At 40.6% G+C, this 58382-nt stretch overlaps 1 protein-coding gene and 1 non-coding gene across 2 annotated transcripts; one reads left to right on the top strand and one right to left on the bottom strand.

Moving 5' to 3' along the window:
• Positions 1–6982: 6982 nt before the first annotated feature.
• On the bottom strand, positions 6983–30718 carry LOC149286050 (U2 small nuclear ribonucleoprotein auxiliary factor 35 kDa subunit-related protein 2-like). Its single transcript, XM_089494398.1, has 12 exons — positions 30675–30718; positions 30038–30117; positions 29851–29908; positions 29487–29592; positions 28535–28624; positions 27467–27508; positions 25403–25518; positions 23533–23746; positions 19556–19611; positions 19069–19178; positions 18222–18665; positions 6983–7119 (listed from the first exon to the last, which is right to left on the bottom strand). The coding sequence occupies exons 1-12, from the start codon at positions 30716–30718 to the stop codon at positions 6983–6985; spliced, it is 1497 nt and encodes a 498-aa protein (XP_089350524.1).
• A 10359-nt stretch (positions 30719–41077) lies between these two features.
• On the top strand, positions 41078–41207 carry LOC149286049 (small nucleolar RNA SNORA35). The gene has a single exon (XR_016277695.1). It is a non-coding gene; the product is annotated as a small nucleolar RNA SNORA35 (small nucleolar RNA).
• Positions 41208–58382: the final 17175 nt, after the last annotated feature.

Genomic DNA, 58382 nt, shown 5'->3' with positions numbered 1-58382 from the left:
CTTCCCAAGTCAACATCTTCAGATGACCAATAAATAAAGTCCACAAAATCCCTGAGCGCTGGGACATACTGTTAAAAACGGTCGAATAGATCTTGATATGCCTGTTCCTGTTCCCATTATGGGAAGGTGCCTCAGATCTGCGTCCGAGCTCCACAGTCTTTAGAGTCTCTTGTAATTATGGAAACATCAGACTCTGTTCCAGGGGTAAGTCCCAATGGACCCCCTGTACCCACCTCCCCAAAAACAGAACCCCTTCCAAGGCCAGGGCCCATAGTCTGTAGGAAGGAGGCTGGCCCTCAGGAGCCCATGGTACGGAGGCTTCCGTAACAAGACGTTTACTTAACTAGAAATGTATATATTTTTAAAGGTGCTGTTCCAGAATATTTTATGACTTTTCACACTAAATTCAGCATTAGCAGCATCATTTGTGTTACTGAATACCTAGGCACTTCCCTGAAAATAATTCCTTTCTAGGGGAAAATATAACATAGTAAATATAATTGTCATGTGACGCAAAAGCTGGTCGTGATAGAATGCTGCCATAGAAACCTGGAAAAAAAATTTTTTAATGTGCTTTTGTGTGATTAAACAATTTACATAACCTAATGGCACCATTTAATTTGGCCCCTATGTCAACCCTTCACCTTCTTGTGGTTCTTTGACACATGGGTATGATGGATTTTATATGAAGTGGGTTGAGAAGTACTGCTGCGCTGTAACAGGACTTTGAAAAACAGTCTGTATGTCTATAATCTTGAAAAGGTTAAACACCAGTAAGACTTCATTAGGTGTATATTATATCTCAAATGTGTATAAGGTCTGCCAGAAGGTTGAACATCATGCATGGAATCAAATCGGTAAAAAAAAAACAGCAGCATGAAATGTGTGGACTGCACATTTGAATTTTAATGGTATCCCTCCCTTCAGTTGTTGTTTTTTTAATTTATGATTTTATTTCCAACCAAATAAAAGTAAAAATCACAAATATTAGAGGCCACACACAAATAATCTGGGGTTATTATTTAAACACCTGTACCCAATATATATATCCAACATGAAATTCAGCTACTGGAACAAGGTAATCTTGGTTGAGGTTTATGAACAAACAATGTAAACAAATGATTTGCAATCCTTTTTCTTTCTCTTAGAAGGGATATGATGGACACGATATATATACAATAACACTCAAAGACAGAATTGTGAACTTTTATGAGCTGTATTGCTCCCTGTCAGCTTTCATGTGTCTGTATTCATACCCTGCTTTCTTTAAAGCTCATATGGACCGCTTTTAAATAAATTATCGCTTGCATGCGCTTCTGACTTTTCTCCCCTTTTGGAATCCTGCTTTGTCAATTAACAAAAGCGCCCAACAACTGTCTCCTGTACTACTTGCTGTATTAGGCGTAATACAGATTTGTGTTATGTGAAAGATGTACACAAAACATTACTAGCATTACTTTCTAGCATGAAGGCTTCATATATTTCTGTTTTGCTTGGTGCTGGGCAGTTATACAGAAACCGAATCCTTATTGTATCCGCCAATAGTGTATTGAGTGCTTATTCCAAGCTCGGTCCTCTGCTCATACCGTTGATCCACCCTGCCGGATAAATGTTGTATAGAAACAGCGTTATGTCTGTTTTTTTGGGTTTTTTTTAAACATTAAAATGCGTTAATAACTGAGCCGCAAACTTGAGTCTTTTAAATAAGTCCGGGTCTGGGCATGTGGAGTGTTAGTGAAAGACGTAACACCATCAGGGTATATTGTGGCAAAGAGGGACTTGATGGTTGTGCGTATGTCCACTCCGGTCTAAGAGGATCAGTTCCTTCACTTACGTAACCCAAACTACAAATAAAGGGAGGCCAGCAGTCTCTAGAGCTGCGGGATGTTTATATTTACTACACGTTCTTTGTTGATTGTTGGAAGGGTTTATATATTCTAAATGATTAAAATTTTCCCCCAAAATAGACCAACTACTTTGTAAATACCGTATTGGCTCGAATATAGGCCGCGCTTTTTTCCCCCAAGTCTTTAAAGTGGGGGTGCGTCCTATATTCGGGGCCTAGCGCCCGGGACTTCCGGGCAGGCAGCAGGGTTAGGATACAGATCCCCCGCAGCGGTGCAGGGGACCCGTATCTTACTGTCCGATACACTCAGACAGCCTCCCCTGCCAGCACTTCCCACGGGGGGGGGTGCCGGCACCGGAAGTTGTATATGCGTATTGCGTAGATGTCCCCCGCCGGCCCCGCAAGACACCCGGGAGTCTGCTCCGGTAAATCGGGGGGGGGGGGTCAGAGGAGGACAGTGGCAGCATATCTCGGGGGGGAGGAGGACAGTGGCAGCATATCTCGGGGGGGAGGAGGACAGTGGCAGCATATCTCGGGGGGGAGGAGGACAGTGGCAGCATATCTCGGGGGGGAGGAGGACAGTGGCAGCATATCTCGGGGAGGGAGGAGGACAGTGGCAGCATATCTCGGGGGGGAGGAGGACAGTGGCAGCATATCTCGGGGGGGGGGAGGACAGTGACAGCATATCTCGGGGGGGGGGGGCAGTGGCAGCATGTTTTTTTGGTGCTTTTTTAAAGAAAAAAACTTTTTCTTTAAAAAAGCACCAAACTTTTAGGGGGCAGCCTATATACGGGGGCGGCCTATATCCGAGCCAATACGGTATTATTATTATCTGTCATATTCTGCTTCTATTGCTTAATTTGAACATTCTTTAAAATGCTTGGCAGTTTTTGACTCTTAATTTATCTTACACATTAACCTAAACCAGGTTAGTCTATATTGCTTCAAAACAGTTTGCATTTTGTGGAAAGTTAGTATTTGTTTTTTTTTAGCCGTGTGATTTTTATTTCTTCACCTGTTCTGTCATTAAGACGTACTGCGCTTCTCAAATAAGTTGAAATCAAATTAATTAAAACAAACAAAAAAAAAACATCTTATACTTGAATTTTAGAAAAACCTCCTAATTCCTTGTGTTACATGTTATTGCGTGTTGTCTGTCATCTTGTGCTGTTTGAATAAAGCAGCCTCTTCAGTTAGGTCTAAGCTCCCCTCTCCTCCTTGTTTGGATATTGGATTGGTAACGTGACACTGAAGACACTTAAGAATTGATGTAACTTTGCAAACGGCAAGATAGAGATCACTTTCCATTCAAAATTTTCCAATTAGAATACAAGAAAGGATGAGTACCGGAGAAACATATAAGAAAACAAGTCATTTGCTATGTACCTAGCTTCCTGCTACCGCTAATAATTTTTCTTATTTCCATTCCTCACCCCATTGATGTTATCAACGAGAAAGTATAGCACCAAAAGTACATATCGTAATGCGGACAAGCAGGTCTTTTCCATCCGACAGCATTATGTTATATGTTGCATTCAGAGCTTTTCATCTATGCTGCCCCCAATCATTTTGTCATGTTCACTTTTGTAAGCGTTAATGCAGTGTCTTGTCGCACCGATATAAAAAAAAGGAAAACTGTCAAATACAGAAGCGTTTCTCCCTGTTTAGTTTGAGCTTCTGAGAGACAATCCACATATGACATTCAGGGCAGCATGAGGTGGCATCTCTTCAGCAGTTAATGTATGCAGACTGGTAAAGAAGTGTGCAGAAATATAATTAGGATAATTCTGATGACATTGCCAGAGTCCTTGTGACATTTTACATGAGAATAAGTTTACACTGGCAGATGCTATTTATATCGATGTTTTATAGTCGATTAGACAATGAATGAATTCTGATAAATGTCATTGCCCTATTAAATTGGTACTGGGTTATGTGACACTGTGGACTCTAAAAGAAGCACAAATCTGTTTCATTCTCTTAAATATTTGTTTTAAAACCAGAAGATGCTTGTATGCGATCCATATCATTTTTACGGTGATGAAATAGTACCAGTTACAGACAAGACCGTGTGTTCCGTAATACTATTTTAAAATATTACATCGGTGTACTCATAGGACTTTTCCTGTGGGCCAAAGCCGCATGTTTTGTCTTCGACAGGACCCATCACCTACACATTCATTTTAATTAATAAAATATTTATTCAAGCCATTGTAGATCCTTTTGGTTTTCATTATGGTTATAATATCAGTTGACCATCATTACGTGCACCTGTGTGTTGACACATATATCTGAAGACTGACGGCTTTCACTGTGATATGATTGTTGGTGGTAGGCATAGTGGTTCCAGCATTCCCAGGTGAACCGCGGGATATTCACTCACGGCAGGCTCTTCAGTTTACAGAGGATGATGTGATACAAAGAAATCACATTTAGTCAGCACCAGTTCTGTGGCTGAAACAAAATGAGATGTTGGAGGAGAATGACTACACTTGAAGCTGGCAGCAAAGCCACACTCAGTTTGTAATACGGTAGATGAGCATATCTGAACAGCCAACTCTTTAAAACGTGAAGTGGATGGGATGCTGCATATACTAGATGGGCGTACCTAATAGCAATAGAAGTAGTAGCAATTTTACATTAAAAAAAGAATAGCTGAATTATGTAGCATGTCTTATAACACTCACCTAACAATACATTTGGTGCTCTTCTATCCCCCTCCTGCTTTCTCACTCCTCCATTTAAAGCTGATAGAACCATTATTCTCATGTCAGCCTTCTGACATGTAGCTTAAGGGGTGCTCCAATGCCCCAAAAAGCCCCAGCAAAAAGATTGCATATTAAAGAACTTTGTTAGGATTTTAATTATTATTTACCTGAATGAATAAAAAAAGCATAAAATAACAATAATATCCAGATCCGTATTATACACATTTTGCAAATGAGAGGAGCACTTTCTGAGCATGTGCGATTGGGTATCATTGGTCCCCTTTGAAACATCGTATTGGGCAGCGCAGGGTGCATTTGATGGCTGACGTGTCTTTTGCCCCCATAGTAATGCACTGAAAACACAAGTTTTAAACTCTTACGTATATATTTGCTAAGGGCCGGTGTAGCCATGCCTTAGAGATGTGCAAAAAAGAGGTGGTAGGAAATGGCAACCCAAGAGGAACGCAGCAGTAACTATACACTACACTAAGAGAGACACATCTTTGTGCCGGTTTTTATCTGGAATCCTGTCTTGGTCTGCGTTTTCCATATGATGTCAGTAGCTGTTTTATATTTTCTGGTGTTTTCTCCAATTGCAGTTTTATATTTTCTGGTATCTGAGATACATATGAATAAGTAGCTATTTTCAAACAAATGTGTTGTGATTTAAGATTGCTGTACCTTACAAAAATACATATAGACAAAGCAATGATCATTCCCCTTTATTATTTTCTAAACTTTTCATTTTTAATCTATACTTTAGCTTTAGAAGGCTTTCCAATTTTGGCACATATTATAGATCAGAGTCCAATGAAAGGCTTTTTGTTACCATAGTTGGCAGGATAAACATTTTTGAAAGGATCAAAGGGTTTTACCCTGCATGTGGTTTGGCAGAACCTTTTGTGTTCTAAAGCGGAACGCTATATATAGGTTTGTAACGTGACTCTTTACAGCGTGACATTGGAAGCCCGGTGGCTGGATATTCTCAGGCTTATTTCATTTGCTGCTAAGGGAAACAGAATAATCTCGTACAAACCTTCCTGTAAGTTCCTTTATCATTAAAATGGGGTGCTGGGAAGTCATTCAAGTTTATCACCTACGGAAACTATTTTCTTGAAGTTTTCTAAAAGACGTTTTGTAGGTCTGCCAAAAGCATGCGAAATGTACTTGCACAAACTCTGTATTCACTTTTTAATGGGAATGAAGGTACCAACAGAGCTGTTTCAACATATAGATTTTCTGCTGTTCTGACACCCTTGTCGTAGCACAGTAAGGTTTTAATTATTGGGTGATTAATGCATATTTGGCTTGATAAATGTGCAGAGCATCCTGTTACCGAGCCTTTTGTGATATGGGCATAAATATATGATGTGCCGTAATCTGACATGAGACCGATCTGTAACTGAATGCTAGACTTCTAATTTAAAAAACTGTAGGTTCAACCGTAACCAATGGAGGGTAAGCGGTGCAACGTGGGGAAAAGAATGGGAAACAGCCCTTATTGTATGCAATACGCAAGAATAAAGTCTTAAAATCACAACCATAAAGTAGAATCAGGTTGCCCAAAATGGAAGGGATAAATCATAGCCACTAGGACTAATCCAAGATGCCTAGGTACGGATCTCCCGCAGTGATCTTGGATGCTCTAGTATGTAGTGTATCCGAGTATAAATCTATTCATCCTAAGCAAAATGTCACAAATGAAGACTGGAGGTTTTTTTTAGTCTAAAATGATTAAACCCAGTAAAATATAAAAGAGCCACTAAAGGGGAACAAATAATCTCCACATAAAGGAAGACATGTTTAATAATAGGAAGGCCCTGGACTAGGTTCCTGCTAAACTTCAGGGACAGCTTCCTGTGATCTTCTTTCCACTATCCACTATATGTCATTGTTACAAAGACGAGGCAAACCTGCCCTATTCTCATAATGAACACATGATCAGGACAGAGCATATATAACAAAACTCAACCTCCTTATAGATTGTAAGCTCCCAAGAGCAGAAGGACCCTCTTCTCCTGGACCAGTATGTCTTAACATGTGTTTATCTTGTTGTCAAATTGTATATTGTCGATTTTAATGTTCATTATCACCCCCCCCCCCATTGTAATAGTGCTACAGAATCTGTTGGCGCTCTATAAATAAACAGAATGTAACTGAATTTGTAATTCTATAACTATTAATCAAACCATCTTCACGTGTCTCGTGTTGAAGGCTCTGAATGTATACTGGTACAAACCAAGATTAAAAATAGTGGCTGTATCTTTGCATGAACCTTTTCTGCTTTAATATGTTCTTTTTTCCTTTTTATTGCTGTGTGCTCTTCCCTGTTTTAGGATGCTAAAGTAAGTCATTTTTCTCATTGATAATGTATAAAGGACATTCTTGTATTTTTGTTACTTACTTTTCTTATTGTATAGGGTTTCTGTCAGGGATGTATACCAATACCCGGGAATTCTCCAGGTTTCACCCAGTCTCCAGATGAAGCCCTTTTTCCTCGGGACTCTGGGTCAGCCAACGTTCTGCCGTCTCCAAGTGCTATTACAGCTCTTCCCAGGCCAGCACCTAATTAGCACATATACTCATATCACAAAACCGCTAAATAGTCTGCATTTTTAGCTATTTAATAAAACGGACTGTGTCTTATGAATTTATGGTCCAAGTAACTCTATTGTGAATAAGGATTACTATGGATAATGAGAGCCAAATTAATTATCTGACAATTACTTAATCGTACAGCAAAACTGGCACATCTGGTTGTCAATAAAACTCCAAATTTCAAATTTGTGGAACCATTGCCATCTCTGACAGTGTGGTTACAATATGAACCTGAATGCTATGGTACAAGGACTGCCATTAGTTTATTTCTGTCTGTGTACATGATGGTGAGAGACGGTCATATCAGATTTAGCTGGATTGTCCAGTTTTTCAGACTTTAAATTATATCAGTCTTGTTTCTTCTACATTGCTCTGCTGCTTCTTCTTATCTGATTTCTCTAAAATGAAATGTAACAATTGAAGGCAGAACAGTGGACTCTCAGGACATTCACAGTTACTTTAGAACATCTGACATATTTGTTCCATGTATATAAAGGCAATACTGACTTTTTAAGCAGGCTGTTTAATGTGCTAATTACAGATAATTAAAGTGATGCAGATACGTTTTATGTTAGTAAAGCTACAGTTAATTAGCAAGATCGGGTTTTGTTTTTTTCCGTAACACATAGAACTACCTGACACAGAGCTCATATCGTAGCGATGCGCATTTAGTGTCCTCATTCCTGGTCTCTCATCCGTTAAAAATACAAACGGCAAAGATCCATAGTGACAACAAGAGGCAAACAAAAAAGTTGAGACATGTTCTCCCAAAACATAATGTCTCTCAAACAGAGCAAATTGTCTTTCTGTGTGTGTTTCCACCCCATTGATGACATTGTAATACAACCATGAACAACACTTCATATTCAGCCCCTTCTCTTAAAGCCACAAAACTTGAAACCACTCATAAAATGTTTACAAAATCCCAAATCACTCCCTTATTATCTCTCTTCTCAACTACAACCTACTACATGTATAGTGGACCGTCACAGAAAACCCGTTGAGAAGCTCGGAGTTTCTTACCCATCATTCTACTTCTGTATCTTCTATTTGCTGAATCCCCCCACCTCAAAACTTTACATAAAACATATAAAATATTATATATACAAATAATGTTCCAGAATTTCTCCCCTTTTGACTTTTGTTCTGTGGTATGTCCACTTCATTACACTCCCGTATGACTCTTCTCCTTAATGACCTTGAGTGTTTGAGGAATGGTCCCATTTCCCCACCAGATTACCTTAACCAGTATAAATTATAAATATTAGAATGTAATAAGGGGCAGCATGGGTGCTCTCAGGCAGGGATTAGTGGGGACACTTGCCTTCTCCCTCACCCATGGAATTTCATCCAGTGAACCATCAGGGGAGTTTGAAGATGTAGGGGGACAACTGCAATGAGTCACATTCCAGAAATCAGGTATTCCGAAATAAATGAGGACGAGTTAAATAAGCGACAGGTGCCTCTTCTAGAATAGGACTTATATGGAAATGGTAAAGATTGCTACTTTAATCTTGGCTTTGCGTTCCCTTAACAAAAATTCTGTAGACAACATGTTTAATAAATGCTCTTTATATTACTCATGAGATATTTAACAGAAGTGAGTGGCATGTGCTAAGATGGATGTGAGACAGCCCCGAAGGCCCTCGCTATGCCTCTCCTGAAGCCTATAACAGATTGGTATTATAGCACAATATGATTTGTTTCTGTACAACATATAATAGTTATAATTAAAACAAAGTAAAACCTGTACATACACAATGCTCTTTCAATGTCTTCCCTTTGCTTTAAGACAGGCTGGAGAACTAAGATTTGTAAACATTCTTGGTAGCCCCGTTTACTGCTTGCTGTAGTTTAGGATCAAACAATGAACTCTGTTTAAATCCTGATTTTATGTACATTTGCAGCTTCCTTACTGATTCTGTATCTTATTTTCCCTTCACAGGAGGCAGAGACGCCACGGAGTGTACTTGAAGAAATCGGACTGACATAAACCTCCTGCCTTGTCACCGGTGTCTTTTTGTTGTCACCTAAATGTTCACTGCCTTCATCTCAGTGTTAAACTAATAGTGTTAAGATGCTGTCTGTCAGTATTACTGTATTGCTAAGCTGCTTTTGTTCTCAAAGAAAATTCCTCCGTGAAATCAGAAAATATATACGTTTCTATGGACTTTTCACAGCATCCCTTGGCGTATCAGAGAGAGACAGTAATGAAATACATTATGTACTCTTCTGCTACCCAAAGAGTTAACCATGTCCATCACGCATTTCAGCAAAAGCAGAATAGCAAATGCTAGCTTGTTTGGGGAATTCTATTTCATTTTATTGTAAGTGTCCCACTCTGGTAAAAATGAAGGGAAGTTTATGCACGTTGCACATCCAGCGCTGCTTACACCAACAAGGAAAATTTGGAGAAGTATATTTTCATTAATCAGTTAAATGGAAACCATTCTTCTTGAACTTTTTTTTAAGCAACCAAAGATTGTTCTTCACAAAAGGCTGTTTTATTTCTGCTGATTAAAAAAGGGATTAATATAATGTTTACCACTGGAACTTTTTTTTTTTCTTCATTCGATAAACCAAAGAATTTCTGCAAAACTCTTTATCAAAAGGTCAATAGCACAAAGATCTTGGTCCGAGTGTAAGTGTAGAAAAGCAGCCTTCTGTGTCATGTACAGGAATTGCTTCAAAGGACAGACTCCCCGCGTAGAACAAACATTTTTATTCATGTTTGAACATTTAAGCTCCAACCCATGAAAAGCACCACTGAGATGCCTTTTTAAAATGTTTTCCTTCTATATAAAACTAGAGAGGGATGCACACATGCTGGGCTTTTTCCAGCACTGTAACTAGACAATTGATGATTTTCTTGCCCCACAATTAGACGAACGGGTAGGGTGATGCTGGATAACCTGGCCAATGCTGATGCTATTCTGTATTTACAATGCTGTTTTATATATATATTTTCTCATTATCATTTAGTCTCATATTTGTCACATTATTATTTTATGAACGCATTTAACCCATTATCCTCACTGCTTACTTCTATGCCAGAAAAAGCCATTCTGGCAATGGTGTCCAGGTGCGTGATGGTAAACAGAGCAAAAGGTTTTATTGCCACCAGACTTATTGCAAATACTACTTGATTCTGCCGCTTTCCCTGCATGATGTACGAGTAAAGATCCTGCTGCATATTACAGTACATTACATTGTGTGGGGGAAACACGTTTTTTAGTTAAGGTTTTCATATGGGATGAAAAGGGGATTTTCTGCCACCTCTAATAGTAAATATATTGTAAGCACAAGAGTCTGCCATAAACATATTTATACACCTTTGGTAAAAAAAAAATGCTAAGTTGTATCATATCTCCTATGAACCTCAACCTGCTCAAGGCTGCATGAGGATGATGGGAGATGCTGCCATTAACAGCTGGAGGGCCTGAATCACACAACCTTGCTCTACCTCTTTGTGTTATTGTTTGTATTACGTACTTTTACAGCCATGGGCTCATCATATGTAGGATCCATTTTAGATCATTACAAATTGGTGTCCAATGTGAGTTGGATTAAGCTAGAAGTTTTCAGATTCTTTAAAGCACAAAACTAATTGGGTTTATTTTACCTCCCACATTAAATGCACAAGTCCAATGGTAACCCCCACTAAGCTTGTGAAATGGTTTTGTACTCTTATGGTCATCCACCTACTCTTCGTATCTGCATCTGTGAATTCCTGGGGTGAGACGCATTCTCGGCAGGCTTGGCAGCAGAGTTCTGGTTTCAGCTCCCTCACCATTCACTTTGATGGTCCTGTATAACGCATAATTAAGCAGGAGAGGAAACTGAAGAAATCTCACTGGTTTAACTATACATTATAGAGGGCCAGCCAAGCTCTTCCTGCAGCAAAAGCTCAGTGGAGTTAGATGTACAGTGAAGTCAATGAGCTGAAACCTCACTGCCAACTCTTCTGACAGCCATCCTTTTAGTGAATAGACCTCATGGTGGCAAGTTGATTTCAGAAGAATTATGCATTATGAGGACCCTCCATGTTAGGTATTACCTGCAGAAAGATCGGATATTGCCTCTCATAATGCATATTTTATAATGTGATTATCTTTGCTACTTTTTAATGAATCAACTCCAGTGACTTGAATGCTATTCCCATTGCAGCTTGTGAGGAGGAAATGTTGTAAGAATTTTTCTTGGTCTATAACTATGGACCTGGTTAGTTGGACAGATCCTTGATCTTTTGAGACTCGGGCAATACGATTTGACCTATCTGAGGAGGAACAGCTAAATTGTGTGGTGTTATTCCCAGTGCATGACAGCTTTTTCAACAGCTTGCAGACCGTCAACACCATTTATAATGGGAAACGGTCTCTGTAGCATGTGGAAGACCATATGTCAGTGCCACAACAGTGAAGTTTCATTTACATTCTTTTACAAAAGCCATAAAGTGAAATTATGGATAAAATAGAACAGTCTTGGATGAAAGCATTTATAACTCAAAAACATTTTACATTACCATATGCCGTACCATTATTAGATATTCGAAGAAAAAATCAGTTCTCTTACAGGGCAACAAATTGGATTTCAGTGATAGTTTCCCTGTAACGTGGACTTCTGATTTGCATTGTTTGTGATATTAGCAGGTAATAAGATATGCTGTGCTGATGAATGATTAAATAGTATTCATTAGCTTTCATCTGCATTGTAAGTGATATGTGCTCTGTCAAAAACCCCAGGCTATAGTCAATATGTAACCATAAATAGGACCATAGACATTTAAATATTCTGGGCCCGTTATAAATTCTCTCTTCATTTTAATGCACAAGCAGTCAAGGGGCCAGAATTTCAATGTGACTATTAATGAAAATGTGCTACACTGTACATTCAGTAGAAGCAAACTTCCATTGTCTGTAAGGTATTAACCTCAGATCTGCAAACATTCTTACAGAGAGAATGGTCTATAATTGACATTGATAACTGTATTGATTTTTCTTTTATCCTATTGATTCGTGAGCTCAGTCCCATGAAGTTGCAGTATTTGCTTTCACCATTTTCAATAACTCATCATCTTGCTCGGACATGTATAGCACTGAGCTCTTCTCAGTTAAAGTAAGCAGCTTGAATGGCATCAGGCCAAATGATGTAGGTAAATATTTATTCCAAAAAATGCAAGTTCAGCTGTTTTAACCTGTTACAAACTCTGGTTTACTTTGAGGATAAGTGGGATTGTACATTTTTACTTGAGGCCGATAATTATTTGTACAGTTTAGATGCATATAGAGAATACTCTGGATAGGCTCGTACCTGTGAATTTTATTTTTTGAAAGTAGGTTCCTTTCTATGTAGACATGATATCACCACGGCTGTTCCCCATAGGCAATTCTTCAATCACTTGCATTTTGCCAGAATTAACATTCCCAGCCTAAAGTCATACTATACAAGAAGCAGGCTTGTATGTAGAAAGACTGTAAGATGTGGTTGTTTTATAATGCTTTGTTGTTATAATTTATTTAACATGTTAGAACACCAAATTCATGTTTTTGTTTAGTGGAACAGCATCTTCAATAATGAACAGTATCAACTTTTCCGCCCCAATATCTCTCTTCCAAGTTACCCCGTCTGCCCCATTTCAAATAGTATATTCTATTGTAGTCTATGTGACAAATTATTCATCAAGGTCACCAAATACAGGATAACATTTCATTGAGCCGGAATAAGTCCACTACAGCAAACCAGTTGTGGCCACACACCATCAACTCTTGTATGATTTATGTTGGGGCTTATCTTGTGTGCATGGTTGGGTGACATGGCAAATACCTCTGTATGATGATCCTTTCAATTGTTTCAATTTAAGGACTTCTTCTCACTGTATAACTTTTTGGGCCACTAGATTTACTTTCTTAGTATCTTAGAAAAAAATAGGGAAAATAGAATTGTCCTTATTTTTTGTGTTTGCTTTATAAACACATATCCCTTAATAAGTGACTTGCCATTCATACTTTCTTTGGTTTCTTAAAAAAAAAAAAATCTTTCAGCCTACTCAAGAAAAAAACAAACTATATTTGGGAACGGTGTGAGGATATTGCTACATGATATCCAGAAACTTGTAGGTAAGATCGCTTCAGCCAAGTTTTTAACTCCTCAACCCTATCGTACCCACCGTAAAACTTAACACGCTTATTGGGGTTTATTCACTAAAGGAAGAGTTGGCAGCTTGTTTGTCCAGCAAGGAGTGAGCCGGTCGCGGATACCGCATAATTCAGTTAATGAACATTGAAGAAATCTTGCGACTTTAACTGTTTATTATCCAGTGCTAGCCAAGCAGTGCAAGCTCACACCAGTTTAAGCACCAATGGTTTAGAACTGTTCTAAGCTGCCGAACGTCAGCACATTCCCGCAGAGCAGAATCCAGAGGCCTGTGCAGCCGGTTCTCACAGCTCCTATGTTTGAGCGATTTCACTCAATACTGAACTTACCCCTCAATGATTATTGGGGTCAATAGAGGGTAATAAAAAAAAATCTGACTGATAGGCCAGAGGGCTGTAAGGTCTTTCCAGTATCTCTTTTAATCACCATTACTAGTCCCCTGTTTGTTCTATTGGTTTAGTAATTTTCTTGTTCCTTCAGTATGAAGGAACACAAAGCTGTTTTGAGAATTTTTTTATGAGCAGAGCCTAAAAGTATGCACCATGGGTGAATCTTAGGCTATAATTTAATTAAAATCTTTTGGTTTTGGCTCCAGTGGATCCTACTAAATCAGTGACATAATACCAAACAGCCTGGGATTATAGCAGTTTCTGATCTGTAGGAGAACCATGTACCATCTGCATGTTGTACAACCCTGGCTTGGTGCATTGATGATACTCTTTGATAGGTTTGTATTGAGCTTTTTACCTGGTAGTAAATCAAACTCCTCTTGATGCTTATCTATCACTGCAGCGTATAAACTACTAGTTTATTTTTCACTCTAAGCCCCATCTTGATGGATTGCAGCGAACCTCCATTACTCATTCCGTGCAGCCTACCACGGGGAGATGTGGAGAGCATTTATCTTGTTAAATAGCAGCACTTACAAATATGGCTTTTCAGTTATTAGGTTTGCTTGTTTGCAGAGGACATAAAAAGTCTTGCATATGTCAGTAAGCAAAAAACATAACAGCTTAGAAAATGTAAGATTTTAAATTAGTCAGATTTACTTATATTGTTATACAGTAGCAGGAATTTCACATAGTAGTTGCCTAATGGGACGGACCATAATTCCCCATGTTGTCGGCGATGTGTTTAAGTGGGGAGCTGCCCTAGTCCTTTCTGCAGTTATCTCCCACCACTATGCGTTGTAATGTCGCACAGAAGGGTGAAAAAAAAATACCGCTTATGATTGGGCCAAATTTTATTTCAGTATTTCAATATTCAATATTTGAAAGAACACTGTTCTTAGGCTGGAAGTTGGTGGTTCTAGTGGTTGAAAGGGACTGGGAAACACAGGTCTTCTACATAAGGTACTGCTGCCTGCCAGTTAAAGGGTTAAGTCACCCTTTGATTGCTCCCTCTTTTTCAGCAGCTCCTTCTGATTGCCATTGACTGGCACTCACCTTGAGACAGTTTGGCGAGTACAGCATATGGTTGTATTAAAACCTCTGAATATTAGTTTGTATTTCCATCTGCGTGTGCTTTGCTGGACTAAGCTTTGTTGTAACTGTGACAAAATTAACCAATGCAACCATTGTGTCTTTGTGTTACATGTCATTTCTAATAAATGTACATTTTTAGGCCAGATGTCTTATGTTTCATTGTCCAATAGCTTCCAGCTTTAAAAATGTTAATACTGCACCGGAACATTATGAGATATGCATCTCAAGAAAGGGTTTAAGATTTAATAAACTCATTTTACTGGCAAAAAATCGCCAACAATTCATCACTTAGCGAATACCCCAAAACCTGATTATTACATCTTTTACACCATATTAAAAAACAAGTTCTCCTTTTCACATAAGCATTAATACAAAACATTTTTTTCCGGTTCTTTATGTGACAGCTGAATGGCATTTTAAAACCTGATTTTTCGCTTAGACCTTTTGAAGATGGGGAGTTTGGCACATTATATCACCCCCCCTAGTTTTCATTTAGGCTTCAAAAACCACAAAAAAATCAAGGTAAAGTCCACAAATGTGTTACAACTTCTTGCCAAGATAAAGAATATAATTCCACAGCAAAAAAAACAAAAAAAAAAACCTGAAAATGTCAATGAAACGCCTGGGCTATGTCTGTTATTAGATCTGCAAATGTAAATTTTAATAACATTTGATGGTTTCTGTGCTGTATTCAATTGAATTCAGTTTAATCTCGTAAATTGGCCTCATCATACGCAAACATCCAGATAACAAGGTCCGCTGTAAGTAAAGTACTACAGGTGAAGTTATATAAATAAAATCTATTTGTAAAAATAAAGCAACTCTAGAAAGGCACGTGTGTTTAAGGTACAGCTGTATTGTTGGGTTTTGACACTATTCATCTAACTGCAGAGAAAAGGTTTAAAATGAACTTGAAATTCTTCCAAAGCATGTACTACATGAAAATCCCAAATCAATCTGCAGGGATTTACTGACAAAAACCAATGCAGTCATCTTCTGTTCCAGAACGTTCCATGCGGATCTAAAGTAAATACATATACTTTGGATCATTTCATGTGATGGCAAAGAAAAGCATGTATGTGCAGATTATTTAATACTAGTCATTATCATGCAAACATAAAACGTATGTACCATGCTGTTTTGCTCAATGTATAGATAATGCACACATAGATTAAAAAAAAATAGATGCATAAAAGATGTAATACACTAAAATACACCCTCCGAGGTCCATTAGCGCACTGGAAGTTTTTATTTAAGGACGTGGAAATGCGGCACATGAACCGTCACAGAGCTGATGCCGGAGACCCAAGTGGTGGAGAGTTTACATTTGAAATTTATTTTATTTAAAATGATTTCAACACCAATGTACAAAACATTAGATATTCTTCTTATACACTCGGATTTTGCTGGTCTTACCGGTCGGTTGCAATTGCATCAACACAAGAAGATGTTTAATCAAAGCTGAAAACATTATTCTTTATAGAAAAGCATGGAAGAAAGTTTGCCGATTTCTTGTTGAAGATATTATAACTCTTAGAATAGATGAAGCCAACCTCTATATTGGATACATAGCATCCACTAATGTCCACAGATCACAATGCCTTCTATTTCTGTTTTTGATGGTTGTTTTCGGGCGCACCTGGAAAGTAAAATTAGAATGAGTATCTCAGAGCTTTATATCGCTTCCCTCTACCATATACATTGATTGTATGTTAGAAAGATCGTGGCCATTAAAGCAATAGTCTGATTTGGGTCATAGGGCTGGAATGTGTGGTCATGCGCACAGAATTTAGTGATATCAAATAGTAGTTATAGAAAATAAAAGTGAAACTATACAAACAGCACCTGCAGCCTAAAGGGAGGGGTATCTAATTTTTCAGTTATGCCCGACCAACCTAAATCTTAATCTCTCTACATTACTCTTCTCCCTCTAACCGCATTGTTACTACTATCCTTTACTGTCAAAGCAACAGACCACAGCAAATACACAGACAAGGGACTGCAAGTGTGCGATACGGCATGGTGTAGAATGTGCCCACATGTGGTAAAGTTACCTACTTTGGCATTTGATGTCCCCACGACAAATACTCTTTCTATATCTTAAATGCGGGTATCCAGCAGGTTGCTAATGTTGTGTCACATCTCAAACAATTGTATTCTATATGTTGTGTTATATAAACTAGCTTCACTCTAAACTATGGGGTTAACAGACCATTGTGATGCCCAGTGAACTTGTTTACTTAAGGGCTTTACTTAATATCTGGGGCCTACTTTTATAGTTCTCAGGTTAACATTTCCCCCCTACGCATTCAATTATTACATTTTACTTAATTTTTGTGCACAAAAAAGGCCACAAGCTGTGTTACAATTTAATGAAAGGAATAAGGCAACAGAACACTTGTTCTTAATTCTTTGTGTATTGATCAAATCCATTTAATATGCTTTAGTACATTTTAACCTTTACAGAACTCAATAAAAGACACAGTGAAGCACTGCTGTGATTCTGCTACGGACCAGCAGTTTCTGCATAATCCTGCCAAACTAATCTCTTCGGAAGGGCTTTAGCACAAAGTAGCTCTGCATTGTGTCTGAAACGTCTTTGGTTTTAAGGGGTTCGTACTGAAATGCAGGACGGCATTTAAAAAGAAAAGAGAAATATTACAATGGTATTTGACATTCTTTTCCTAGGTCGCACAGAACTGTAGTTTGCCACCAAGGTATTTTTATAGCATAGGTTAAGGAACAGCACAGAATGGGGGACAACATATAAAAACATAGGCCCAGATCTATAGGCACCTAGAAAAGGAGGAAAAAGTATAGTTCCAGCAGTTGAACGATCCATGCCAGCAGATTGGGGTGCTTGATAGCACTAAGTACGGATGACTGAGAAACATTGTCAGCAAAGAACACCGGTCCTTAGGAACATTAGATGTTTTTGATGTAAGCAGTCAGTTGCTTAGTAAAGTGGGGAGCTTTATCTGCGAATGTTTGGAGGCTTCACCACAGACTTTAATAACTTGTTGGGCAGGAGATAATACGGCATGTAAACCTGATACAAACCCCAAATTAATTAGATCTACTGACCATATAAAACAATTACTGTTGAGTGAAATGTTATCTTTAATGAAAGGAAAGGGCTGTCCTCCAAATTCAATTGAGCTCTAAGGGATAAGGTGAATGTTCGAGCGAGGGAGAGGCAGAGACATATGTAAAGTGACACAAAGCTAAGCAAGGACGGAAGAGTGCAGTTTGCAGCAGAGCCGGATTTAACCATGACTGACGAAAGATTTGTATTTTTTTTTTGGCATGGATCGGCTGCACTAAATATTTATCAACATTGAAATCAAATTTCCATATGAAATATGGGGCTAAACCTTTTGTCTAGGACCTAGCATACATTACACGATTTAAAGAATTGTGGGTACCACTCACCTTGTTTTTTCGCTTTTTTACGTGCTTTCGGACTTTCTGATTTCCGATCTCTGCTTTTTGATCTTCTGTCACGGCTTCTGGATCTGGATCTGGATGAACTGCGGCTTCTGTGCTTTTGTTTTTTTCTACCTCTGCTGTGCGATCTCCTCTCCCGGCTTCTCGATCGGTGGGATCGGTGCTTCTTACTTTTGTGGTGGCGGCTCTTTTTCCTCCTGGACTCCCCATTTCTTTCACTATAGTGGTCCGGACTGGGACTGCGGTACCGCCTGGAATGTGTGTGTTCATCACCACGGTACGATCGGTCTCTTCTATCTGATGTATTACAATTATCCGGTGACAAATGAAAGTCTCTGTTGGCCTCCCAGAATTCATTATCGGGGTTTCTAAACACATGGAGGAAATTACACTGCTTCCCTCGTGGACACTTTTGTCTTTCAAACAATCCTAAGTAAAGGAAAGAAGGTTAATTTAATGAGGAAAAGGGAGGAAACAACCGAATACTGATAAAATGCTCATGAATGTAAATGGGTTGTATGATCAGAAACAGCATGGGTTTACTACAGGGAGATATATAGTCAAACTATTTATTTTTTACTAAAATAATAGACCATGGAGGGGTGGTTGGTATAGCTAGATTTCAGTAAGTCAAAATGTTTCTATGTTAACGTTACATCTTATAAGAGGCAAAATCAGAAATCATATATGAGTAAAGGTATTCCATATGCATAAAGGATAATGTCATGTTGAAACCAACAAATTATTGAGCTACAAAGCAATTGCAATCGTAAAACCTAATTATGACTAACATGCATTTTTCCCAGCCATGGACAGTCATGCAAACACTTACCACATATGGCAGTTTTCCACCTAGTTACGGGTGATAACTCACACTGGAGCTGCCTTGATGCGTACCATCGGCCGTTGAACATTGAAAAGGCCTGTAAGCACTCTTCTTCCCTGGAATACCAAGTAAAATATTATAGCGGGGGACACACGATTACATGACTGTCAAGAAAAAGTTGGGCAAGTGGAATAGCCTTCCAGTTGAAGCAGTACAGTAAGGAATAGCATTCATGAGATGGGCATAAGGCTAACAAATATAAGATAAGGCCAAGGGCCAGGTAAGATGTGAAGCCTTTCAAACGGTTCTTATATTCCAACAAGTTGGAAAAGAAACTTAAGTTGTCCTCACTTTACAATACTGATGAGCACATCGACTGATCAATCTCTATGAATGTGTTTCCAAAACTAACACTGATATTAATTTTTGATACTAGTCAAATCCATAAATAAATTTACCAAAAGAAAGCAAAAAATAAATAAAAAAGTCTTACGTCTGGTACTGGACATATACATTTCCTCTTAAGTGTGGCTCAAAATTGCAACTGACCTAAAAAGAAATTTAAAAAAAGTTAATTTACGTAAAAATAAAGGAAAATATTTGATCTGAATAACCCTACAAAGATAATGATTAAAAGTGTTTTTGCTATTAACCCCTTCGTGACAAAGGCTGATTTTACTTTTTGTACCCTTCGTGACAATGGCCGTTTTAACACTTCTGCGCTGTTCGTGTTTAGTTGTAATTTTCTTCTTTCCCGTTTACTGAACCCACACACATTAGATAGTTTTTTTCAGGACAAGAAGGGCTTTCTTTAGATGACATTGTTTTGATTGTATCATATTATTTACTATTAAAAAAAGTATAATATGGTGAAAAATTTAGAAAAAAATTACTGTTTCTAACTTTTAGTTGAAAAATCTTTTACTCATCTATAAAAGGTAATAAAAAAACCTGCTAAATCTACTATTTGTCCTGAGTTTAGAAATACCCAATGTTTTTATGTTTTTTTGCTTTTTTCTACACATTATGGTGCAAAAAGTACAGGTAGCGTTTTGCTATTTCAAAGCCATTTTTTCCAAATCTGGTAATTCTTCCCCCCATGTGCCATTTCGGGTATCTTTGAAGCCGGCCAATGCAATTTACCCCATCAAGTCATATATTTTTGAAAACTAGACAGCCCAGGGTATTCCAAGTGCTAGTATTTTAACCCTTTCCAAGCACTAATTCTACCATCAGCCTTTGTCAAACTTTATGGTAGTCATTTTTTTTGCATTTGTTTTTTCACACACATTTTACTTTAGGTATGAATAAACAGGTTCTGGTATATATCACTATCATAAAACACCCCAATATGTGTTTAGCAACACCTCCTGAGTACAGCGATACCTCACATGAATGATTTTGCCTGGCTGTTTGGGGGCAAAAGGGCCACATTTGGGGCATGCGGATTTTCAATGTTGAACTTTGGCATTTGAGGATCCACTGCCCATGCCCTATTTGGTACATCTTTGAGCCGGGCCATTTCAGTGTGCCCAATAAAGCCATATATTTTTGAAAACTAGACACCCCAGGGTATTTCAAATGCTAGTATTTTAACTCTTTCCATGCACCATATCTACCACCAGTCTTTGTCAAACTTTGTGGTAGTCATTTTTTTGCATTTGTTTTTTCACACACATTTTACTTCAGGTATGAATTAAAAGGTTCTGGTATATGTCACTGTCACAAAACACCCCAATATGTGTTCAGCAACATCTCATGAGCGCAGTGATACCCCACATGAATGATTTTGCCTGGCTGTTTGGGGGCAAAAGGGCCACATTTGGGGCATGCACATTTTTCAATGTTGAACTTTGGCATTTGGGGATCCACTGCCCATGCCCTATTTGGTACATCTTTGAGCAGGGCCATTTCAGTGTGCCCAACAAAACCATATATTTTTGAAAACTAGACACCCCAGGGTATTTTAAATGCTGGTATTTTAACTCTTTGCATGCACACATTTTACCACCAGCATTTTTTCAAAGTTTGCAGTAGTATTTTTGTGTGTGTATTTTTCCCACACACACCTACTTTATGTATGAATTTACAGCTCCTGGTATATGCCGCTGTCACACGACACCCCAATATGTGTTCAGCAACATCTCCTGAGTACAGTGATACCCCACATGCATGGGTTTGTCATTTTTGGGGGGAACTAAAAGGCCACATTTGGTACGTGTGCATTTTTCTAATTGGAAATTAGATGTGTGGCCATCCTTCCCCCCGTGTTATTTGGGACATTGTTGAATCCGGCCAATTCAATTTACCCCATCAAATCATACATTTTTTAAAAGTAGACACCCCATGGGCATTTAATATGCCAGTATTTTAACTCTTTCCATGCGATAATTGTTTTAAGCTAATGTGCTAATTTTAGGACTTGCTCACAAAAATATATTTTTTATATATATATTTTAATTTTTTTTTGCCTTTTTTAAAACATTTTTAACATTTTTTTTCAACTTGAAGGTTCCCCTGATAGTGACATCAGAGGGAAATTATTTTTACATTTTACTGGTTTTTTACTATTTTTTTTCTAATTATTATTAATTTTATTTTTAATTTATTTTTTCTAATCACACTGTGATTAGAAAGCTGGGCTCCATTGACTTGCATGGTTGAATGCAGTACCTGTAATCAACCTGCAAGTGGAGCCAGAGCTCTCTAGAGGGTCAGGAGACCGTCTAGCGAACCTTTTCATCTTTATTTATTTTTTTCCCGGGCCGCCGCCATCTTGCTGATGGCGAAGATCACCGGCAGTGGTCACAGTCCATCAAGAGGTAAGTGTTTGGTGTCGCTGGATGCCTCCTGATCGAGGCATTCCAGCGACACCATTTAAGTTTAGGAGGTGATCGTTGATCGCCTTCTAAACGCTTTTAAAACGGGCGTCCGCCGCCATACATTGTATGGCGGATGTTGACGCCCCGGGGAGGGGCCAGACATGGCCCCTGATTCCGATCATGGCGTTGCTGAATGCCTCGAGGTCGAGGCATTACAGCAACGCCATTTGGGTAAAAAAATAAATCGATCACGGATCGATTTTTTTTACCCGTTTTAACAAATGACGGTCCTGGCACGTCATTTGTCGTTAACGACATGTTTTTCCGTGACGTGCCTGGACCGGCAATTGTCATCAAGGGGTTAAACATTGCTGTTAAACTGAGCCTACGACTAGAAGAGGTTTTCAGACGTGTCCATTCCAGTTCAGGTCTGGTTGGGGATTTTCCACATAGCTTCAATGTTTACTAACAACGTTGTGTGGATTACTCTATTGGTTTCTCTCTATTTTAAGTCTCCATGAGACATGAGAAAATAAAGACTGTAGTTTAAACAAAAAGTGCTTATCCTATTTCTTTGTGAGTGCAATTACTGGTGAAATTGCTTTTTGGCGCTTAATATTGCACTATTATATATATATATAGATATATATATGTTTTAGTGTCTGTGCCTTTACATTGTTTTGTACCATCTAAAAGGTAAGCACCACCATTGACATTTTAAGCAATCATAATTCCATGGCTTTTGTGAATTGATGTAATGTATTACAGTAATGGTGCAAAACATTGCAAGAATGAAAATAAATGAAGTGTCCAAGTAACACTATGACAATATGGCGTACAGCTGAGCATCACACTCATATGAGCTTGTTGCACATGCCGTTCTAAAGCCATGGGCGTTAATATGGAGATTCCCCTCATCTTTCCATCTATAACAGCCTCCTTTTGGGAAGGCCTTCCAAAAGACCAATGACGCTGGACAAGAAGGCCTGGCTCACGACTGCCACTCCAATTCATCCCAAAGGTGTTCATTGGCAGTTCCAGTGAAGGGTCATATTAATGCTACAGCATACAAAGACAGTTAGACAATTGAATGCTTCCAACTTCGTGGCACCAGTTTGAGGAAGGCCCTTTCCTGTTCTAGCATAACTGCTCCTTTGTGCACAAAGCAAGGTCCATAAAGACATGGTGTGATAAGTTTTTAAGTGATAAGTGGCCTGCATGCAGCACTGACCTTAACCCCCATTTAAAACATTCAGGATGAGCTGGGAAGTCGACTGTGAGCCAGGCCTTCTCGTCCAGCATTTGTAAAGTCATCCCGACCTCAGAAATGCACTTTTGCTTAAACGGGCACAGAATTTCCATAAACAAACATCTTGTGGAAAGCCTACCCAGAGGAGTAGAGGCTATAATAGCTGTGGGAGGGACAGGGGCGCAACTCCATATTAATGCCTATGATTTTGGAACGGGATGTTCAAGTGTCCATAAACATTTGGTCATATAGTGTACCAACGATGATAGGGCTCCATGGGGTAGGCTGAAACTATAATTTAAGCAAGGGCAGACCAATTTAAAGGCACAGCAGCCTGATGGCTCAATTGTTAATGTACATTATTTCTGAAGTTTCAAGAATTCTGCATGGTCAACCTACTTTGAACTGGATGACCTTGCCCACAGCCTTAAATTCAGGAACAACATCTTCATAGAACTCCAAGAACTGCTGATACATTTCATCATCACCATGCTCCAAGTTGTCATCTGTGTCATAATCATCTCTCTTGCACTGCTCCATGCCATATGTTACAAACATACCTCGGATAAGGAGTGTTTGGCTAGAAGATGGATAGTTGTGCTTGCGGGAACACCTGTTTAAAACACAAATAAAAGACGCTCACTGAACTATTTCCTTTAGTTAGCATTTAAGTTATTTTATCAGCAAACCTCTCTTTGCCCCATTGTAGCTTTCGCAAAACACCACAATCCCTCTGCAAAAAAAAAAAAACATCTTAAGCCAAGCACCTTGCAAAACTCAAAAAAAGGTATTCAACCTAATTTGGACTACTTTCCAGATCTGCAAGCAAGTTTATTAATTCATATTTTGTATTATTATGCATGTTTTTCCTGTATATGGACCAAATGTGTATTTTAGGGACATTGTTAAATGCACATTCCTTCCCACCTGACCCCCCCCACCTCCGCATCTGGCCTCCTACAGCCATAACTCCTTCCGCTTTTTTACTGAAAAAGAAAAATCCTCTCCTATTTCTCTCTCTCTCTTTCCTCTGTGTAACTCTCCTGGAATACCAGAAGCCCACTGCATCTTGACACAAGCACTAACTCACCCTCTTACACCATGTTATTTATACAGCCTCTTCTGCATCCTGAGACCACTTACCTTTTATTACTGCTACAAGAGAGCTAATACTAGCTTTTCACCCCTCCTTTTATTTCAATTACCCATATTATTCCCTTTAGATTGTGGTAAAAGTACCATAAGGCTAGATGGCAGGCTCTCAACTCCTGTTATGCCTATATGTGTGAATGTACATTTGTTATGTATGCATTATCCACTCCATTTAAACTGTAGTGCTGCATAATTTTGCCCTGCAGCGGCAGGCACATCTCTGGGATGTGAGGCATCAAAAATCCCGTTGACTGAAGGGGTTAATAATCAACCGAAACCTACGCTTTTAACAACAAAATTCAATAAACAGAACAAGGGGCCGCTACTTTTTCTTCTGTCTCTCCAATAAGATAAAGGTTATAGTGTTTTAATTTGCCTTTTGTGATTGGCTGATGTGTACTATCGTTAGAACTATTTTTAATAGGGATGCACCGAAATGAAAATTCCTGACCGAAACCGAAAATCCAGGATTCACTTGGCTGTTAGCAATCATACTCCTATCATTCTGAGTCAGCCAGTACATGCTGAAACCTGGCTAGCTGACCCCCCCCTTGTGTATTGATGCTGCCAGCAGTATGGGGTCTGCACATCATACAGCCTCCCTGTGCCATGCCCCACCCCCAACTTACACATCCATGCTATCACACACACACTCATTCACAGACTCATTACCTCAATCAGGCATACTGGCTCATACATCCTCCCCCACCCCCTTACCTGAACTGCAGATCTCTCACTCACAGACTTCCGCAGGGGTCCTGCTGCTTCCCTCTCTCGCTCTCTGTGTGAACCTCTCTTGCCCCCCCCCCCCCGGAAGCAGGAACGGAGCAGAGTCATGTGACGTGAGATAAATTCACGTGACTCCTCTGGGTTCCTGCTTCCCCTGGCCAGTTCAAGAGACGCTGCTCGAGCAACGCACAGGTAAGCAGCAGGGCCCCTCCAGACCATGATTTTCTTGGGTTTTTTTTGGCATTTTGCCATAATGCTATTTTCGGCCACCGATATATTGGTGCATGCCTAATTTTTTATTTAAAAATTACATTAGAAATGGAAACTCATAAGTTAACTGCAAAACATTAACTTAAGAAGTAATTTAAAATCAAGTGTTTGACATTACCTGTCACCAAACCTGCAGGCTCCAGTTTTCAGATAGAATGGGCAATTTGCCTTGTCCTTTTCTGTGCCGTACCCTTCAGGTGCCTCTGGATTATGCCAAGTATCACCATTTTGCAGCTGGCAAAAAGCAAGAAAGTTACATAAGAGGTTTTTGACAATGGCTAAAAGGTGTCCCCAAAGGATAGCTGTTGACATAGAGATAAAATTAGGAAATATATTTAACTTACTGAAGCATAAGAGCCTCCTTTGGAGCCAAAAGACTAGTTTAGAATGGTCCTCTCTTAATTAACCCATTCACTATGTGACTTGTGGTTATGAAGATGACAGGTGAGGTGAAGGTAAACTTCAACAGCAGCTTTAAATCACATATACCCTCAAACTAAACATCATCCTCAACACAGTCTAGTTACAGAGAACATGCAGACAATGCTAACAATGGCATTCTTTAGTTTTTAAATACAGAATAAGTCATATACAGTGTCGCCAGGGGTCTGCTTTAACACAATAGCTCAATTAGTAGAACATGTAAATGAACATCTTTTAAATATAATTTAGCTATACATCTCTAATCCTGCACAGTATAAAGACCTAATGCTCCAGCATGTTACCCAGGATTTGTAGCATTTTGGATAACTACATTATTGGTTAAAAACGTGTCTGTTTTGCTTAAATCCTGAATAAAACCATATTCATATGTATTACAAGTATATCTTTATCAAAATCAACATCAGGTTAAAGAGAGCTCTGGCCTGAGCTGCAACAGTCACAGGTGAGACATAACAACATGATTAGTCTCCAAAAGCCCACTGTTTGAAAGGCTGGCAGAGATGGGAAGATCCATTAAACAGTGGGATAGATCTTGCTTGTTCACACATATGCTCATATTACAAGACTTTGAAAGGCTGGCAGAGATGGGAAGATCCATTAAAGTCTTGTATTAGTCAATGTAGAAAAACATGTACCGTATTTGCTCGATTATGAGACGAGGTTTTTTCCAGAGCAAATGCTCTGAAAAATACCCCTCGTCTTATAATCAGGGTCGTCTTATAATCAGACCCCAAATAGGTCTGATTATGAGACTAAGATCCAGATCCCCCGCAGCGATGCAGGGGACCTGGATCCTCCTGTGTTATGCCCCCCCCAACTTACCGGTGCTTCTGAGTCCCCGGTGCTTAGTCCGGGCAGCGTGTAGAGCTCTACGCGATTCGCGATTCGCGTGGAGCTCTACATGCTGCCCGGACTAAGCACCGGGGGCTCAGATGCAGGGGACCTGGATCCTCCTGTGTTATGCGCCCCCCCCCCCCAACTCAGAAGCACCGGTAAGTTTGGAGGAGGGAGGGGGAGTGTTAAATGGGGGGGTGTAAGGCATTTCTGGAGGCAGAGTGCCCTGTGAAATGCCTTTTAACCCCTTTAATGCCACTCTGCCTCCTGAAATGCCTTTTACCTCCCTATATGCCAGAGTGGCATATAGGGGTATAAGGCATTTCTGGAGGCAGAGTGGCACATAGGGGGTCAAAAGGCATATCATGGGGCACAGTGGCATATAGAGGGTTAAAAGGCGTATCATGGGGCACAGTGGCATTTAGAGGGTTAAAAGGCATATCATGGGGCACAGTGGCATATATGGGGTATAAGGCATTTCTGTTTACATAGTTTACATGAACTAACATTTACTGGTAAAACTTTTTTCCTATAGGGTCGTCTTATATTCAGGCTTTTTCTTTTTTTTCATAAGTTAATATTCATATTTTGGGGGGTCGTCTTATAATCAGGGTCGTCTTATAATCGAGCAAATACGGTAATATGAGCATATGTGTGAACAAGCAAGATCTATCCCACAGTGTTGACACAGACAGCTGAAGCTGCCATCATTACTTAAACCTGATGGGGTACTACCAGAATAAAATACCTCACCTGATAAATATATATTTTTAGCATTTGGAACATTTTTATATTTGTTTAAAATACATGAAAGATATACTTAAAGGGAAACTTGAAAAAAAAATGTCCATTTAAATAGGTCTTCTCACAGCCAGTGGTTTTAATACACAGCATTGATATTTACCTTTTTGTCTACTTGTTCATCCAACATCTTCTGTACAGCCTCCTAGAAATGGTGTAAACAGAGGCCTAGTAAGCCACGTTGAACAGTATCTGGGACTGAGGTTAAGAACATATAATGACAAATGTTCCTGATCACATTGCTGACCTCAGACTTTTTACCAAGGTGCTACAGAATGCATCTGAATTTCTTAAAAAGAAAATGTAGTAAGGAGTAGCCATATTAGTCCAGTAATATGGATGCAAAGTTACAGAATGTTGCAGAACATTACAAGAGTAACATTCTGTTACTTTGCATTTAAAACAAAAAATAAACCTTCATTTACAGGCAAAACCAAAAAAAGATAATTTGACTTAGTGCTAATGACATAAATTAAGCTTTTACAAATAAACCATAGTAACTGTCACCACTAGTAAAATATAAAACAAACTAATATTCCCTTCAACGGGATCCCTTGAATCAAAAAGATACATCCTGAAGACACAGAGAGGGTGGACTGACAGATGTCAGTACCATATGTGTAAATGTAGTCAAGGAAACAGTAATTCGTTTTGCATAAACACACACACACACACACACATATATATATATCTATATAAATACTTAGACATACATATCTGGATTCATAATATAATAAACATACTTTCTAAAATGCTAATCATCATGATTAGATTAGCTTTACAATCATAATCTTGTCATGATATTTTTATTCTATCATCAAGCATAGCTAAACTGAACTGAAAATGTAAATAAACTGAAATCTGCAGAACTGTGGCACAGCAGTTGTGCAAAGGGGAATATAAACTAAAACATTTTCATTAGAACACGCTAAATATCTACATATCTTCCAAGACAATACCAGGCATGTTAAGTTTCAGTTAAAAAATATATTTTAAAGGGTTGACATCCTGTGTATATTGTTCTTAATTTAAACAAATACCAAAAAAGTAACAATTGAGGATTTTATGCTTTTGGCAATAAATACAAATTACCAATAGTCAAAAATCCGCTGTAATCTAGACAAACAGAAATAGGATATGCCACATTTTATCCTGCTAGAGCCGGAATCACCTCTCTCTCTTTCTGTTTCCTTTGCTGTTCTTCTTTTTCATTTTTTACTCTGTCTTCTTCCTCTTTTCGCCATTCTTCTATTAACTTTCTCTATGGGTAGACAGGAAAAAACACATTGGAGTTTATTTGATAAAGCAGGTGTATGGCTCCAGAAACTATTCTATTAACATCTCAGATTTTATAGTAATCATTTAGCAAATTCCCTTCTTGCTTTAAAAAAAAATTCTACATTATTTGCAAGTGTCAAATATTTCACTAGTTGAATATTATTATTTGGCATAATCAACACTACTGAAATGGCTTTTAGGTGGCCTTTTTTCAAATCTTAAATTTAAGAAGCTTCTGAAGAGTCAGACCAACAAATTACATTACAATCAATCATATTTTATTTACTCTGTTTCCAGAGAACTAATTAAAATGATTACAAAATACACAGTTTTCAGCAACATATATTTAAGAAAACCCTATATTGGATAAATGACTATACTTGAGCTCATAGGCATTACCCATGTTGGTTGTTAATTAGACAAGCAAGTTAACAAAAGTTAGCAAATAAACCTTAGAAGGTATGCCATTTTATCTGACTGTTTACTCGTACAAAACCACAAACCATCAAGAGGCTTTTTAGTTTCTAATGCAAGTTAGCAGTTGCTGGTTTTGTATCACATGACATTTAAGAGTTCCAGGTAAAAATACAGTAGAGTTTGGGCATTTATCAGAACTTGTTTGAGCGGGGTCTTCCTCACCTGTTGTTTCCATAAGTCAAATTATAATGTTTACTACTATTTGCAAAGTCCTGTTTATCCATTTTACAGCACTGAGGAATATGATGGCGCTGTATAACACAATAAATAATAATAATAATAATAATAATAGTTTCTAATGCTGCATTTAGTTGCAAAACTATTTAATTCCACTGAGTAGGTGCACCAGCACCCACATCTCACTGTACCTCTTCCTCTTCTCGTCTTTTTGCTGCTTCCTCCCTTTCTTTTTGTAACAAAAATTCTTCCTGTGCTTTCTGCTCCCGAAGCAGCCATTCCTCATGAAGTCTTTGCCTGTGAGCACAGAGCACAACATTATGGATTTGTGATTATATGATCATGATGATGACCAAAAATATCTTAATATGCAATGCAATTCATCCTATTTTGTTTTTCCTGATGATCAGCCCAGACAGAGCCACATGTATCTTTTTAGTGATTACTGCTAGTAGTTTTTGATAGAAAATGCCATGAAAGTGCCAGTTCCTTTTAATTTGGGAGGCAAGGGATACTTGGAAATTAGAAGAACAATTAAAGAACATTTCTAATTACCTTTCGATGTGATCAAGGCTTTCATCGTCATCTTCTGAAGGTGTCTGCTCTTTCTGTTCTGTGAATGAAACAAAACAGAGTGATTATTTATTATAATACCTTTACATAAGTGTGTTTTGTGGTCTAAATTATTGCAAATAACTTCCAAGAAAGCAATGTTTAGACATAATCTAGATAATACACTTACCTGCATCTCTTAATTTTGCAAGTGCTTGCCTCTTTTTTTTTCTTTTTTCCTTCTTCAATATGGCTCTGACTTTTTTATGACTGAAAAGAGCAGACAAAATATTATTGTTGCTCCCTTTGACAACACGCTGTTACCTACTGATCTAGACCAAGTGAGTCTGTCAATCCTCGTTTTGTCTTTCCCTTTAAATGTGTGTATTGTAAGAAGCGCTGCGTAAACTGCTGGCACCATATAAACAAAAGAATACAAACCATAACAAAAACACACAGGAGGCTCTAAATTATGAACTTTCTGTATGTTATATTTTCTAGATAACTGACCAATGTCATTTTTTTTTATAACTAAGGGAAAATGTGGTATAGGGCTGCAAACGTTAATAAAGACAATGTGTGGGAAGTGGAAGAAATCTGCAGTGCTTTTAACTTGACCTCAAGTGTTAGGGATGCGTTTAACTCCTTCTTTCCTCAACTGACAATTACAGAGCAGCGTTACAGTGAGGTTGTTTGTTTACCACAACATGATAAACACAGCAGGTACCAAATGACAATTCTACACCCCTTAATCCGCCCCTCTGTTTCTCCACCGCTCAAGCGAATCACTAACTCTGCGTCAAATAAACAGCTACTCGTGAACTTACTTCATCGACACTGGTACCGAATTTTCCAACACGGGAGCCGCCATTATTGCTCGACGTCACCAGACGAATGCTTGTATCGCGCAGGCGCGGAGAAACCAAGTAGTGACGTAATCAAAGAGCGACGGGAGTCGGGCGCGTTCTGCGTAACGCGATATGAGCTTCTCTCGTAGATGTTTGGCCGGCTGCTTAACTGCTTGTAGGGTTTTCGTCATGTCTTATAGCTTTTAATATATGTAAAAGTATATGAAAATTGTGTCATATATATATCTGTCTTTTAACGTTCTGATTAAGTTACGTACAGGTTAAGGTGTGTATGAGGTCATTTTGCCCTTCCTTACACGGTGTTTCCATGAGTTCAGAATGGTTTGCGTGTCATAGGGTGTTACAGCCCTAAAAACACGGTAAATACATACACAGTACACAGTGCAGGAGGAGCTTTGTTCAAACGATAAGAAACGTTCAAACAAAAGGCCGTATTCTAAAACTAGAAGGGTTAAATGTAAGTTTTACATTACTGAGAGGGTAGTAGGTAAATTGAACTTCCTACTAGCTGACGTGGTAGCGGGTAATAAAGTAAGGAAACGTAAACACGCGTGATATAGGCGTGATGCAACCCAGGGGCTAATTAAGGTCAGAGTCTTTACATCAAACAGCAATGTATAAATAACAGAACAGCACTCCATTATATCTGGTGCTTGAACTGGGCTCCACCAGCACCCCAAAATATCACAAGTTTTCTAATGTACTGTCAGCTAGAACCGGTCCTTTTCTTCTTCTCCGGTATGTCTTAACGTGTCAATGTTATTGATCATTTTCACTTCTCTCTATTACAATAGGGCTTCGGAATCGGTTGATGATCTGCAAATAAAATGTAATTTCATGAAGCGTTTAACATCCTCTTACCGCATGCATGTTTTGTTCAGTAGGGCTTATTCGCTAAGGAGGTAATTGATAGAATTGCACTTTATCTCACTGGTTTCAGTTTACACTATGAGAGGCCAATCCCAGTAAGCTTAGCTCCAAAGTAGCCTTGATGGACCTGTATAAAGTATATTTAAATCTATGAGATTTAGTTACCTGAATGATTGGATTGTGCGTTAATACAGTACCAGTCCATCATAGTAAATAAACGTATCCGGTGCATCTGTAAATCCATAATTTTTTCTGTCTGATTCCTGAGTGATCAACTATTCATTATGTTTTCTATGGTTGGTGTGTTAAGGCTTTTGTTTTATTTTATTGAAATATTTTATATATTTTTTTTAATGTGTTAATGGTTCTCCCGTAGCCAGTAACTATTTGTAGGTAAACTCCCTTCTTTGGACAAGTTGATTATAGGGCTTCAACTAACGATTATTTTTTCGATTAATCTGATGAAAAAGATGTACATTTTTCATTTATTTAAAATAATTTAATAAACAAACAGGATGTTAAAATCAAACAGCAGAATAAAAAAAACTTTGAGAAAAATGCATTTCTTGTTTTTATTTCCCAATCTGCCCCCCCCCCAGTTATGCACATTTGAGCCCAGGATTCCCACACTGCCTTCCAGATATGTCACATACCCCCAGATATGCCTTATGCCCCCATATGCCAGTGCCATCTGATATACCTTATACCCCAGATATGCCACTCTACCCCCCCAAATATGCCTTATATGCCACTGTGCCCCCCTGATATGCCTTATAACCCCCAATATGCCACTCATCCCCCATATATGCCTTATAGCCCCATATATGCCCCTCTGCCCCCCTGATATGCCTTATAACCCCCTGATTTGCCACTCCGCCCCCCTGCTATGCCTTATATCCCCAAATATGTCCCCCCAGACTTACTCCCTGTGCTCCAGACTCCTTGGTGTCCAGTAGGGGCAGCCGGTGAACGGCTGCGATGCGCGGAGACAACCTCTGCTGGTAGCCGGCACTTTCGCTGGAACTTCTATGACTGCGCACCGGAAGGTTGTGTGATGCCAATTGTGGCAAGGTTATGGAGTCTGTCTACATAAGTGGCAGATTGGAACGCTCATTATTCCCAGCATGAGGGGGTTAATTGCTGGAGGTCAGCAAGGTGGAGCCAATTAACCCCCTCATGCTGGGAATAATGAGCGTTCCAATCTGCCACTTATGTAGACAGACTCCATAACCTTGCCACACAATGCTCCATTATAGAAGCCACAGCGGAAGTGCCGGCAGTAGCGGAGGATGTCTGCGCGCATCGCACAGACGCCCACCAGCTGCCAGAGAGGAAGGTCCAGGTCCCCTGCAGCTCTTCGAGGTATCCTTCTCTGGCAGCCGGCGAAGGTGGCGCAATGCGTGCATACAGCCGCTGTGCTGGCCGATACTTCCGCCGTGGCTTCTTTGGCGGAGCACTGGAAGTCATGCTGGTGCTCCATCATAGAAGCCCCGGCAGAAGTGGAGGACAGTAGCGAAGGATGTCTGGATCTTAGTGTTATTATATATCTTATAGTGTTATTATATTTTTCAGAGCATTTGCTCTGGAAAAAAATGGGGATGCACCGAAATCAAAATTCTGGACTGAAAAATTCAGGATTCAATTGGCTGAAAACGACCCCCCTCTAAAAGAAAATAAACAAACCACAATTAAATTAAATATATTATGTGTGTGTGTGTGTGTATATATATATATATAATTGTTAACAGCAATCACACTGCTATCATGCCCAGGCAACCAGTACATGCTGGAACCTTGGAACCTGGCCATGATGGGAGTGTGATTTCAAAATATTAGTTATATGATTGTTAGCAGCAATCACACTCCTATCATGCAAAGTCAGTCATGCTGGAATCTAGGTATGCCTGCGCATGATAGGAGTGTGATTGCTGTTAACAATTATGTATATATATATATATATATATATATATATATATACACAGTATCTCACAAAAGTGAGTACACCCCCTCACATTTTTGTAAATATTTTATTATATCTTTTCATGTGACAACACTGAAGAAATGACACTCTGCTACAATGTTAAATAAACTTTACTTTTATAAAGATATAATAAAATATTTACAAAAATGTGATAGTGTGTGTATATATATATATATATATATATATATATTGTTATTGCAGTTTTTGTCCAATTTTGGTGTTACTTACTTTTAATAAAAATGGTTAACACACCAAAAAAAATCAATAACAATATTTTATATGTATATAATGTTTAGCAGCAATTGCACTCCTATCATGCCCAGACAGCCAGCACATGCTAGAACCTGGGCATGATAGGAGTGTGATTACAATCTCCCTGTGCCATGCCACCCCCCCACACACACTCATATACTCATTCATTTTCAGATACTCATACACCCTCCCCCAGGCCCTTATCTGAACTGCAGATCTCTAACTCGTAGACTTCTGCAGGGGCCATTCTGCTTCCTCTCGAACAACTTCTCTGGCCATGCCCCCAGAGGAAGGAACAGAGCAGAGTCATGTAATGTGCATTCACGTGTGTCCGCTGGGTTCCTGTTCTCCTGGCAGAGATGCTGCTCGCACACTGTGACTAAATGCGCAGGTAAGCAGCCCAGCCCCTGTGGATGATTTTTTCCGTTTTATTTTATTTCGGCATTTTGCTTTTAATGCCTTTTTCTGCCCTCATCTTTTAATCTATAAAATCGATTAAACTAATCGATAATGAAATGCTTTGGCAACGATTTTTATTATCGATTATTATCGACTTTATCGATTAGTTGTTGCAGCCCTAGTTGGAGAGCCCGTAGAGGAGCAGTTTAATTTAAAAAAAAAATGACATGATGTATGCCACATGTATATAAATTAATATGACAACTAGACTTGTGCATGACAAGCAGAATCGGTTCGAATAACATTTTTCTTTCATTCATTTTGGGCAATAATTTTTTTATTTAAAAATTCTGAACTTCCAGTCTCTTTACCCTGGTGCGGGCCTTCAGCATCACGTACATTGCAGTGTTGTTCAGCGTATATCTGACCCTTGGCATTCCTGACCTTCCTTTTGCTCAGCTATTTGGCTTTGCTTCTAACCTGTAAATGACTCGGTACATCTGACTACCTGCTCTGCAATACGACCCCTATTCGTCTGACTACCCGTCTAGTGTATGACCTTTGGCCCATTTGACTACATTCTCTGGTATTGATTGTCAGCGTTCTTCTTTCTTGATCGCACTTAGACAATCGTGCCCCAGGCCCGGTTTCCTGATTCTTTGTGGGATTTGCTCCTTTTCAGAAACATCACTGTCTGTACTCAAGGACTCTCTGTTGGGATCATTGAAACCCTGGTGGATTTTTACTTCCTCTTATACAGTATTACTAGGAGAAGAACTTCTGCAATTAGTGCTCTGGCTAACGGTAGATGTGACACAGACAGACTGAATCCCCCTTCATATTAGAAACAAGAACAAGAATTTATCCACCAGAGTACCACAGTCTAGGCACCGGCAGACAGTCACAACCAACTTCAAAACCGATCCTCCCCACTGCATATTAGAAAAAATAAGAAATAATTTCCAGAGTAAGAAAGGGCATTGAGACACAGGGAACGGGACAGGCCAGGCACAGACAGACACATCCCGTCACAGGACTGACCACCCCCTATATTAGAAAAAATAAGAAATGATTCGCCAGAGTAAGGACTTTTAAAGAGAATGTCAGGGAAGCTGGTGCAAGGCCAGGTTGGCGTCTCGATTGGACTTGTGCATTCGTATTCGGGAGAACATGAAAGCAAACACGAATGGTGCGTTTTTGTTGTTAACACTAATTACCGAATAAACTAATATGGCGATGCATAAACGTGCACGAAGACGAAGAAGCACAACACAAAGAATCTTTGTGTTCGTCTTCATTAATATCTCCTACCTAATCTCCCAGGTCCCTTCCCCCCATACAAGTCATTGCCTGTAGCCTACCTTGTCTGCGTAGCATCACAGGGATTAACGAGAATCTGTAGGATCGCTCCAGGAGTTAAAGGTCTGTAAGAGACCTTAAGCTATCCCTCATTGGCTGATGCTGCAGGAGGCCCCTCCCGGATACCAAGAGTTGCTTGTACATACCGTTAACTCTTCGACCTGTCCCAGACCAAGTTTATAGGATTTTTTTTTAACCCTCTGTAGATTTTTGAAAAATCCCATTTTCTATGAATTAGGCTAATATTTGGGGCGCTATAGATTTAAATTTCCACAGTAAAAATGCACCATATTCTCAGAAATAATAGAGGGGCATGTGTTTGAGATATCTGCAGTGTAACTGTATTGGTCCAATGGGAGAATTTTTTTTAACCCCCTGTGGAATGTTGAAAAATGGCAGTTGCTGTCTACTGGGCTGATATTTGGGGAGCTATAGCTTTAAATTTTCACAGTAAAAATGCACCATATTCTCAGAAATAATAGAAGGGGTGTGCTTGAGATATGTGCAGTGTAAATATATTGGTCCAATGGGGGAATTTGTTTTAACCCTCTGTAGAATGTTGAAAAATGCCAGTTGCTGTCTACTGGGTTGATATTTGGGGCCCCATAGCTTTAAATTTCCACAGTAAAAATGCACCATATTCTCAGAAATAATAGAGGGTTATGTGTTTGAGATATATACAGTGTAACTGTATTGGTCCAATGGGGGAATTTTTTTTAACCCCCTGTAGAATGCTGAAAAATGCCAGTTGCTGTCTACTGGGATGATATTTGGGGCGCTATAGCTTTAAATTTCCACAGTAAAAATGCACCATATTCTCAGAAATAATAGAGGGTTATGTGTTTGAGATATATACAGTGTTACTGTATTGGTCCAATGGGGGAATTTTTTTTAACCCCTGTAGAATGTTGAAAAATGACGGTTGCTGTCTACTGGGCTGATATTTGGGGCACTATAGCTTTAAATTTCCACAGTAAAAATGCACCATATTCTCAGAAATAATAGAGGGGCATGTGTTTGAGATATCTACAGTGTAACTGTATTGGTCCAATGGGGAATTTTTTTTTAACCCCCTGTAGAATGTTGAAAAATGGCAGTTGCTGTCTACTGGGCTGATATTTGGGGCGCTATAGCTTTAAATTTCCACAGTAAAAATGCACCATATTCTCAGAAATAATAGAGGGGCATGTGTTTGAGATATCTGCAGTGTAACTGGGGGAAGTCTGTATCTGCAGTCTAATGGGGGAATTTTTTTTAACCCTCTGTAGAATGCTGAAAAATGCAAGTTGCTGTCTACTGGGCTATTTGGGGAGCTATAGCTTTACATTTCCACAGTAAAAATGCACCATATTCTCAGAAATAATAGAGGATGGTGTGTTTGAGATATCTGCACTGTAACTGAATTGGTCCAATGGGGGATTTTTTTTCAACCCCCTGTAGAATGTTGAAAAATGACGGTTGCTGTCTACTGGGCTGATATTTGGGGCCCTATAGCTATAAATTTCCACAGTAAAAATGCACCATATTCTCAGAAATAATAGAGGGTTATGTGTTTGAGATATATACAGTGTAACTGTATTGGTCCAATGGGGGAATTTTTTTTAACCCCATGTAGAATGTTGAAAAATGACAGTTGCTGTCTACTGGGCTGATATTTGGGGTGCTATAGCTTTAAATTTCCACAGTAAAAATGCACCATATTCTCAGAAATAATAGAGGGTTATGTGTTTGAGATATATACAGTGTAACTGTATTGGTCCAATGGGGGAATTTTTTTTAACCCCTGTAGAATGTTGAAAAATGACGGTTGCTGTCTACTGGGCTGATATTTGGGGCACTATAGCTTTAAATTTCCACAGTAAAAATGCACCATATTCTCAGAAATAATAGAGGGGCATGTGTTTGAGATATCTGCAGTGTAACTGTATTGGTCCAATGGGGAATTTTTTTTTAACCCCCTGTAGAATGTTGAAAAATGGCAGTTGCTGTCTACTGGGCTGATATTTGGGGCGCTATAGCTTTAAATTTCCACAGTAAAAATGCACCATATTCTCAGAAATAATAGAGGGGGTTGTGTTTGAGATATGTGCAGTGTAACTGTATTGGTCCAATGGGGGAATTTTTTTTAACCCCATGTAGAATGTTGAAATATGACATTTATCAAGTACTGCGTTGCTATTTGGGGTGCTATATCTTTCAACAGTAAAAATGCACCATATTGTAAGATATTATATAGGGGTGTGTGTGTGAGATATGTGCAGTGTAAATGTGTTGGTCCAATGGTGGAATTTTGTAGTATATGCAGAAATGTTATAAAAGGTAATTTGCTAGATATGAGCGGATATTTACCTTAAATTTGTTTATCTAATTTTGCAGGGAGATATATTTGTGTGAGAACTCTGCAAAATCCACTAAACATTGTAACATTATATGATTATTATCACATTTCCAGGTCTAATGCACCTTTTGCTAATCTAAAGAAAAAGCGTCTGATGGCATGACCACTGATTTGAAAGTGTCTGATGACTCCAGTCCATTGTCTCAAGTTCTTCAATAATTGATCATTGTTCATGCAGGAGAGCTTTAAACCCCTGGTTAATTATAAAGGTCAGCCGTGATGTCTTACAAGTTTTTTGTACTTCCACCACTTTCAGACTGTGGAGCCCACGGGCTTCATTGAGCCTTTTAGGCCTTAAGGCTAGAGGGTTAAGTTTTCAAGGGTACTCATTTGATAAATGTGGCCGCACTGTGCACTAGAATTGCTGGTTATCAATAAGCAACCTAGATGTGCTTTTAACCCCTTCGTGACAATTGCCGGTCCAGGCACGTCACTGAAAATCGTGACGATTATGACAATTGACGTGCCAGGACCGGCACGTCTTTAAACGGGTGAAAAAATCGATCCGTGATCGATTTTTTCACTCAAACGGTGTTGCTCTAATGCCTCGACATCGAGGCATTGAGCAACACCAAAAAAAAACATTCCCGCCCCCCCCCGATCGCTCCTAGGAGCAAAAAAAAAACATGTTTGAAAGACTGCACGTCTTTCAAACATGGCGGCGCCCGCCGCCGAAAAACGGGTTTAGGAAGCGATCGCGAGTCGCTTCCTTTGCTTAGCTGGTGTTGCTAAGATGCCTCAGTATCGAGGCATCTTTGCAACACCTGTTTAGCAAAGGAAGCGACTCGCGATCGCTTCCTAAATGCTCAACTTACCTTCCCGGTGCCTTCGAAACACACGCGGTGTTTCAAGATGGCGGCGCCCATCAAGCCGGGGGGCGGAGCCTGCTGACATCATCGGGGGGGTGTTGCTGGATGTCATGGACATCCAGTGAATAACACCCCTAGTGGTCAGATCACTCATAAGAGTGATCATGATTTGATAAATCAAAGGCAATGTTTTCTAAACATTGCCTTTGATCAGTATTGGATCTGCCCCCCTCCTTCACTTGCTTCTAGTGAGGGAGAGAGACAGATCGGTGTGTTCCCTAATAAAAATATATATATATTGATCCAAAGGCTCTTATAAGAGCCACCCATATAATATTAACCCCTTCATTGCCATTGATCACTGCATAAACAGTGATCTTGCATAGTGGCAATTGTTTTTGGGTTTTGTTTTTTTTTTACATGTTTTTTTACTTTTTTTAGGTTTTTTTAGGTTTTTTTTATTTTTTATTATAGCCATTAACCCTTTCCTTCCCCACTATTTTTGCTGCAATTCTTACCATGCAGCGGTATACGGCTGAGGAGGCGTATGCCTTTTTGGCCACAGATTCTGAGGCCACTGATACAGCGTCAGATTTTGACGTTGGTCAGTTCACAGATACATCTAGTGATGTATCTGTGGCTGTTAGGACGCCTACCACACGTAGTCGTGGCAGTGCACCAGAGGCATGGGTAGCGCCTAATAGGTACAAGCCAGCTATCCCTCCTTTTTCTGGAATTCCTGGCATCAATATTGATGTTACAGGATTCACTCCACTGCAATTTGTGCAGGTTTTTTTGGGAGACGATGTCTTGGGAGACATTGTCACACAAACAAACATTTATGCCCAGCAGCACCGTGCTGCTAGCCCTAATTCTTTTTGGGCAAAACAGCCATGGACTCCCATTGACGTGCCAGAATTTCTTAAATTCTGGGCACTCACAATGTTAATGGGCATTATAAAAAAGCCCTCCATCCGCTCCTACTGGAGCACCAGCCCCATCTTTAGTACCCCCCATTTTTGCCCAAACTATAACTAGGCAAAGGTATGAAATGATTCTTCGTTTCATGCATTTTAGCGACAACAGCCTGTGCCCCCCTAAGGAGGACCCCCCAGTTTGATAGGCTGTACAAAATCCGCCCCCTGATTACCCATCTCGCTGCCAGGTTTCCAGAGGTTTATACACCTGGAAAGAATATCTGCGTGGATGAATCCCTAATGAAATATAAAGGAAGGTTGGGATTCAAGCAGTATATTCCTTCCAAGCGCTCCAGGTATGGAGTGAAGGTGTATAAGCTCTGCGAGAGCGAGACAGGATATACTCATGCCTTCCGGGTATACGAGGGTAAGGATAGCTACCTTGACCCTCCAGGTTGCCCAGATCATCTGGGCACCAGTGCCAAGATTGTTTGGGACCTAATATTCCCCCTTATGAACAAAGGCTACCACTTGTATGTAGATAACTTCTATACAAGCGTCCCTTTGTTCAAGCTGCTGTATTGTTTCGATACGGTAGCTTGCGGTTCTATAAAAAAGAACCGCTTGGGTTTCCCACAACGCCTGGTACGAACCCGGCTAGGAAAGGGGGGAGACCTCAGCTCTACGCCAAGAGGAGCTTTTGGCATTGAAGTTCAGGGACAGAAAAGAGGTGTGCATGCTGAGCACCATCCACGATGAGAGAACCGTGGAGGTTTCTGTCCGTGGCAGAGCTGGGGTCACTACAAAGCCAGTGTGCATCAGGGCCTATAACAAGCACATGGGTGGAGTTGATCTGTCAGATCAACTCCTACAGCCCTACCTCATTATGAGGAAGACAAAGGCCTGGTACAAGAAGGTTGCAATTTATCTAATGCAAATTGCAACCTATAACGCTTTTTTGCTGCACAAAAAAGCAGACACTGGGCTGAAGCTGTCTTTTTTGCAGTTTCAGCTCGAAGTAATTTCAGGTATCTTGTACCGTGATGCACCTGGTCCCCAAGTAGTGATGGGAACCAACAGAATTGGGGCTACCCATTTTATTTTTAAAATCCCCCCTACAGCAAAGAAGCAGAATCCCCAAAAGAGATGCAGGGTATGTTACAGCAGGGGGCAAAGAAAGGACACCACATTTTACTGTCCAGATTGCCCTGGAAAACCTGCACTCTGTGTCGGTGACTGCTTCAAGCTGTATCACACAGTTTCCCATTTTTAATTTTTTTTTTGTTCCTGCTCCATTTTTGTATTTTTTTTTAATTTTTTGTTACATTTACTGTTTTTTAGCTTTTATTTGCTCCACCATTTTTAAGCGTTTTTATTTGCACTGTCAAGTGAACCCTGTGTCCATTCCGTGGCATGAGGGACCACTTAAGGTGCTAGATCAAATCCCTTCTTGGAGATAGGCCAGGCTTTCTTGTAACCTGTCCCTACTGATAGTTGGGTACAAGCATTTTTCTTTACCCAGATGTAAAATTCCTACTGAATTTGAATTGCTCATGTTCCAAATGTGGCCCTTTTGCCCCCAAACAATCTGACAAACCCATGCATGTGGGGTATCAATGTACTCAGGAGATGTTGCTGGACACATATCTGGGTGTTGTGTGACAGCAACATATACCAGGAGCTGTAATTTCACACCTGAAGTACAAAGTATGTGAAAAAAAACACCAAAAACAATTACTATCCCAAACTTTGACAAGGGTTGGTGGTAGGATTAGTGCATGGAAAGGGTTAAACTATCAGCATCTAAAATACCCTGGGGTGTCTAGTTTTCAAAAATATATGGTTTGGTGGGGTAAATTTAATTTGCTGGCTTCAAAGATGCCCCAAATACCACATAGAGACAGAATTACCAGATTCAGAGAAAAATGGTTTTGAATTAGCAAAACGCTACTTGTACTTATTGCCCCATAACGTGTAGAAGAAAGCAAAAAAACATAAAAACATTGGGTATTTCTAAACTCGGGACAAATAGTAGAATCTATTTAGCAGGTTTTTTCAGTAGTTTTTTATGATGAATAAAAGATTTTTCAAATAAAAGTGAGAAAAGCACATCCATACAATCACACACCAATACACATGTACATTCATTCTCCATACATAGATTATTCCCTTATATTATTAATTGACCCCCACAAATATCATGACCACTCCCACAAAAATTACACTATTTCACATTTGCACCCACCAACCTTCCTTTGTTAATGTTGTTTCAGGTAATAAAACCATAAGACAATGTGCATAAATATATTAATACTTTATTAAAGTACAAAACTTCAGTTAATTTATACACCAACTCAAAGGCTAATGATTCTACAAACGCAACCAAAATAAAGGTTGCCTCTGGACTCAAAGAGTTAGTCTTCAGCTCGCAGAAGAGGAAAAACCCCCTTGTGGAGGAAACCATGGCTTGCCCTCCCTCTGGGCTCCACCCTGATCTATTTCCTTCATTCTCACCCATGTCCCCTTTATCCCATCATGTCTTTCTTCTTGTATTCCTCTATTTTCCTCATCTTCCTAATTTTTCTATTCTCTCCTCATTTCCATCTTTATTAGGCCCCCCTTTCCCTCTTCCTCCATTTCCAATCCATTCCATCTTTGTTTCCTTCTTCTTTAGCCCCCTTTTCCCTCGTCTTGCATTCCCCACATTTCCTTTTTATTCCCTCTCCTCATTTCTATCTTCTTCCCTTTCATTTACACGCCAACTCCTTTTATAGCCCTTTTCTGGCATTCCGTCCCCCCACTTCCCTCTTCTTGCATTCCCTCCCCATTTCCCTCTTCTCCCAGTCCCCTCCCCATTTTTCCTTTTGTTCCATTCCCACCCCATTTCCCTCTTTTTCCATTTCTCTTCCATTTCATTTGTCTTATTTTTTCTTCATCCATTCCACTCATATTTCCCCTTCTACAATTTTCCCTCCTTCCATTCCCTTGCAATTTCCCTCTTCTTGCACCCCCATTTCATCTCCTTCATGTTTTTGCACTTTTCCCTCTTCTTGCATTCCCTCCCTCCATTTACTCCTTCTTGCATTCCCTCCATTTTCCTCTTCTTCCAATTACCACCTCTATTTCCCTTCCATTACAGTTGTCTCCTATTGCCTCATCTTCCATTCCCACTCCTATTCCCCCTTCTTCAATTTCCCTTTGTTTCCATTCACTTCACATTTCCATCTTCTGGCACCCCAATTTCCCTCTTCTTGCCTCCCCCCATTTTCATCTTCTTCAGGTTTTTCTGTCCTTTTTCCTTTTCTTTCATTTCTCTTCCATTCTATCTTCTTTCATTTCCTCATTTGCCTTTTCTTGCATTCCATACCCCATTTCCCTCCTCTTCCATTCTCCTTCCGATTTCCCTTCCATTTCAGTTGTTTCCTATTTCCTCTTCTTCCATTCCCGCTCCTAATTCCCCATCTTCCATTAACCTCTCTTTCCATTCCCTTCCCATTTCCCTCTTCTTGCACCACCCTTTGCCCTATTCTTGCATACCCTAATTTTCATCTTCTTCAGGTTTTTCTGGTGTTTTCCTCTTCTTCATTCCTTATTTTCCCTATTTTCATTTCCCTTCCATTTCAGTTGTCTCCTATTTCCTGTTCTTTCATTCCCGCTCCTATTCCCCCTTCTTCCATTTTCCCTCTTTTCATTCTATTCTAATTTCCCTCTTCTTGCACCACCATATCCTTCTTCTTGCATCTCCCATTGTCATCTTCTTCAGGTTGTTCTACCCTTTTCCCTATTCTTCCATTTACCTTCCATTCAATCTTCTTACATTCCCTCATCTTCCAATTTCCACCCCTATTTCCCCTTTTTCTATTTCCCTTCAATTTCAGTTGTCCCCTATTTTCTTGTCTTTCATTTCCACTCCTATTCCCCTTCTTCCATTTCCCTTTGTTTCCATTCCCTTCCCATTTCCATCTTCTTGCACCTCCATTTCCCTCTTCTTGCCTCCCCCCATTTTCATTTTCTTCAGGTTTTACTGTCCTTTTCCCTCTTCTTCCATTTCCCTTCCATTCTATCTTATTTCATTTCCCCTTTTGTATTCCATCCACCATTTCCTCTTCTTGCATTCTCCCTATGTTACTCTTCTTGCATTCACTCCTCCATTTCCCTCTTCTGGCATTCCTTGCTCAATTTTTCTCTTCTTGCATTCCCTCTCCCCATTTCCCCTTCTTGCATTCCCTCCCCCATTTCCATCTTCTTCCATTCCCCACGCCTTCCACTCCTTCCATTTCATTTGTCTCTTATTTCCCCTTCTTTCACACAGTGGCATCTCAGTGGCATATAGGGGTAAAAGGCATATCAGGGGGCATGGTGGCATATCAAAGGTAAAATGCATATCAGGGGGCATGATGGCATATCAAGGGTAAAAGGCATATAGGGGGCTATAAGGCATATCAGGGGGCACAGTGGCATATCGGGGGTATAAGGCATATCGGGCCACAGTGGCATATCAGTGGCATATATGGGACTATAAGGCATATCAGGGGGGCACAGTGGCATATAGGGGGTATAATGCATATTAGGGGACAGAGTGGCATATCAGTGGCATATAGGGGGCTATAAGATATATCAGGAGCGGTATAAGGCATATCAGGGGACAGAGTGGCATATAGGTGGTATAAGGGGGCACAGTGGCATCTCTGACATGTATAAGGCATTTCTGGGACAGAGAGGCAAGCTGGGGGTGAGATGTGCATAACTGGGCAAAAATAGTTTACATGAATATTTACTAGTAAAGCTTTTTTGGTATTTTTGGGGTTTTTTGGCTTTAATTATTATGTAAGTAAAATAAGAAGGCAAATCGTGAAATGCCATTCTAAATTATAAGTTTTTATTTTAAATAAACTAAAAATTTGCATTTTTTTAACCCGATTAATCGAAAAAAAAATCGGCCAACTAATCGATTATGAAAATAATCGTTAGTTGCAGCCATACTTCTATTTTCCTTCCATTCCATCTTCTTTCAATGTACCCTTTTTGCACTCTCTCCCTCCATTTCCCTGTTTTTGCATTCACTCTTCAATCTCCCTCCCCTTGTAAACTCCTCATTTCCCTCTTCTTGCACCCCCATTTCCCTCTTCTTTGCATCCCCATTTGAATGTAATTAAGGTTTTTCAGCCCCTCTTCTTCCATTTCCCTCCCTCCATTTTTGCTTCTTGCATTCCCGCTCCTATTTCTCCCTACTTGCATTCCATCCCCTGTTTCCCTCTTCTTCTATTCCTCTCCCCATTTCCCTCTTCTTCCAATTCTCACCCCTATTCATCCTTTTTTCCATTTCCCTTCCATTTCATTTGTCATCTTTCTTCTTCTTTCAGTCCCACTTCTATACTTCCTTCTTCCATTTTTCTTTCCTTACAATCCCTTCCCATTTCCCTCTTCTCGCACCCCCCATCTCCCACTTCTTGCTTCCCTCATTTTCATTGAATTAAGGTTTTTCTGCCCTTTTCCCCCTACTTGCATTCCATCCCCCATTTCCCTCTTCTTCTGCTATTCCTCTCCCCATTTTCCTCTTCTTCTAGTTCTCACCCCATTTTAATTTTCTTGCATCCCCCCTTGTCATCTTCTTCAGGTTGTTCTACCCTTTTCCCTTTTATTCCATTTACCTTCCATTCAATCTTCTTTAATTTCCCCCTTCTTGCATTCTTCACCCATGCCCCTCTTCTTCCATTCCCCTCCCCATTTCCCTCTTCTTCCAATTCCCTCCGCTATTTCCCCCTTTTTCCATTTTCCATCCATTTCAGTTATCTTCTATTTTGTCTTCATCCATTCCTGCTTCTATACCCACTTCTTCCATTTTATTCTCTTTACAACCCCTTCACATTTCCCTCTTCTTGCTACCCCTAATTTTCATATTTTTCAGATATTTCCGCCCTTTTCCCTTTTCTTCGCTTTCCTTTCCATTCCATCTTCTTTCGCTTTCACCTTTTGCATTCCCTTCCAATTTCCCTCTTCTTACATACTGATTTGCCTCGTCTTTCACCCCCATTTCCTTCTTCTTTGCTCCTCATTCCCATCTTCTTCAGGTTGTTCCACCATTTTCCCTATTCTTCTATTTACCTTCCATCTTCTTTCATTTTCCTCTTCTTGAGTTCCCTACCTCATTTTTTCCCTTCTTCCATTTCAACTTCTTCCATTCCCTTCCCCGGTTTCCACTTCTTACAATTTCCATTCCCACGCATATTCCCACTTCTTCCATTTCCCTCTGTTTCCATTCCATTTCCATCTTCTTGCACCTCTATTTCCCTCATCTTGCCTCCCCCTTTTTCATCTTCTTCAGATCTTTCTCTCCTTTTCCCTCTTCTTCCATTTCCCTTCCATTTTATCTTCTTTTATTTCCCCCTTTTGCATTCCCTCCCCTCATTTTCATCTTCTTCCATTCCCCTGTTTTCATTTTCTTGCTTTTGCTCCCCTCATTTTCATTTTCTTCAGGCCCTTTCCCCCAATTTAATTACTCCTTCATTTCCTTCTTGCAACCTCCCTTACTTCAGGTCTTTATGCCCTTTTCTTATTTATTTTATTTCCCTTCCGTTCCATCTTTCTTCAATGTCCCCTTTTTGCATTCCCTCCCTCCATTTCCCTCTTTTTGCACCCCCTTTTACCTCTTCTTTGCTTCCCCCATTTTCATTGAATCAAGGTTTTTCTGCCATTTTCCCTCTTCTTCCATTTCTCTCCTCCCGTTTTTCCCTTCTTGCATTCCCACTCCCATTTTCCCCTAATGCATTCCATCCTCCATTTCCCTCTAATTGCATTCCATCCACCGTTTCCCTCTTTTTCTATTCCCCTCCTTCTATTCCCCTCCTCCGGCTTCTATACCACCTTCTTCCATGTTCCACTCTTTATAGTCCCTTCCCATTTCCCTCTTCTCGCTCCCACGTCTCCCTCTTCTTGCCCCCATTTTCCGCCCTTTTTCTCATTTCTTCTATTTCCATTCCATCTTCTTTCAGTGTCCCTTTTTGCATTCCCTCCCTCCATTTCCCTCTTCTTGCACCCCCTTTTCCCTCTTCTTTGCTTCCCCATTTTCATTGAATTAATATTCTTCTGCCCTTTTCCCTCTTCTTCCATTTCTCTCCCCCCGTTTTTCCCTTCTTGCATTCCCACTCCCATTTTCCCCTAATTGCATTCCATTCCCCATTTCCCTCTTCTTCTATTCCCCTCCCCATTTTTCTCTTTTCCCATTTCCCTTCCATTTCATTTGTCTCCTATTTCTTCTTCTTCTATTCCTGCTCCAATCACACGTCTTGCATTTTCCCTCTTTCCATTCCCTTCCCATTTTTTCTTTTCTTGCATCTTCTTGCATCCATTTTCATCTTCTTCAGGCCTCTTTCGCCCCTTTTTGCTTTTCTTTCATTTTGTTTCCATTCCATCTTCTTCCACTTCACCCTTTTTGCATTCCCTCTCCAATTTTCCTCTTCTTGCATTCTCCCTATTTTCTCTCTTCCTGTATTCCCTCCCTCCATTTCCATCTTCTTGCACCTCCATTTCCCTCATCTTGCCTCCCCCTTTTTCATCTTCTTCAGATCTTTCTCTCCTTTTCCCTCTTCTTCCATTTCCCTTCCATTCTATCTTCTTTTATTTCCCCATTTTGCATTCCCTCCCCTCATTTTCATCTTCTTCCATCCCCCTGTTTTTATTTTCTTGCATTTGCTCCCCTCATTTTCATTTTCTTCAGGCCCTTTCCCCCAATTTCATTATTCCTTCATTTCCTTCTTGCAACCTCCCTTACTTCAGGTCTTTATGCCCTTTTCTTATTTCTTTTATTTCCCTTCCATTCCATCTTCTTTCAATGTCCCCTTTTTGCATTCCCTCCCTCCATTTCCCTCTTCTTGCACCCCCTTTTACCTCTTCTTTGCTTCCCCCATTTTCATTGAATTAAGGTTTTTCGGTCCTTTTCCCTCTTCTTCCATTTCTCTCCCCCCCTTTTTCCCTTCTTGCATTCCCACTCCCATTTTCCCCTAATTGCATTCCATCCCCCATTTCCCTCTAATTGCATTCCATCCCCAATTTCTCCCTCCTTCTATTCCCCTCCTCCCGCTATTCCAGCTTCTATACCCCCTTCTTCCATTTTCCTCTCATTACAGTCCCTTCCCATGTTCCTCTTCTCACACCCACGTCTCCCTCTTCTTGCCCCCCATTTCCCACCCTTTTTCCCTATTCTTCTATTTCCCTTCCATTCCATCTTCTTTCAGTGTCCCCTTTTTGCATTCCCTCCCTCCATTTCCCTATTCTTGCATTCATTCCTCCATTTCCCTCCCATTGTAACCCTCCCCATTTCACTCTTCTTGCACCCCCATATCCCTCTTCTTGCGCCCCCATTTTCATCTTCTTCAGGTCCTTTCCACCCTTTTCTGTATTCTTCCATCCCCCTGTTTTTATTTTCTTGCATTTGCTCCCCTCATTTTCATTTTCTTCAGGCCCTTTCCCCCAATTTCATTATTCCTTCATTTCCTTCTTGCAACCTCCCTTACTTCAGGTCTTTATGCCCTTTTCTTATTTCTTTTATTTCCCTTCCATTCCATCTTCTTTCAATGTCCCCTTTTTGCATTCCCTCCCTCCATTTCCCTCTTCTTGCACCTCCTTTTACCTCTTCTTTGCTTCCCCCATTTTCATTGAATTAAGGTTTTTCTGCCATTTTCCCTCTTCTTCCATTTCTCTCCTCCCGTTTTTCCCTTCTAACATTCCCACTCCCATTTTTCCCTAATGCATTCCATCCCCCATTTCCCTCTAATTGCATTCCAGCTACCGTTTCCCTCTTCTTCTATTCCCCTCCTCCCGCTTCTATACCCCCTTCTTCCATTTTCCTCTCTTTACAGTCCCTTCCCATTTCCCTCTTCTCGCTCCCACGTCTCCCTCTCTTGCCCCCATTTTCCGCCCTTTTTCTCATTTCTTCTATTTCCATTCCATTCCATCTTCTTTCAGTGTTCCCTTTTTGCATTCCCTCCCTCCATTTCCCTCTTCTTGCACCCCCCTTTTCCCTCTTCTTTGCTTCACCCATTTTTATTGAATTAAGGTTTTTCGGTCCTTTTCCCTCTTCTTCCATTTCTCTCCCCCCCTTTTTCCCTTCTTGCATTCCCACTCCCATTTTCCCCTAATTGCATTCCATCCCCCATTTCCCTCTAATTGCATTCCATCCCCAATTTCTCCCTCCTTCTATTCCCCTCCTCCCGCTATTCCAGCTTCTATACCCCCTTCTTCCATTTTCCTCTCATTACAGTCCCTTCATATGTTCCTCTTCTCACACCCACGTCTCCCTCTTCTTGCCCCCCATTTCCCACCCTTTTTCCCTATTCTTCTATTTCCCTTCCATTCCATCTTCTTTCAGTGTCCCCTTTTTGCATTCCCTCCCTCCATTTCCCTGTTCTTGCATTCATTCCTCCATTTCCCTCCCATTGTAACCCTCCCCATTTCACTCTTCTTGCACCCCCATATCCCTCTTCTTGCGCCCCCATTTTCATCTTCTTCAGGTCCTTTCCGCCCTTTTCTGTATTCTTCTATTTCCCTACCATTTCATCTTCTTTCAATGTCCCCTTTTTGCATTCCCTCCATCCATTTCCCTGTTCTTGCATTCACTCTTCCATTTTTGTCCACTTGTTATCCTCCTAATTTCCTTCTTCTTGCACCCATGTCTCCCTCTTCTTGCCCCCATTTTCCGTCCTTTTTCCCTAGTCTTCTATTTCCCTTCCATTCCATCTTCTTTCAGTGTCCCCTTTTTGCATTCCCTCCCTCCATTTCCCTCTTCTTGCACCCCCTTTTCCCTCTTCTTTGCTTCCCCCATTTTCAGTGAATAAAGGTTTTTTCTGCCCTTTTCCCTCTTCTTCCATTTCTCTCCCCCATTTTTCCCTTCTTCCATTCCCACTCCCATTTTCCCCTAATTGCATTCCATCCCCCATTTCCCTCTAATTGCATTCCATCCCCCATTTCCTCTCCTTCTATTCCCCTCCTCCCACTATTCCTACTTCTATACCCCTTCTTCCATTTTCCTCTCTTTACAGTCCCTTCCCATTTCCCTCTTCTCGCATCCACATCTCCCTCTTCTTGCCCCCATTTCCCTCCCTTTTTCCCTATTCTTCTATTTCCCTTCCATTCCATCTTCTTTCAGTGTCCCCTTTTTGCATTCCCTCCCTCCATTTCCCTGTTCTTGCATTCATTCCTCCATTTCCCTCCCCTTGTAACCCTCCCCATTTCACTCTTCTTGCACCCCCATATCCCTCTTCTTGCCCCCCCATTTTCATCTTCTTCAGGTCCTTTCCGCCCTTTTCTGTATTCTTCTATTTTCCTACCATTTCATCTTCTTTCATTGTCCCATTTTTGCATTCCCTCCCTCCATTTCTCTATTCTTGCATTGACTCTTCTTTGCTTCACCCATTTTTTTATTGAATTAAGGTTTTTCTGTCCTTTCCCTCTTCTTCCATTTCTCTCACCCCTTTTTCCCTTCTTGCATTCCCACTCCCATTTTCCCCTAATTGCATTCCATCCCCCATTTCCCTCTAATTGCATTCCATCCCCCATTTCCTCTCCTTCTATTCCCCTCCTCCCACTATTCCTACTTCTATACCCCTTCTTCCATTTTCCTCTCTTTACAGTCCCTTCCCATTTCCCTCTTCTCGCATCCACATCTCCCTCTTCTTGCCCCCATTTCCCTCCCTTTTTCCCTATTCTTCTATTTCCCTTCCATTCCATCTTCTTTCAGTGTCCCCTTTTTGCATTCCCTCCCTCCATTTCCCTGTTCTTGCATTCATTCCTCCATTTCCCTCCCCTTGTAACCCTCCCCATTTCACTCTTCTTGCACCCCCATATCCCTCTTCTTGCCCCCCCCATTTTCATCTTCTTCAGGTCCTTTCCGCCCTTTTCTGTATTCTTCTATTTTCCTACCATTTCATCTTCTTTCATTGTCCCATTTTTGCATTCCCTCCCTCCATTTCTCTATTCTTGCATTGACTCTTCTTTGCTTCACCCATTTTTTATTGAATTAAGGTTTTTCTGTCCTTTCCCTCTTCTTCCATTTCTCTCACCCCTTTTTCCCTTCTTGCATTCCCACTCCCATTTTCCCCTAATTGCATTCCATCCCCCATTTCCCTCTAATTGCATTCCATCCCCCATTTCCTCTCCTTCTATTCCCCTCCTCCCACTATTCCTACTTCTATACCCCTTCTTCCATTTTCCTCTCTTTACAGTCCCTTCCCATTTCCCTCTTCTCGCATCCACATCTCCCTCTTCTTGCCCCCATTTCCCGCCCTTTTTCCCTATTCTTCTATTTCCCTTCCATTCCATCTTCTTTCAGTGTCCCCTTTTTGCATTCCCTCCCCTTGTAACCCTCCCCATTTCATTCTTCTTGCACCCCCATATCCCTCTTCTTGCCCCCCCCATTTTCATCTTCTTCAGGTCCTTTCCGCCCTTTTCTGTATTCTTTTATTTTCCTTCCATTCCATCTTCTTTCAGTGTCCCTTTTTGCATTCCCTCCCTCCATTTCCCTCTTCTTGCACCCCCTCTTCTTTGCTTCACCCATTTTTTTATTGAATTAAGGTTTTTCTGTCCTTTCCCTCTTCTTCCATTTCTCTCACCCCTTTTTCCCTTCTTGCATTCCCACTCCCATTTTCCCCTAATTGCATTCCATCCCCCATTTCCCTCTAATTGCATTCCATCCCCCATTTCTCCCTCCTTCTATCCCCCTCCTCCCGCTTCTATACCCCCTTCTTCCATTTTCTCTCTTTACAGTCCCTTCCCATTTCCCTCTTCTCGCATCCACATCTCCCTCTTCTTGCCCCCATTTCCCGCCCATTTTCCCTATTCTTCTATTTCCCTTCCATTCCATCTTCTTTCAGTGTCCCCTTTTTGCATTCCCTCCCTCCATTTCCCTGTTCTTTCATTCATTCCTCCATTTCCCTCCCCTTGTAACCCTCCCCATTTCACTCTTCTTGCACCCCCATATCCCTCTTCTTGCCCCCCCATTTTCATCTTCTTCAGGTCCTTTCCGCCCTTTTCTGTATTCTTCTATTTTCCTACCATTTCATCTTCTTTCATTGTCCCATTTTTGCATTCCCTCCCTCCATTTCTCTGTTCTTGCATTGACTCTTCCATTTCCGTCCACTTGTTACCCTCCTAATTTCCTTCTTCTTACACCCATGTCTCCCTCTTCTTACCCCCATTTCCCGCCCTTTTTCTCTATTCTTCTATTTCCCTTCCATTCCATCTTCTTTCAGTGTCCCCTTTTTGCATTCCCTCCCTCCATTTCCCTCTTCTTGCACCCCCTCTTCTTTGCTTCACCCATTTTTTATTGAATTAAGGTTTTTCTGTCCTTTCCCTCTTCTTCCATTTCTCTCACCCCTTTTTCCCTTCTTGCATTCCCACTCCCATTTTTCCCTAATTGCATTCCATCCCCCATTTTCCTCTAATTGCATTCCATCCCCCATTTCGCCCTCCTTCTATTCCCCTCCTCCTGCTATTCCCGCTTCTATACCCCCTTCTTCCATTTTCCTCTCATTACACTCCCTTCAAATGTTCCTCTTCTCGCACCCACGTCTCCCTCTTCTTGCCCATTTCCCGCCCTTTTTCTTTATTCTTCTATTTCCCTTCCATTCCATCTTCTTTCAGTGTCCCCTTTTTGCATTCCCTCCCTCCATTTCCCTCTTCTTGCACCCCCTCTTCTTTGCTTCCCCCATTTTCATTGAATTAAGGTTTTTCTGCCCTTTTCCCTCTTCTTCCATTTTTCTCTCCCCATTTTTCCCTTCTTGCATTCCCACTCCCATTTCCCTCTAATTGCATTCCATCCCCCATTTCCCCCTCCTTCTATTCCCCTCTTCCCGCTATTCCTACTTCTATACCCCTTCTTCCATTTTCCTCTCTTTACAGTCCCTTCCCATTTCCCTCTTCTCGCATCCACATCTCCCTCTTCTTGCCCCCATTCCATCTTCTCACACCCATGTCTCCCACTTCTTGCCCCCCATTTCCCGCCCTTTTTCTCTATTCTTCTATTTCCCTTCCATTCCATCTTCTTTCAGTGTCCCCTTTTTGCATTCCCTCCCTCCATTTCCCTGTTCTTGCATTCATTCCTCCATTTCCCTCCCCTTGTAACCCTCCCCATTTCACTCTTCTTGCACCCCCATATCCCTCTTCTTGCGCCCCCATTTTCATCTTCTTCAGGTCCTTTCCGCCCTTTTCGGTGTTCTTCTATTTCCCTACCATTTCATCTTCTTTCAATGTCCCATTTTTGCATTCCCTCCCTCCATTTCTCCGTTCTTGCATTCACTCTTCCATTTCCGTCCACTTGTTACCCTCCTAATTTTTTTCTTCTTGCACCCACGTCTCCCTCTTCTTACCCCCATTTTCCGTCCTTTTTCCCTAGTCTTCTATTTCCCTTCCATTCCATCTTCTTTCAGTGTCCCCTTTTTGCATTCCCTCCCTCCATTTCCCTGTTCTTGCATTCATTCCTCCATTTCCCTCCCCTTGTAACCCTCCCCATTTCACTCACTCTTCTTGCACCCCCATATCCCTCTTCTTGCCCCCCCACTTTCATCTTATTCAGGTCCTTTCTGCCCTTTTCTGTATTCTTCTATTTTCCTACCATTTCCTCTTCTTTCATTGTCCCATTTTTGCATTCCCTCCCTCCATTTCTCTGTTCTTGCATTGACTCTTCCATTTCCGTCCACTTGTTACCCTCCTAATTTCCTTCTTCTTGCACCCATGTCTCCCTCTTCTTACCCCCATTTCCCGCCCTTTTTCTCTATTCTTCTATTTCCCTTCCATTCCATCTTCTTTCAGTGTCCCCTTTTTGCATTCCCTCCATTTCCCTGTTCTTGCATTCATTCCTCCATTTCCCTCCCCTTGTAACCCTCCCCATTTCACTCTTCTTGCACCCCCATATCCCTCTTCTTGCCCGCCCATTTTCATCTTCTTCAGGTCCTTTCCGCCCTTTTCTGTATTCTTCTATTTTCCTACCATTTCATCTTCTTTCAATGTCCCATTTTTGCATTCCCTCCCTCCATTTCTCTGTTCTTGCATTGACTCTTCCATTTCCGTCCACTTGTTACCCTCCTAATTTCCTTCTTCTTGCACCCATGTCTCCCTCTTCTTACCCCCATTTTCTGCCCTTTTTCCCTAGTCTTCTATTTCCCTTCCATTCCATCTTCTTTCAGTGTCCCCTTTTTGCATTCCCTCCCTCCATTTCCCTCTTCTTGCACCCCCCTTTTCCCTCTTCTTTGCTTCACCCATTTTTATTGAATTAAGGTTTTTCGGTCCTTTTCCCTCTTCTACCATTTCTCTCCCTCCCTTTTTCCCTTCTTGCATTCCCACTCCCATTTTCCCCTAATTGCATTCCATCCCCCATTTCCCTCTAATTGCATTCCATCCCCCATTTCTCCCTCCTTCTATCCCCCTCCTCCCGCTTCTATACCCCCTTCTTCCATTTTCTCTCTTTACAGTCCCTTCCCATTTCCCTCTTCTCACACCCATGTCTCCCACTTCTTGCCCCCCATTTCCCGCCCTTTTTCTCTATTCTTCTATTTCCCTTCCATTCCATCTTCTTTCAGTGTCCCCTTTTTGCATTCCCTCCCTCCATTTCCCTCTTCTTGCAACCACCTTTTTCCTCTTCTTTGCTTCACCCATTTTTATTGAATTAAGGTTTTTATGTCCTTTTCCCTCTTCTTCCATTTCTCTCCCCCTCTTTTTACCTTCTTGCATTCCCACTCCCATTTTCCCCTAATTGCATTCCACCCCCCATTTCCCTCTAATTGCATTCCATCCCCCATTTCTCCCTCCTTCTATTCCCCTCCTCCCGCTATTCCCACTTCTATACCCCCTTCTTCCATTTTCCTCTCATTACAGTCCCTTCCCATGTTCCTCTTCTCGCACCCACGTCTCCCTCTTCTTGCCCCCCATTTCCCACCCTTTTTCCCTATTCTTCTATTTCCCTTCCATTCCATCTTCTTTCAGTGTCCCCTTTTTGCATTCCCTCCCTTCATTTCCCTCTTCTTGCACCCCCCTTTTCCCTCTTCTTTGCTTCACCCATTTTTATTGAATTAAGGTTTTTCGGTCCTTTTCCCTCTTCTTCCATTTCTTTCCCCCCCTTTTTCAATTCTTGCATTCCCACTCCCATTTTCCCCTAATTGCATTCCATCCCCCATTTCCCTCTAATTGCATTCCATCCCCCCTTTCTCCCTCCTTCTATTCCCCTCCTCCCGCTATTCCCGCTTCTATACCCCCTTCTTCCATTTCCTCTCTTTACAGTCCCTTCCCATTTCCCTCTTCTCACACCCATGTCTCCCACTTCTAGCCCCCCATGTCCCGCCCTTTTTCTCTATTCTTCTATTTCCCTTCCATTCCATCTTCTTTCAGTGAACCCTTTTAGCATTCCCTCCCTCCATTTCCCTCTTCTTGCACCCCCTCTTCTTTGCTTCACCCATTTTTTATTGAATTAAGGTTTTTCTGTCCTTTCCCTCCTTCCATTTCTCTACCCCCTTTTTCCCTTCTTGCATTCCCACTCCCATTTTCCCCTAATTGCATTCCATCCCCCATTTCCCTCTAATTGCATTCCATCCCCCATTTCTCCCTCCTTCTATTCCCCTCCTCCCGCTATTCCAGCTTCTATACCCCCTTCTTCCATTTTCCTCTCATTACAGTCCCTTCCCATGTTCCTCTTCTCACACCCACGTCTCCCTCTTCTTGCTCCCCATTTCCCACCCTTTTTCCCTATTCTTCTATTTCCATCTTCTTTCGGTGTCCCCTTTTTGCATTCCCTCCCTCCATTTCCCTGTTCTTGCATTCATTCCTCCATTTCCCTCCCCTTGTAACCCTCCCCATTTCACTCTTCTTGCACCCCCATATCCCTTTTCTTGCCCCATTTTCATCTTCTTCAGGTCCTTTCCGCCCTTTTCTGTATTCTTCTATTTCCCTACCATTTCATCTTCTTTCAATGTCCCCTTTTTGCATTCCCTCCCTCCATTTCCCTGTTCTTGCATTCACTCTTCCATTTCCGTCCACTTGTTACCCTCCTAATTTTTTTCTTCTTGTACCCATGTCTCCCTCTTCTTGCCCCCATTTTCCGTCCTTTTTCCCTAGTCTTCTATTTCCCTTCCATTCCATCTTCTTTCAGTGTCCCCTTTTTGCATTCCCTCCCTCCATTTAAATTTTTGCTTCCCCCATTTTCATTGAATTAAGGTTTTTCTGCCCTTTTCCCTCTTCTTCCATTTCTCTCCCCCCATTTTTCCCTTCTTGCATTCCCACTCCCATATTCCCCTACTTGCATTCCATCCCCCATTTCCCTCTAATTGCATTCCATCCCCCATTTCCCCCTCCTTCTATTCCCCTCCTCCCGCTATTCCAGCTTCTATTAAGGTTTTTCTGCCTTTTTCCCTCTTCTTTCACCCCCCCCCCATTTTCCCCTTCTTGCATTCCATCCCCCATTTCCCTCTAATTGTGTTCCATTCCTATTTTCCACCTCCGTCTATTCCCCTCCTCCCGCTATTCCCGCTTCCTTTCCTTTCCCATTTCCCTCTTCTTGCACCCCAATTTGCTTCTTCTTTGCATCCCCTATTTTCATTAAGTAAGGTTTTTCTGCCTCTTTCCATTTCCCTCCCCCCATTGTCTCTTCCTGCTTTCCCGCTCCCATTTTCCCCTTCTTGCATTCCCGCTTCCATTTTTCTCTCTTTACAATCCCTTCCCATTTCCCTCTTCTTGCACCCCCATTTTCAGCTTCTTTTTTGCATGTTTCCTCTTCTTTTATTTCCCTTCCATTTCATCTTATTTCATTTCATTTTTCTTGCACTCCCTTCCTCAATTTTCCTCTTCTTGCATTCCCTCCCCATTTTCCTCTTCTTGCGATTCCCACCCTTATTTCCCTCCATTTTAGTTATCTCTTATTTCCTTTTCTGCCCTTTCTGCTCCTATTCCTTCTTCTTTTTCTATTTTCCTACTTTCCATTCCATTCTTTAATCCCCCATTTTCAATTTCTTAAGGTTTTTGGGCCCTTTTCCCTCTTCTTCCATTTCCCCTTTCTTGCATTCCATCCCCCATTTTCCTATTCTTCTAGTCTCCCTTCTTCTATTTTCCTTCTTTCCATTCCCTTCCCATTTCACTCTTCTTGGATCCCCCATTTTCTGCTTTCTTCCACTTCCCTTTCATTCCATCCCCTTTCTTTCCCTTCTCTTGCATTTCGTCCATTTTCATGCATTACCTCCCCCATTTCCATCTTCTTCAGATCCTTCTCCACGTTCCCTTCCATTTCATCTTCTTTTGTTTTCCTTTTCTGTAATTTCGTCCTCCCTATTTCACTCCTTTGTCTAACCCCCGTTTCCCTCTTTTTCCCTTTCATTTACATCTTTTTTCTTCCTGCATTTTCCTCTTTTCACCCCCTCATTTTCCCTTATTGCATCTCCCCCATTTCCTTCTTTTTCCATTCCCCTCCCCATGTCCCTCTTCTTCCAATTCCTACCACTATTTTCCCCTTTTTGCATTTGCCTTTTATTTCAGTTATCTCCTGTTTCTTCTTCTTCTATTTCTCTCTCCTTCCCTCCCCATTTTTTACATTTCCATCCCTATTCCCCCTGTTCTCTTTCTTCCATTTCCCTCTTCTTCCATTTCCATCTCCCAATCTCACACTTCTTTAATTCTCTTCTTTTTCTGTCCCTTCCCTCCCATTTCCCTTTGCTTGCACCCTCCCCCATTTCCCTCTTCTTCCTTTTCCCCCTCTCTACTTTTTCCTCTTTTTTGCATTCCCAACCCTCTATTCCCCTCTCCTTTTACCATTTCCCTCTTTACACAATTAGTTAATCATTATACAGCGACTCTTGTTGGATAGGGTTAATAATGCATTAAATAATGCATATAACAGAGCTCAACTGTAGGGGAAATCTCTATGGTTGGAAGGACTGCCCTTCATTTAGTCGTTAAGAGCTAAACACAGAGTTTTTAACTATAACGTACCTTTAACTTTTAGATTGTGAGACTGCATCAAAGCTCCATGTCTGCAGGTACTGCATTCATGCTGGTGAAGGCTCAGATGTGTCTGTAGAGGATGATATGTTGCAGCAGTTAATATGCCATTGTGTCCTAGGTGATTTTAAAGGGGTAGTTCCACATTATATGTTGTTACTTAATAAATTGTTTATTTCTATAGCTTGAAGAGATCAATATATAAACTGCTTTTGTTTGAACCAGCCAAGTAAAACCGTTTAACCTCTTAAGTATCAGGGCTTTTTTCACACTACATGACTAGAGCAAGTTTCATGTTTTTTTAGTATGAATAAAATAAAAAAAGGAATGGCAAAATATAAGTGTGTTGAAAAATCAATTAAAGTAATTTTAATATGCGTTCTTATTTACTTGTGTAGTGCACATGATTGGCATCTCAGAAGGTATAAGGTTTAGATAATGTGCCTCTCCTTTTTAATATCAGTTTGTTTAAGAATTACCAATTTAAATAGACTTATCTATACAAGAAAAATGTATTGAGCATTAACTGAGCTACATGTGCTTTATAATAGAAACAGATATACCGTATTTTTACTACAAATCGGACAGAAATGTGTTTGCATACGTTCCAGCTATGATGACTCTCCCCGTAACTCTTTCTGTGTCTCTGTGCAGGCAGGGATCAGATTTTGTATAATTATACAGGGGTTGTTATTAGTCACATGATGCTGT

Source organism: Sceloporus occidentalis, unplaced genomic scaffold, assembly GCF_023333645.1.
Source record: "Sceloporus occidentalis isolate IW3139 unplaced genomic scaffold, rSceOcc1.0.p SCAF_72, whole genome shotgun sequence".
Classification (NCBI taxonomy): Eukaryota; Metazoa; Chordata; class Lepidosauria; order Squamata; family Phrynosomatidae; genus Sceloporus; species Sceloporus occidentalis.
This window is presented reverse-complemented; position numbering and strand designations above follow the sequence as displayed.

What these genes read in the sequence shown, in the direction of transcription:
- LOC149286050 (XM_089494398.1), bottom strand. Translation starts at nt 30,718, where the DNA reads ATGGCGGCTCCCGTGTTGGAAAATTCGGTACCAGTGTCGATGAA. An exon ending in GGAAACAGAAAGAGAGAGAG is followed by an intron (nt 27,509 to 28,534) that starts GTGATTCCGGCT and finishes CACCATTTCTAG; the next exon opens with GAGGCTGTACAGAAGATGTT. An exon ending in GTATATGTCCAGTACCAGAC is followed by an intron (nt 19,179 to 19,555) that starts GTAAGACTTTTT and finishes TTGGTATTCCAG; the next exon opens with GGAAGAAGAGTGCTTACAGG.